General features: G+C 45.5%; 3 protein-coding genes across 6 annotated transcripts; all 3 read right to left on the bottom strand.

Annotated features, from left to right (window-relative positions):
• Positions 1 to 18,212: 18,212 nt before the first annotated feature.
• On the bottom strand, positions 18,213 to 19,648 carry fam174c (family with sequence similarity 174 member C). The gene is made up of 3 exons (XM_080831977.1): positions 19,228 to 19,648; positions 18,795 to 18,926; positions 18,213 to 18,556 (listed from the first exon to the last, which is right to left on the bottom strand). The coding sequence occupies exons 1-3, from the start codon at positions 19,512 to 19,514 to the stop codon at positions 18,553 to 18,555; spliced, it is 423 nt and encodes a 140-aa protein (XP_080688103.1). The 5' UTR covers positions 19,515 to 19,648; the 3' UTR covers positions 18,213 to 18,552.
• Positions 19,649 to 22,034: 2,386 nt separating this feature from the next.
• On the bottom strand, positions 22,035 to 38,988 carry ptbp1b (polypyrimidine tract binding protein 1b). Of its 4 annotated transcripts, none has more exons than XM_080831762.1 (16): positions 38,973 to 38,988; positions 38,052 to 38,102; positions 36,693 to 36,723; positions 31,816 to 31,888; positions 31,529 to 31,701; positions 31,247 to 31,393; positions 29,812 to 29,988; positions 28,410 to 28,520; positions 27,967 to 28,144; positions 27,047 to 27,118; positions 26,523 to 26,650; positions 25,363 to 25,396; positions 23,562 to 23,654; positions 22,798 to 23,014; positions 22,450 to 22,527; positions 22,035 to 22,359 (listed from the first exon to the last, which is right to left on the bottom strand). In XM_080831762.1, the coding sequence occupies exons 1-16, from the start codon at positions 38,978 to 38,980 to the stop codon at positions 22,227 to 22,229; spliced, it is 1,704 nt and encodes a 567-aa protein (XP_080687888.1). In that variant the 5' UTR covers positions 38,981 to 38,988; the 3' UTR covers positions 22,035 to 22,226. The 4 variants fall into 4 exon arrangements, with proteins under 4 accessions (XP_080687888.1, XP_080687889.1, XP_080687890.1 ...); XM_080831763.1 differs by having other exon boundaries at positions 27,047 to 27,115; XM_080831764.1 differs by having other exon boundaries at positions 31,825 to 31,888.
• A 6,793-nt stretch (positions 38,989 to 45,781) lies between these two features.
• On the bottom strand, positions 45,782 to 47,763 carry LOC308360111 (solute carrier family 46 member 2; the record flags this gene model as incomplete). The annotated part of the gene is made up of 3 exons (XM_080831874.1): positions 45,782 to 45,942; positions 46,284 to 46,367; positions 46,794 to 47,763. The coding sequence occupies 3 exons, from the start codon at positions 47,761 to 47,763 to the stop codon at positions 45,782 to 45,784; spliced, it is 1,215 nt and encodes a 404-aa protein (XP_080688000.1).
• Between the last annotated feature and the right edge of the window lie 9,737 nt (positions 47,764 to 57,500).

Here is a 57,500-nt window from a genome sequence, read left to right as displayed (position 1 = left end):
CGTCAAATAGCATTTAAAAAACGCAGCACATGACTAACCCGAGAGCCATGAGAGACGAGAACATTCAAATATTTTTTTCTCTGTCTTGACCATCCAAGTCACATTACTACAGTACTGTCAGTGGTCTTTGGGGAGAAGCTGCTGTTTCACCGTTAATGTTTCCACTTCAGAGCTCTTCTTCTTCTAAATCCCCTCATTTTCATTGATGCGTGTTGGAACTCAGGTATGTTGTACAGAACTCATATTTGTACTGCTGTTCTCTACTTTCATTCTCATTTCATGGTAAACGTAGTAGGTTTGGATTTCCATCTCAGGTGCAATTAGGTGCACGAACTTGCTCTCACTCTTGCCTTCTCTCACAAAAGTGGATCAAAATACTCAAACCCACTTAAGCCACACATTGCAGCTGCGCTAACGTAGTTATGTAGTTACAGTGGGGAAAATAAGTATTTGAACCCCTGCAGATTTCGCAAGTTTGGCCACTTGCAAAGAAATGTGTGATCTAGAATTGTAATGGTAGGTGTATTTTAACAGTGAGAAACAGAATATCAACAAAAAAAATCCAGAAAACTGCATTTTATAAGATTTATGACTTTATTTGCATTTGATGCAAAAAATAAGTATTTGAACCCCCAAGCAAACAGCAAGAATTCTGGCTCCCAATGGCCAATTATGTGCCCAAGAAGCACACAGATTAGTCCTCATTGGGTCTAACAAGGTATACCTGATCTCAACTGGTGACCTGTATAAAAGAAACCTGTCCAAAGAATCATACTTCACACCTTCAACCTCACCACCATGGGCAAGACCAAAGAGTTGTCCAAGGACGTCAGAGATAAGATTGTAGACCTGCACAAGGACAATGGAAGCAACACCAAACAACTGTCACCCGCTCTAGGTCTGGGGCTACATGCAAGATATCCCCTCATGCGGTATCAGTGATCATCCGAAAGGTGCAGAATAACCCCAGAACAACACAGGGGGAGCTTGTGAATGATCTCAAGGCAGCTGGGACCACAGTCACCAAGAAAACCATTGGCAACACATTACGCCGTAATTCTTTGAAGTACTGCAGCATTCGCAAGGTCCCCCTGCTCAAGAAAGCACATGTACAGGGCCATCTGAAGTTTGCCAATGAACACTTGAATAATTCTAAGGAGGATTGGGAGACATGATGTGTTCAGATGAGACCAAAATCAAGCTCTTTGGCATCAACTAGACTTGCCGCATTTGGAAGGGGAAGAATGCTGAATATGACACACCCACCGTCAAGCATGGTGGTGGAAACATTATGCTTTGGGCTGTTTCTCTGCCAAGGGTACAGGACGACTCCACCGCATCGAGGGGACTATGGATGGGGCCATGTAACGTGGAATATTGGGCTTGAACCTCATTCCCTCATTCCCACCCATTGAAACGCAACCTTAAGGATTTGGAGAGGATCTGCAAAGAGGGGTGGACCAAAATCCCTCCTGAGATGTGTGTAAACCTTGTGGCCAACTACAAGAAATGTCTGATGTCTGTGCTTGCCAACAAGGGTTATTCCACCAAGTACTAAGTCATGTTTTGCTAGGGGTTCAAATACTTATTTTTTTGCATCAAATGCAAATAAAGTCATAAATGTTATAAAATGCAGTTTTCTGGATTTTTTTTTGATATTCTGTTTCTTACTGTTAAAATACACCTACCAGTACAATTCTAGATCACACTTTTCTTTGCGAGTGGCCAAACTTGCAAAATCGGCAGGGGTTCAAATACTTATTTTCCCCACTGTATGTTTGGGCCACTCAGATCCTGCAGGGCAAAACGCACCCCTCCGTTTAGCCTCAGCGCCGTGGCAAGAGCACAGCTTTAGTTCCTGGCCACACTACTCCTCTCATTACCATCAGGAGTTGTTCAGGGCTTTAAGCGCGACCCAAAGAGCAAATAGCACACAGAGCTACCCCAGTTTGACACCAATCACCACACACTCCCCTATAAACAACAATGAAGAGCTCTCTCTGTTTGCGGGGCATGTGTGTGTGTATGTATATGTGTGTGTGAGTGTGTATGTGTGCATATGTGTGTGTGTGTGTGTGTGTGTGTGTTTGTGTGTGTGTGTGTTTGTGTGAGCAAGTGTGTGTGTGTGTGTGTCTGTGTGTGTCTGTATATGTGTGTGTGAGTGTGTGTATGTGTGCATACGTATGTGTGTGTGTGTGTTTGTGTGTGTGTGTATGTAAATGTGTGGGTTTGTGTGTGTGTGTGTGTTGTGTGTGTGTTTGTGTGTGTTTGGGTAGCGGTGTGACTACATATATCCCCTCTGTCACTCACCCAGCCCATTCAGTCTGGGCCTCTTTGTCCCCAGACTTCCTTTGAGGCCAGAGTCTTCTCCTCTCCGTCTTTTTGTGTGTGGGATGAAAAGGGCGCAGTTTATTATGTTCCCCACCCCTCAAGACCCCCCCACAACACCCCACACCACCCCACACACTCATGCCCCCCCCCCCCCCGCCTCCCCAAGCCTCCCCCCTCCCAAGTGACGCTTCAGCAGACAGAGGCAGCCAAAGCTCTTCTGTGAAATGCAATGCAAGGTCAGGAGAGAAGAGGTTGCCCAGCAGGAAGGAAAAAGAGGTGCGAGAGAATAAGAGAGAGAAAGAGATTGAGAGAGAGAAAGAGAATGAAAGAGAGAGGAAAACAGAAAGACAGAGAGTGGGAGATAAGATAGAAAATGGGGAGGGCAAGGACTCAAAAGGGGGCAGAAGACAGGATATGAATAAGACAGATGGAGAGAAAGAACTAAGAGAGAGAGAGAGAGGGAGAGGGAGAGGAAGAGAGAGGGAGAAAGAGAAAGAGAGAGAGAGGGAGAGAGAAGGAGAGAGAAAAGGAGAGAGAGAGAGAGAGAAGGAGAGAGAGGGAGAGAAGGAGAGAGAGAGAGAGCGAGAGAGGGAGAGAGAGAGAAGGAGAGAAGTGCTCAGGGCACAGTGAGGAAAAGGGGATGAACAGAGTAAAGGGAGAAGGCGAGATGGAGCAGAGATGGGCCCCATTTTTACACTTCTGAGCTCTTCCCAGTGGCAGAGTTTGACCTCTGTGTGCAGCCCGCGGCAAGCTCCTCTTTCAGGAGGCTATAATCTCAGCCTAGTCCCTGCACCACATACACACACACACACACACAGACACACACACATACACACCAGAGTACACACACACAGACAGCACTGGGGGAGAGGACCTGAGGGCCATGAAAACAAAGCAGAAGTTTACCAGGTGACATCAGCTTACATGCCACAGACGGGCTCAAGCACCATTCATTCTTTGTGTGAGTGTCAGCAAACATTCACTCACACATCGTTATATCGCCAAACTCCATCTAGTGCTGCACTCAACTCCTCTGACGCACAGAGTATGCAGCTACTAGTACAGCTTTTATTCAGGGTTGGAAATGATACGACATGAAAGTCCTCAGCTCTGCAAGTGAGACTCGACAAAAAAGCAACCATTTCGCTTTACAAAAAAACTGTGAAAATGACAGTACACTCCTAATATTGCTTTGTGGCCTAACATTGGCATTGAGTAACAGTTATATTGAAATTCCCGTCTATAAAGTGTCAAATCCTATTGGGCTGAAGGCTGATATTAATATAGTCCTTAGAGGGTTATGAGTGTTACTGTTATTTATACATCAATGGAGAAGGTGCATGTGGCTGTCTTGTTTAGTCTAGTTCAAAGAACCCGATACATGGTCAAATAAATCAGTGACAGTAACTAGGAGACTGGTGGACATACAAATGGCCTGAATACTCAAAAAAAACTTGCATAGGGAAGCATTCTGTAGCTAAGACGATGGACACATGGACACGTGCATGCGTTTAGAAATAGGAAAAAGCATGCAGCATACACAAGCGTATAAACAACGTTTTTCAGGATCGACATCTGAAGGATAAACACGGCCGCCGCTCTCGTAGGCCTGAGAAAACTGATTGGTGCGGCTTGGATTGAGCTGGAGAGCAGAGCAGAGCAGAGAATCATCAACATCGCTTCAGCGGTTTTCTCACTTCGCTCAGAAGCAGCAAAGATGGAGCCGGGTCACATCTTTCCAGAGAGTTGAATTCTGAATAAATTCATTTCATTTCATCTCCCTCTTTCCCCCTCTCTCATTCTCCCTCCCCCCCCTTCTGTTTCTCTCTCTCTTCCCACCTCTACCCCTCTCTCTCTCTCCCTCCCTATCTCTCTCGATCTCTCTTTCTCTCTTTCTTTTAAATTTGGGATTTATGGGGTTCAGGCATTGTGGAACCAGTGAATTTCTTGGAGGCGATTTTTCTCGCCTCCAGCTGGGATACTCAATGGCATTCGTTCCCCTTGTTGGCTTGGCTTCTCCACGTTCTTCAGACTGCAATGAATCGTCGCTGACACGAGTCAACCGGAATTATGGGATGCAGATCCTCGCCTCCATGGTAACGCTTCTCTGTCACTAGATTGCTATGCCAGGATGTTCCAGAAGTAGCAAAGTGAAAAAGCTCATGGTCAATGTCTGTACAGATAGTTTTAAACACACACCGACGTCAGAGTCACACGCAAATTATCAAGAGGCTTTGTTATTTCCTGTAAATTCTGTAAATTATTTGTACAGCTCTTTTCAAATTCCTCTATTTACTGCAGGCTGAAGGTCTTTGCACAATTGGCCATGGAGAAGAGCCATCTCTGGAGTGGCTGACTGTATACAAGTGTTTTCTACAGAGAATTACTTCTCTGCAAACACACACACACACTCACTCTCACACTCACACAAACACACGTACACAAACACAAACACACACACACACACTCTCACACTCACACTCACACTCACACTCACACTCACACTCACACTCACACACACAAACACACTCTCACACACACACACACACGCACACGCACACGCACACGCACACACACACACACACACACACTCTCACACAGACACATACGCACATGCACACATGTACAGTACACAAACACACACACACACACACACACGCACTTCAGCTTCTTTAACATATTGAAAGTCATATTTCCAAATATGAAACAGTTTACACGGACCCCAAAGGCAGTGTTCCATCTGTGCGCTGTTGTTCATTAAACCCATAAAGATCACTTGTGTGTGTGTGTGTGTGTGTGTGTGTGTGTGTGTGTGTGCTGTTTAAAAGGACCGGATCGTGCTAGTGGGCGTCTCTGCCTGTACTGCACGCCTCTAACCACACTGGGAGGGGAAGGACCTCATATGTGGAGAACACGGAACATGAAAAAGACCATTTGACTTGGAAGTAGCCACATTAGCCCAGACAAGTGGCGGAGTTCTTGTGGGAATGAGTATTAATGTTTTTTCAAACTGATCTCTGGGCCTCTCAGAGTCCTTCATGATCAGTAATTACTCCTGTTCCTGACTTCAGAGGCCCACAGAGACAGACAGAGAGAGAGAGAGAGAGAACAGAAAACATATGGCTATTTTACCCACATATGATACATTTAATGAATATTACAGCATAATCATCCTCTCTAACCGCTGGAGTCTGCTCAAACCTGGAGCACATTTGACAGATTCCAGCCAAATCTGCCTCACGACTCACATAAGAAAGTTACGCAGGTGTACGCTGCCACCTAGTGTCCAACATCTGCCATGACATAGTTACAGACTCCAGAGCACAAGGCAAACCTCAGGCCATCAGCTGTTCTGAGACACTGGGCATACATTAGGATAGAGCACAGTGCAGTACTTGACTCTTTATCAGTGAGCTGTAAGCCATGCTCTGTGACACACTCTGTGGTGCTCTGTGATGCACTGTGATGCTCTGTGAGTCACTGTGGTGTTCTGTGATGCTCTGTGACTCACTCTGTGGTGCTCTGTGATGCTCTGTGACACACTCTGTGGTGCTCTGTGATGCTCTGTGACTCACTCTGTGGTGCTCTGTGATACACTCTGTGATGCTCTGTGACACACTCTGTGGTGCTCCGTGTCTCACTCTGTGGTGCTCTGTGATGCTCTGTGACACACTCTGTGGTGCTCCGTGTCTCACTCTGTGGTGCTCTGTGATGCTCTGTGACACAGTCTGTGGTGCTCTGTGACACACTCTGTGGTGCACTGTGATGCTCTGTGATGCACGGCGATGCACTGCAAGCTGAGGTGAGCCAAAGAGAGGGAAGCTAAGAGAAGAGAGGATGAGAGTCTTACCCCAGAGACAGCGATCTGCACAATCATCTGACAACCAGCCGCAGAACAGAGAGAGGATAACTGAGAGGGAGAGTGTGTGTGTGTGTGTGTGTGTGTGTGTGTATGTGTGTGTGTGTTTGTTTGACGGTGAGAAGCAGAGAAGAAGCCAGATTATGGGAGAAAGCACAAAAGAGTGACAGAGGAGGGGGGAGGCAAAAGAGAGAGAGAAAAAGATCTGTACACACTGAGAGGCTCCAGAGGGGTCAGCTCCTGAATAGGAACGAGTGGTTGAACAAAAGACTGGCACAGAGGATCTCCTGAGTCAGAGAGAGAGAGAGAAAGAGAGAAAGAGAAAGAGAGAGAGAGAGAGAAAGAAGGAGAGCGATCAGAGGGACAGTTGGAGGAGACAGATAAGAATCTAGAATGTGTTTGGAGCAGAACAGATCTGATTGGTTGGTCAGTGGAGGGGAGACAGCAGCTGTGCGTGTCATTGGCTATTGCAGCTTGAGTGACACCTAGCAGTGCGGCCTGGTGAGGTGTGGGCTGATTGCCAGTCACCTGATTCCACCTCGTCCTCAGGAGCCGAGCACAATGGCCGCCAGCCGATAGTTAAACAAGGCCACCAGCAGCTGGCTGGGCTGCACAGATGGCCCAGATTACAGAACAGCACTAAGTCTCATCATCGTTCCCAAACACCCAGAACCCCACTAGGCTGGTCTCTACTGGCATCAAGTAGCATTGACTAACATTCAGTAGCATTGGTTGGCATTGGGTAGAATTGGGTGGTATTGAGTAGCATTGAGTAGCATCAGTGGCGGTCCGTGGATTTCACGACTAGGCCTTCAGCGATGTCCTACAAGACAGTTAAACAGAGTGAATCCACCTCTTAATACCATCATTATGACGCCATGGCTCTCGAGCCATATATTTATACAGAAAGGCAGTATAAGTGAGCATTGCATCACCTAAACATAGTCGAGTACAACAGACTTCATTAATATTTCCGTATTAATAATTAAGAGTAGTAAACTCTCAGTTATATGATCGCTTGGATACTGTCACAACTTAAAAATAAAAGGCGATTTTCAGGGATTAGTCTACAAAGTTATATTAAGTCCACGGAAAGTAGTCTATGTGAGCTTTAACAAGTTTGTCCATTAAACATCGCATTGTCCCACCTGCAAAGCAGTAACATTAAACTGACCCAATCCTCACGATATCTAATATTTTCTTGAAAAGGTCCCTCTTGAAAATGGCGTTTCTATTATATTAGCGAATAATTAGGAACAGCAGTCCGTTTAATTTCTGTGATGCAGCAGGAAGTTGCGAAGAAATGGTAATTCAGGATGGCCGCGGGGCATTAAAAAGTCTTAAATCGCCGCGTTGTCTATGGTTAGGTCAGAGTGTAGACTACTGCGCAGCTAAAGCGTCTAAATACATGAATAGATAGCCTACTAGCTGGCTAGCCTGCTAACTAGTTATTACAGTGCATGAAATGCCCTGTATTGTTATTCCTAGGCATTTTCTTCTTCTTATTACAGTGCATGAAATGCCCTGTATTGTTATTCCTAGGCTTCTTCTTCTTCTTCTTCTTATTCTTGTTACCTTTTTCTGCGATTAATTCAGCCCGAACCACTTAACGTAGAAACTTCATTCAAACTTTGTCGCGTAGGTCTTGTAAACGACACTTATGCTATGTATTTTTCACTTTTCTAAACTTTATACTTTTTAAGATATTAAAGAAAAACGAATATAAATTTCTCCCATTGACTTACATTGGGCCATTATGACATCATAATAGGGTCTTTAAACTGGCTTGCACCTGTGCTTTACTCTGCCGTGCTAAGGCAAAAGACCGTAACTTCAAGTTTGGTCAAAAATGAGTTTTTGACGTATTTGTAAAATATCAGCAGTAATTAAACAAATGTACTGATATTAAATGTACTACTAACATGCCATTATCAAATTAAAGCCAGTGACATCAGTATTTTGGTTGATTTCACGATGTATAGGCTACCGACAGTTAGCATACCAAGCTAGGTAGCATTACCATTAGAATTGCATGGCAGATATGCTAAGCTATCGGGCTATTCCCCCACCCAGTGCCTGTGGCTAGTCCGAAAAAGGTGCATCTAAATCGGGTAACTTCGCTTGGCGAGCGGGGGCATGTGGAGGGGGAAAATGGGCCTCATTCTCTATCGTTCTCTCTCTCTCTCTCTCTCTCTCTCACACACACACACACACACACACACACACACACACACACACACACACACACACCCAATGGATTGACATAGATGTTTTATGTGTTTCATGTGACAATTCAAGTTCATTGTTTTATGTGCTTAATGTGATAATTCAATGGTGTGTGTGTGTGTGTGTGTGTGTGTGTGTGTGTGTGTGTGTGTGTGTGTGTGTGTGTGATAATCATTGTATTGGTAATTGTGATAAATGAAATAGTATTACTACTGATTAATTAATAGGGTCATTATTCCATTGTTATCATACCACTGAGCTTTAACATAGAAGTTACTGCCTTCTGCCTTAGTATGCTTCACTGACACCTGTGCCAAATCCAAAGAACCTCTTCTCTCTCTGTCCCTCTCAATTTAACTGTAACTAGGAACATTAAGACACCATCCATTCTCTATTTTTTTTCTCTCCATCTCTCCATCTTTCTCTCTGTCAACTTTCTCTCACACTCAATCTCTCTTCTTCACTCCATTTTTATCTCCTTTTTTCAATATTTTCACTCTCTCTTTATCTCTTCATCCAGAGCCACTCTTGTTCACTCTTCTTTCCTTCTTCCACTCTTCTTTCCTTTCTTATTTTCTTCTTCCATTTTTCTTTCCTTCTTCCACTCTTCTTGCCTTTCTTTTTTCCTTCATCCACTCTTCTTTCCTTCTTCCACTTTTCTTTCCTTTCTTCACTCTTCTTTCCTTCTTACACTCTTCTTTCCTTTCTTCTTTCCTTCTTTCACTCTTCTTTCTTTCCTTATTTCCTTCTTCCACTCTTCTTTCCTTCCTTCACTCTTCTTTCCTTTCTTCTTTCATTATTTCACTCTTCTTTCTTTTCTTCTTTCCTTCTTCCACTCTTCTTTCCTTTCTTCACTCTTCTTTCTTTTCTTCTTTCCTTCTTTCACTCTTCTTTCCTTTCTTCTTTCCCTCTTCCACTCTTCTCTCCTTTCTTCACTCTTCTTTCCTTTTGTCTTTCCTTCTTCCACTCTTCTTGCCTTTCTTTTTTCCTTCATCCACTCTTCTTTCCTTCTTCCACTTTTCTTTCCTTTCTTCACTCTTCTTTCCTTCTTACACTCTTCTTTCCTTTCTTCTTTCCTTCTTTCACTCTTCTTTCTTTTCTTCTTCCTTTCTTAACCTTTGCATTTCATGCACTGGTATTTCCTTCAGGAAATGCATTTTCTAGTTATTCTTCTTACCTTTTTCTGCGATTAATTCAGCCCGAACCGCTTAACGTAGAAACTTCATTCAAACTTTGTCGCGTAGGTCTTGTAAAGGACACTTATGCTATGTATTTTTCACTTTTCTAAACTTTATACTTTTTAAGATATTAAATAAAAACGAATCTAAATGTTCCCATTGACTTACATTGGGCCATTATGACATCATAATAGGGACTTTAAACTGGCTTGCACCTGTGCTTCACTGACAGCTGCACCAAATCAAAGGAACCTCTTCTCTCTGTCCCTCTCAATTTAACTGTAACTAGGAACATTAAGACACCTTCCATTCTCTACTTTTTTTTCTCTCCATCTCTCCATCTTTCTCTCTATCCCTCTCAGTCTACTTTCTCTCACACTCAATCTCTCTTCTTCACTCCATTTTTATCTCCTTTTTTCAATATTTTCACTCTCTTTTTCTCTTCCATTCTTCTTTCCTTCTTCCACTCTTCTTTCCTTTCTTCTTTCCTTCTTCCACTCTTCTTTCCTTTCTTCTTTGCTTCTTTCACTCTTCTTTCCTTTCTTATTTCCATCTTCAACTATTATTTCCTTCTTTCACTCTTCTTTCCTTTCTTCACTTTTCTTTCTTTTCTTCTTCCACTCTTCTTTCCTTTCTTCACTCTTCTTTCTTTTCTTCTTCCTTTCTTAACCTTTGCATTTCATGCACTGGTATTTCCTTCAGGATATGCATTTTCTAGTTTAGTCCTGTCAGCACTGTTTCCACACACTACACCACGCCCGCTAGAAATGTATTAATGTTATGGAAATTAAACGGTGGTCACTTAAACATATTCATCACAGTGTGAGACAGAAAAAAAAAAGTTTTACAATTACGTTACTACGTTACGTTCTAATATGTGACCGTTAGCACACCATTCATTCAACTCCATTGGTAGCTAACGTATCGTAGCCCGACCTATTATCCCGCAAGCGCTGGTACACGTTACTTAATATTGATTTCGGTATCATCCAGGATCGCAGATTTCGGAAAACTTAAGTCCCTGCCCAAAAAGGGTATTTAAATTAGCTTTGTAGCAAAAATGGCACATATACAGCGTATTGAAGTGTATAAGATAGTGTTGTAATACTGCATGTAGTACAAACCAGCCTGATACAAATAGTAGAATTTTGATTTTGCGACGTTCGTGTAAATTCTTTTTCTTGTTGAGCTTGATTCCCAACGGCATTTTACATCAATGCGGGATAATAGGTCGTCGCCAACTTTGTTGCCATTTCGCGACTGTACAAAACAAATCGGAAAATACGTTAAGAAATGTCAAACAAGACTTTGTGCATGTTCTACACACCTGTCACTTCTGAAATATGTAAGGTTGATTCATTAAACCATATTTATATTGATAAAAACATATTTGTTAAGCGGATTTTTTTGGTGGCCCGCGGGATAATAGGTCGCGTTACTACTGTGCTGTAATCTGCTGTTGCTCTGGGCCTCGTTTCCCGAACGCGCACTTAGCCTAAAAAGCACTTGAAATCGCTCGTAAGAGGATTCCTACGTTGCAGACGGGTTTCCCAACGCCACACTTAGCTTAAGTGTATCTTTCATTGAGAGGAATTCTACGTGTGGTCAGGACCAGTAGTAACTTCACACTTAGCGATGTAATCCACCAGGGGCGTCGTTCGACCGTCGTTCGGAAGAAACGGGAATTAAAAAAAAAAAACATGGCTACTTGAAGCGAGGAATATTTTACATGAATAAAGCTATCTACACAACTTTTTATATGTTTATAATGACTCGGTTTGATCGGAAATGTGCTACGTGACCAATGCAGAGTATTTAGGTCTTGACTGAAGCTTTCAAACAGTAGTTTGATGGCACATTTAGCGCTTATGCCACCACTCCATTGGCTTATATGGTAGCTTCTAGCTAGATGGTTGTATATTATGTAGAAGAAATCCAAACGATGTTTCTGTGTATAGCACATCATGAGAATGTCATTGTTTCACCTGCCTATTCCCATCAAAATAGAAATAAAGAATATTGAGTATTTGAAAATAAAGATTAGGCTATACAAAACTAGTGCATTGCCCGTAGGAATTATGCATTCTGTAGTGTTAGCAGACGTAGGGCTGTTGGGTAGTGTAATGGCAAGACATATTTGCACTCCACATAGGTACAGGTTACACTGAAGTATTATTGTGATGCATGTTTCCTTTTCATTAAGAAATGTGTTAATGGTAGCCTTTTTGGAGAGTTACCAACAAATAAAGTTTGAGATTATGTAGTGGATGCAGTTGAATATACTGTAGATGTCAACGTTGCTGTCTAAACTATAAACTAAATGTCATAAAGAAAGACATTATTTAAAATGAAGTTATGGTTGAAATAGGATCACTTCTTTATTGTAAGGGTAAGTGTAGGGCAAGAATGGTCATGCAGTTGGACTCAAATGTAGGTTAATTTTATTGAATGTATGTAGCCTACTGTACTGTATGACTTTGATGATGCTAGCTTTGACAGCCCACTCTCAGACAGATCGTAATAAATGTCCTTACAATGGGAACACAGTTTAAATAGGCTTCTCTGCTGGAGATGGTGTTACTATCCCCGCCCCGAATTTAGTGCACATTGCACGTTCGATGCACGCATAGGCTAGCTAATTTCACAGCAATTAACGTAAACAGGTTAACCTGACGTAAACAGCTCCTAAGAGCTACTTAAGAACTCGTGCACGTTGCGCTCGTGCACCTGACTTTAAGTTGATGGTTGGGAAACGCACGTAAATACAAAGTGCTACTTAGTGTACGATGTCGCGAAAATCCACGTAGGCCGTTAAGATACATCGTTATCGGGAAACGAGGCCCTGATCTTGGGAGGTGGTCTACCTGTTGCTTTGATCGCTAACTTGCCAATGTAACTCAATCCCTGGAATACTTTGAGTAGTAAAACACGAACAATGTCCTATGTTTCGATTGTGCACTTTATTCGCAAATGTTATTTTCTTGCTATCGTTCAAATGATCGGAACTTCGTGCTTCGTTAGGGCTGAATCTCGTAGCCTAGACTGAATCCTAGCCGAGGGGATAACCCCACCCCCCGGATTGCTCCACAGCCATGGCTCCTGTTTATTGGTTTATCATCGTATTTTCGCATTACACACATTTAGCTGATGTTCTTAAACTCAACCGGACGAACCGGTTATTATCAGACATCAGTTTGTTTACTTGAAAAGATTACTGTATATTTCCATTTGTTTTGAAGTTGAGAAATGTTGGGAGTTTACAATAAAAAAGAAACATTGAAACCTTTGGTTTGTACAGGCGTTCTTGTCTGAAGCAAATGAAACAGACTTAATTACAGTGCATAGAATGCCCTGTATTGTTACAGTGCATGAAATGCCCTGTATTGTTATTCCTAGGCTTCTTCTTCTTCTTCTTCTTCTTCTTCTTCTTCTTCTTCTTATTCTTGTTACCTTTTTCTGCGATTAATTCAGCCCGAACCGCTTAACGTAGAAACTTCATTCAAACTTTGTCGCGTAGGTCTTGTAAAGGACACTTATGCTATGTATTTTTCACTTTTCTAAACTTTATACTTTTTAAGATATTAAATAAAAACTAATCGAAATTTTCCCATTGACTTACATTGGGCCATTATGACTAGGGTTGGGTACCGAGAACCGGTACCAATACGGCACCGGTTCCATACAACCGATACCTACCCGGACCGAAATGCAACGCAGATTTCGGTGCTTCCTTTCGGTGCCTGAGCAGATTTTTTATTTATTTTTTTTTTTATTTAAATTTTTATAATTTAACAAAACTAGCGATAGCTAACGAGATGTAATGTTAGTGGCGTAGATCTTTCTGAGTACGATCTGTATACTTTTTTGTGTTGCTAACAGATTTCGTGGGGCACATATAAAACTGCTCCATCTCCCAATGTAGACTCTCGCCTGTGTCGCTCACGCTGCATTCCGTATGGGACTAGTGGAAACGAGATTTGTGTTGAGTATAAGCCATGGTAATGGGTTGACTTGCGTGTTGTTTCGGTTTCAAGATAAGTGTGGTTGTTCTAAGCAGAAGTTGGATACGCTTTATTAAACGGAGAGCTACCGTCTCATCCAAAGATATTACTTCTCAATGTGAGACGCTACAATAACATTGCAACAGTCTGACAGCGAAGAGCAGGCAGCCTTGCACAGAGCAAGCACAAACAGAGCTAGCCATCAATATAACGGAGAAAATGTCGAAAGGTAAACGATCAAAAGTGTGGCTGTATTTCGCACAAAAAGATTCAAACAACGCGACGTGCAGCATATGCAACAACAAAATTGCGTGTAAATGGGGGAGAGAACTCAAGAGGCTCTGAAGCTAAACTCTTAAAGGGGCAGTACACATTCACGAAACCAGTGGGTTTAAATAAATGCAAACTAATTAATATTTTTTTTACTCTGAAGGCAAACATGCTCATATTTCTGCAAAAGTATTACTGAAGTGTGAAGTGTGTGTACAGAGTGTGTTATGTATTTATTTATATTTATTTAAGTATACTGTAAACAGTTGTTATAAGTTAATATATTGTTCATAGTTGAAGTTAAAAGGTTTGAAGCCAAGTGTTTTGTATTTATTTTTATTTATAGTATACCTTAAACAGTTAATATATTGTTAAATTTGAAGAAAACTATTTGCCTTGGCAATAAATAAGCCTAATGTCTTTAATTTAAAAAAAAAAAAAAAGTATCGGTTCTGGCACCGTTTAGGCACCGGTATCGTTTTAAAAGTATCGGTTTAAAAGTATCGGTTATGTACCGGTATCGGAAAAAACCCAAACGATACCCATCCCTAATTATGACATCATAATAGGGTCTTTAAACTGGCTTGCACCTGTGCTTCACTGACAGCTGCGCCAAATCAAAGGAACCTCTTCTCTGTCCCTCTCAATTTAACTGTAACTAGGAACATTAAGACAACTTCCATTCTCTACTTTTTTTCTCTCCATCTCTCCATCTTTCTCTCTATCCCTCTCAGTCTACTTTCTCTCACACTCAATCTCTCTTCTTCACTCCATTTTTATCTCCTTTTTTCAATATTTTCACTCTCTTTTTCTCTTTCACTCTTCTTTCCTTCTTCCACTCATCTTTCCTTCTTCCACTCTTCTTTCCTTCTTTCACTTCTCTTTCCTTTCTTCACTCTCCTTTCTTCTTTCACTCTTCTTTCCTTTTCTTCTTTCCTTCTTCAACTATTATTTCCTTCTTTCACTCTTCTTTCCTTTCTTCACTCTTCTTTCTTTTCTTCTTCCACTCTTCTTTCCTTTCTTCACTCTTCTTTCTTTTCTTCTTTCACTCTTCTTTCCTTCATCCTCTCTTCTCTACTTTCTTCACTCTTCTATCCTTTCTTCTTTCATTCTTCCACTCTTCTTTCCTTTCTTCTTTCCTTCTTTCACTCTTCTTTCTTTTCTTCTTCCTTTCCTAACTTTTGCATTTCATGCACTGGTATTTCCTTCAGGAAATGCATTTTCTAGTTATTCCTAGGCTTCTTCTTCTTCTCACCTTTTTCTGCGATTAATTCAGCCCGAACCGCTTAACATAGAAACTTCATTCAAACTTTGTCGCGTAGGTCTTGTAAAGGACACTTATGCTATGTCTTTTTCACTTTTCTAAACTTTATATTTTTTAAGATATTAAATAAAAACGAATCTAAATTTTCCCATTGACTTACATTGGGCCATTATGACATCATAATAGGGTCTTTAAACTGGCTTGCACCTGTGCTTCACTGACACCTGCGCCAAATCCAAGGAACCTCTTCTCTGTCCCTCTCAATTTAACTGTATAGGAACATTAAGACACCTTGGCTTCCATTCTCTACTTTTTTTTCTCTCCATCTCTCCATCTTTCTCTCTATCCCTCTCAGTCTACTTTCTCTCACACTCAATCTCTCTTCTTCACTCCATTTTTATCTCCTTTTTTCAATATTTTCACTCTCTTTTTCTCTTTCACTCTTCTTTCCTTCTTCCACTCTTCTTTCCTTTCTTCTTTCCTTCTTCCACTCTTCTTTCACTTTTCTTTCCTTTCTTCACTCTCCTTTCTTCTTTCCTTCTTTCACTCTTCTTTCCTTCTTCAACTATTATTTCCTTCTTTCACTCTTCTTTCCTTTCTTCACTCTTCTTTCTTTTCTTCTTCCACTCTTCTTTCTTTTCTTCTTTCCTTCTTTCACTCTTCATTCCTTCTTCCTCTCTTCTCTCATTTCTTCACTCTTCTTTCCTTCTTCCACTCTTCTTTCCTTCTTTCACTCTTCTTTCTTTTCTTCTTCCTTTCCTAACTTTTGCATTTCATGCACTGGTATTTCCTTCAGGAAATGCATTTTCTAGTTTATATCGTCTTATATCGTTGTCGAATGAAAATATAAATATCTATCGTGATAATTTTTTACCCATATCGCCCAGCCCTACATTGAGTGGTATTGAGGAGCATTGGGTGGCATTGAGTAGCATTGGGTAGCATTGAATGGCAGTGAGTAGCATTGGGTGGAATTGAGAAGCATTGGGTGGCTGCGAGTAGCATTGGGTGGCAGTGAGTAGCATTGGGTGGCATTGGGTAGCATTGAGTAGCATTGGGTGGCAGTGAGTAGCATTGGGTGGTGGTGCCTGCTGTTCCTAGTCTCGTCATGCCCACTCTGCTGCTGCTGGTGGCCTGCGGATGTGATGAGTGCATCAGGGGATTTTACATTTCATGTGTACACCACACAGCCAAACACAAATAAACAGAACATGAAGGTGGAGACAAGGAACATTTCCTTCCGAGTTAGCACTGGCATTTTACACTGCTTAAATCTTTCTGCCGCCCCACACATTAAGAAAGAGCCCAGTTTCATTGTTTTGTCAAATTCAAACATCCTTTATTGCATTTGAGAAGTCTTACACACTTACACTCAAACATACTGAGATTGGGACTGAGAGGAAACACACACACACACACACACACAAAACTTGTTTCTTCCAGCCCTTTCAAGGAAAAAAACCCCAAATAAAACCCTTTGAATGATAAACAAAAGCCTTTGAAACCCTTAACATTTGCAGTCATGATGTCACAGGACACCAGGCTCTTCTCGTGGCATAGTTCAACCATACCCTGGTCCAAGGTGCAGATTGTCAGATATAAATTGAAAGCTGGTTATGTAGTCAGCTAGCGCTCTCATCCTCAATACAAAACAACCTCTCTACTGTACACACACACACATTATTTGGCCCCCGTCAAAACCCTACGCAACATTTACAGTGTACATGTGCTCAAACATACTGTTAAGATACAGCAGATTCCTGAACTGAGAAAAAAAGAGAACTAAATATTAAAAACGTTGAATCACTCGTCTCACCCACTCTGAGGAATGCACAATTGTGAAATAAAGACGTGTTTACATGACCTTTGATGCATACAGAGAAGGAGAGTAGGCAGACCAGCAGAACGTAATAGACACCAATGTTTTCCTAGGAGAGGACAAACCACTCCTAATGAGAAGACCTGACAAATAAAAACTCAGCTGATGAAGTGACAGTGTGATGGACCATTGAATGAGTGGATAAACACCCAGGGTTATTTGGTAGGGTGGTCAGGACTAGATTGCTTGACTGCCTGCTTTGGCTTCAGATGAGCTGGGGAGAGTGTGAGAAGTCTCCACCCTGCCTGGGTCAATAAACAGATAGCATTAAGCCTGATGTGGGCAATACCTCCGCTAAGTTTGCCTCTTTGATTTGCACAGTCCGAGGAAAACCTCCCACTCTGGAGTCAATAAAGCTAACCTCTCTCTTAACAGGTTGGAGGCACTATTCATTACGCTAATCCAGAGTTAAGTGGGGTAAAGTGCTGTGTCAAACTGGCTTAGTCTCCCAGTTTGCTCTTTGTCCGCGAAGAGAATAAATGGGAGTTAGCATCGGGTAAGGATGCAAAAAACGTTTACAACAACAGCTGCCATCCGCAGGTCACAGCACTACAGCATTATAAATATCTTTGGCTACATCAATGTACACCAATCTTTAAGTGTCAATCAAAAAGGGTTGATAAATAGATTGCATCTTTTTATGACAAATAAGACTCTTTACAAGAGTGCCCTGCCTCCATGAAATCAGATGACAGCTGTTCTTCAGCAAGGTTGAAATGCACCTGGGGCAGCCGTAAGGACTGACGCTACTATAAAATGAGCCTGTAACAGATAAAACAAACCGAACACGTCAGGTGAACACTGTCTGTTCAAAGCAAAAGACCATAGCTGTTAATAAATCATTAACACCAGAGAAAACACGGTGGAGGCCTACTTGGCAAACAGAGACATGCGGACCTCTGGCTTTATGAACCAGATTCAGAGGAGGCATTGTTGAGAATCCATCTGGCATCAGAGATCAACTTTCACATGCTCTGTTTGTGAAGGAGGAAGTCTGACACCCAGCTCAACAATAGACAGGATCCAACAGGATACTCTGACAGGCATGAAACCTTGACAAGGCACTAGCATTAGGCTAAGAAACATGACATAAAATACACAACTTCAACATAAAATAATAATGGTAAAAAAAAAACCTATTTCACTTAGAACCACCGCAGTTCTAGAAAATATCAAGAGAACAGAATGCAAAGAGAGCAAAGTGTCAATGTGTGACTTCAAACAATCCAAGTCAGAGACTATCTTTAATAACGGGAGAAACTAAGCAGAATGGAAAGGTAGACAGATTGGATGGAACTGGTTCTAGCCTGGCAACCGCAAAAAAATGGCAACTTTGGCACCAAGAGCAAACAGCAATCTTGATTGGTCGTCTGAATATCTCTTATTTGTAACTGTGGTTCTCACAGTAGGTGGAAATATCCATTTGGTCAGCAAATTTCAGTTCATCTCATCATAGAGGTTCAAAGGACACCCCCCAGGAGGCCAAAGTCCAAATCCAGATCAATGCATACTCCTTCAGATTTCCAGCAGTCTTGTTCCTTATCTTATCTGCACAGAAGAGTACATCAGTCAAACAATCACATACACTGCAGCGTTAACTTGGCCAGAGCCATCTGAACAGGAGCACAGAAGGCTTCATCCAAGGAATTGGTTACAGACCCTGAGAAAAGCCTAATTTCTGAAGGTTAACTAAGGCTAACAAGACTGTCATGACACTTGCTTAAATTATAATTTTTTCTAGCAGTGCAAAGTTCTTCGCTTAGGTGTTTTCAAGGGTTTGACCTACCTCCTCAAAGCTCTGGCCTCGTACACGGTGTCGTCCTCGTCGCTATCCAACGCTCCCATCTCCATGTTGTCATCGTCTTGGTTTGACAGGAGCCCATATTTCTTCCGCTGTGTAACACCAGGTTTTTTCAGCCTAACAAGAAGGCACAGAGGTTACATATTCTGTGGTCATTTATAAATGAGAATTCCCCATAGGGGTTCTCCGTAGAGGTTCTCTGCTTATATTCTGAGCAATATTTCTTGGTAATGGGCAACATAGCAGAGATATATTAGAGACACGTGTAGCCTTAACAATAAGTATTAAGCTGTCCTGAAAAAACAGCTAACACCTTTAACGTTGTTTCCCTCTATTGACTTCTCAGGCCAACTTTTAGGATAGAAATAACTTTTCTGAGATGCTATAAAACGATGGAGCATATGATGGCCATACTCACCGAACAGCTCTTACAAGGAAATACAGAACTCCAATGACGGTGATTCCGATAAGAACATACAGGGCCCTTTGTATCGTCGAGCTGTCCACGTCAAAACCCAAGCTTCCCTTTATGTCATGAGGCGTCTTGCTGCTGTTGGTTTTGGTGACAACCAAACTGCTATTCATCGTTGTTACGCTGATGACCGGTTTGGCAGTCGTTGCTGTTGTGGAACTGGTGGTGGTATCATCAGCAACAATGAGAGCCCAGAGAATGGTCACCAGCACGAAAACTACACGAAATGTCATTTTAACTAGCTTCTGGATACACGGGTGGTGCTCAGAATGGTTTGGGGAAAACGCGTATCTTCTTAAGACAACTTCAGACGGTACTTTCCCCGAAATGCAGGCTGCGTTAACTCCTACTCGACTTCGTTGGTGAGACTCGTTGACCAAAGTTAGATCCTGTTCCTGGTTGTTGTGGCTTTTCAGACGTCACACCGTGCTACTCTAAACACTACCCGGAGGGAAACAGATGCCCCAAGTTCCTATCTTAGTATGCCCGTAGTGGCACATCAATCTTTTCGCCATTACACGAGTAATTTGTATAAGTTACTTGTATGCAATTTATCAGGTCGTTGATTAGATTGAGCCCTTAAATATTTGAAGGCTAACACTCAATAGGGAAGTAGTTTCGTGGGCGGGAGTGAAAATGAACTTCCATTTGTGGGTGTAAATCGTCAAAGCTGTTCCCACGCTTGTGAGACTGAAATAAACAGACTAGTTCGACTCTACATGTGCAAGAGGAATTCTGAAAGGTACATACTGAGACATTTTGGGGGATTAAACAGTTTTATTGCAGCAATATCTACAAAAATACACGTAGAGTCTAGGAAGGATGGATCATCTTTGCTTTGCTTCACAAACTTTTCTTCCGATACAAATCTTTTCGCGACTGAAAATCTACAAGCAAGAGACTTTTTCTGATATAAAACCCAAAGCTGCTTTAATGTCTTGTGGTACAAAAATAGTATACACAACCAGTCCGTGTCAAATGCACTAAATGATTTTAAGACACACATTTAAATTGAGATTATAGTGAATCAAATGCTGTGCAATTATGCATTTCACTTGCTGTTGTTGTAAAGGTTAAATGCATATACCAACGCAAACTTAAAAAAAAAAAAACAGACATGTCTTTTCAGTTTCAGACTTTTCACACAAGGACAAGTCTTGAGTGATATATTTTTTGTAAAATGAACCTTGGTCGAAGAGCACATCGGTGCCCAAGAGCAGTGTAAAAGGTTGGTCCCTCACACATTAGTTCCCTAATGTGTCAAACACAAACAATCTACATCAAACACATTTCAAAGTGTAGGACAGCGAACACAATTATAATAAAAAAGAACACACCATCATACTCTGGCCCTCATGTATCTTCTAAATGAGATCTACTGTTTTCCGACTGGTCACATCAAAGCCTTAACATCTCAGCACCCCAAAGATGCCCCTTGACAATCCAGTATATGCATTAAAAAAAAAAAGGTTTTGAAAAACTAAGACACATTGTGTTGAAAGGCACCTGCAAAGAGAGATCAAGACCTTTGTGATTTTATTTTGCTTTTTCTGAAAGGCACAATCTGTACCAGCTGCTTCTGCCCAAGAGCAACATAGTAGCCTAGACTTGGCTGGATTCACCCAAGAGCCAGCTCGTAACCATGGGGACAAGAAAAAAATATTCCAGCATCTGTTCCTTTGATAAAAGATTGTGTGTGTTTGTATGTGTCTGTACAGGAATGAAAGGCAGGCAAGAGCAGCCATCTCAGCATAGAACTAGTTTGTTGGAAAAGGGTTGAGGAACTTTGGTTTGGAGCCATAGTGTACATGCATATACGTAACAAACACATGGGCTTTGCAATAAAATCTTAGCAAAACACAAATCTTAAACCACACACACACACAGAGGAAACATTATATTGTCACCAACGTCAAGAAAGTTTGACCAAGTGTTCCTTTTTCCATATTTTTTTTTTTTTAAACACAAAAAAACACCAGACATATATTTGGGCCCTATATGCAATGATGAACAGTACTGGTTGTAATAATAACTAACATCTGCGATTACACATATATATATATATTTGAAAAACATCAATTTTTCTTTAAAAAAAAAAAAAATGATTGCATAAGATCAAATGACAATGGAATGTAAACATTGTATATCTAGACACAGTATAAATGATTGACTAACATAACAGAAACCCAACCTGCCCTGAAAAGGGCACGCAACAAGCACTCAAAATGATTTCATGGGTCTTTGAGGAGAGGCCGTGTCTCAGCGGAGTCTCGTTTGGACACAAGATTGACTTGTATTGCCTAAGAAAAAAATGCCCTGTAACGCGCAGAGATAACGTGTAACCTTAGAAGTACATTGACTACAGGTTGTAAACTTCAGCTTAAAAATGCTGAAAAGGCCAGAACAGAAATGCGACGGTTTGTGACGTAACGTGCCACTTGGGAACGCTGGGAGTCAGACACCTACACTAAGGTACAAGCAGGAGCCTGCCCAGGCTAAGCGCTCCACGCTACATGAAGACCAAGCGGGGGCAGTAAGAGGCTCGTGGTGCCAGACCCGTGACTCTGGAATGCAGAGGAGGCTGGGAATGAAAGACTTACATCATGCAGGAGAAGAGTCTCCTCACGCTAACTGCTCAACTAAAATAAACTTTAAAAAAAAAATTTAAAAAAAATACTAAAACAAAAATATTAAGTAAAATCCAATGTGCCCGACCCCCCACCCCCCCTCTCAATTTGAATGTAAGGCAAGATTATATGGAACTCATCATAGATATCCATCATATATAAAGGATGTTCACATCATAAATATGCGAAATATGCTAAAAGGAATGACAGAAGTGAGCTTTGCAGTCAAGGCCTCATTGGATAGCAGTGTCCTCCACCCCCCGACACTGTTGAGGTCTAAAGTGACAGTCCTGTTTTACTGGCCTCTGCCAGGTGCTCTCAGATGGTGGATTTGGAGAATGACACTCGGAGGTGGTGGTTCTCGCCGAGGTCGTGGTTGTGGAACTCGATCAGGCACTGGATGGCCTCCTCCACTGCGCCCATCTGGATCAGCGCCATCTTGTGGTCTTTCCTGGAAATGCAACATGGGTCATTAGAAAACATCTCTTTTCTGGACACACAGGCTAGAGCACTCCAAAGACGGTGTGTATGGAGTACTTACTGGAAGAACTTGAAGCCCTTGACCATGGAACCGGTGGTGGAGAAGAGCATCTTCAGGTCCTCCTCAACCACTGATGGCCTAGAAGGATGAGGGAAGACCGTTCAAAACAAGACTCAGACCGAAAGCAGCTGGCAATGGAGGTGTGCATATATAACATAACATATATATTAAGAGGAGCCGTGTAATAAGTAAGTGTGCATATATAATGTATATTTCTGCATGATTAAAGACGCATGTAGATGTGTATTAGCATGTGTCACCATTACATTTCCAGTGGTGTTATGTTATTCCAAACACTTTGGAACAGAGCATCTGTCAAACCAAACCAAACCATCTGCACAAACTCACGGGATGTTGGAGAGGTGGAGCGTGGAGGAGGGTGGGAAGATGTTGGAGTAGTTCTTGGAGCCAGGCTTCTTAAAGCGGTGTAGCGGAGAGCTGCCGTAGTCCTTGGTGAGGCCCTGGTCCTCGTGGCCTTCACGGGGCAGCTGCACGGCTGTGTGTTTGGACAGGGTCACCCTCATGGCTCTGCCCTGAAGCTTCTGGCCGTTCAGGTGGCTCATCGCTGGAAGGGGGGGGTGGTTACAGAAATTGTGATAAATGTGAATACATTGAAATGAGAGTGAGGTTGGTCTATGGCCTTCTCATAGAAAACCCATGCAGTCCTTGACAGGAGAGCCACACAATTGTGTCGGGTAAGCTCAGAGATCCCTCAAATCAGATAAAATTGCCATTTTTCACTATTGCCGTCTAGGTCTCCTGGCAACGCTACAGTCGTCTAGGTCTCCCGACAAGGGGGGCACGAATTGAGGAGCGTTTTTGAAAAGCTATCCAACAGCTGATGGGCATCTGCTTTTTAAAAGTAAAAAAAAAAGAAGCTATATGAGCATCTCAGACTATGCACTGTTTTATTGGGAGTCTGCCATGAAGAGTATGGGATCCACTGCCCTAACGACACAGGAAGCGTGCGGGATCCACTGCTTTAAAAACACAGGAAGCGTTTGGGATCCACTGCCCTAACGACACAGGAAGCGTGTGGGATCCACTGCCCTAAAGACACAGGAAGCGTGTGTGTGGGGGGGGGAGAGCAGGAGGGTGTGCCGTAGGGTTACCTAGCTGCGCCTGCGTTCCATCAGCCATCTGGATCAGCGCGTTCTCCTTCTTATTGAACAGGATCTTGACCCTCATCACATCCCCATATACACCTGAAGAGAGCAGGACAGAGCGAGACGAAAGGGGTCAGCAACAGCAGAGCGAGAAAGAGAGAGACAGGAGGACACATCACAGTCTAACCGGGGCCTCAGGGAAGCCACTATTCACACAGTCAACATCAAGAACCTCCATTTAAATGCACACAGCTATGAATGTTTACACTCTAGAACCTTCCAGAACCACAGGCTAAACTACACTGAACAGGACTGAACTAAGGTCTGAAGGGTAGCTGAAGATTCAAAAAAGGGTTTGTTTTTAGCATATGCATCCATCTATATGCTAATAAACCCCAAACACAGAACATGTTTGAGAAGAGAGAGAGCGTCTGACTGGTGCTGTGCTGGCCCACGTTCGGTCCAGACTTGGCCCGGATAGAACTCAACGGATAAGGGGCTTTAAGAGTAAGGAGGGGTGTAAGTAATCGAACTGGTGTAAAAAAAATTATCACAGGCGTCGTAACTCACTATGCAACTGAAACAGCATTCAAAAAGCAGGCAAAAATGACCTCAGAACAAGCCATGCAAGTCTGGAGTAACCAGTAGTGATCACCAGAACAAATGCAATGTCACTCATCATCTACAGTGCATTGTATACAACCCCTGATGTAAATACACCACCTATTGCAGACAGAGGGACTAAACAGCACGTGATCTTTCAGATGTGATAAGATCTGGTGAGGGTGTATTTACATGCAGAAGTCATACAATAGACTCATAAGCTACTAAAGGCAGCAGTCTCATGAAGACGAATGCGCGTGAATGGAGCGACCAGAGTGGAGCATGTATTGGAGTATGTATTGCAGAGAGTAAGGCAGATAACAGTGCTTGTATGGGACTATAATGGGGGTTTTCCACAAGCACTTTGAGTCACTCAGCTGGGCTGTGCACAGCGTATTTGCATTTCCATTACAAGTTGAACAGCACCACACAGCACTTTGGGCCAATCACAAAAGAGAGTATTTATGAGTCATCATTCAGTGCTTGCTATAGTGTGTGTGTATTTTTGGACATGCCTACACACATGTATGATGCACATCGGTATAACATTTAAATAGTAATATAGCGACAATAAATGGTTGACATTGACATGAACTTGATCAAAAGATAAATTCCATGGTTAAATAACACTTATCTGGAGAAATAGCCAGTTGGCAAGCTAGCCCACATAAGATAAGTAATGGATAACAAATTTACAAGGATTATATAAAAATTGAATACATTTTAACCAAGTAACCACCATTATCTTGGACTAAAGTAAACCAACCTACAAACTAAACAAATTCGATTATTTATAGACTAAATCAAATGTATCCTATGTGGGCCACCGTTATATGTAGTACAAAGGGACAGAAATGGCATTGTACTTTGTGCCGTGGAGTTCTCTGTCAAATATTTGGTGTGTCGGGTCAACCTAACTTAAACACACCATCAAGCAACTAGACCCCAATGTATGGAAATGCAAATCCAGGCCGTACTGAGCAAAGCCACATCTATGCCATTCGTATGTAAAATATGAGCGAGAGCTGCTGCCTTTTGGCCTATTGAAATAAAACAAAAAAAAATACAAAACAAAGAGCACTTGTGGTATAACAAAATCATATCAATTTCAAAAAAACAACATGATCCAACACAAGTACACAAAGCCAAAGGGGAAAGAAAACCATGAGTACTTAAAATAAGGAAGCTAAAAAGGGTAACATACCGAAAAGAATAAAGAGGCAATTGGGCGTAACTCTCTTTAGGAGACAACAGAGAGGCAGTGGAGTGGAGTGGAGTGGAGGAGAGGGGACAGGGAAAGATGGAGCAGAAGGTTCCACAGCGGAGGAGCGGAGTGGAGCACAGGGCAGCGCACGCAGCGGCCAGATCAGATCCACAGGAAGCAACAAGAAACGGGCAGAACGTGATATTGGAAGGAGGGGGAGGGGAGGGGGGGTGTTAATGAATATATTTAAGAGAAAAAAAACAATTTAAAAAGAGAGAATGGGAGGGGGTAATAGAGTATTAATGGGATGGCATGGAATGATAGAGTGTGTGTGTGTACGTGTGAATGAATGTGTGTGTGTGTGTGTGTGTGTGTGTGTGAGAGAGCGAGATAAAAAGGGAGGTAGAAAGAGAATAATGGTGGGGAGTAATAATGACATGTTTGGGAGGGGCAGTATGTGTTGGAACAGAGGATGCAGCCAGTTGGCAAGAGAGATGGGGAGGGATTAAAAAACAAAAAAAAAGGGGGAGAGAGGAGAGGGGGAATGGGAGGGAGAAACACAAGAGAAAAGGAGGTAAAAAAAACAAGGTCAGTATACACAAAGAAATATGAAGTGTCTAAACAGCAGAGAATCAGACGACTCATTACAAAAAGGGCAGAACATAAACTCAACAGAAATGAATGGGATTATTAAGTGGGCACACTAATGTTTCTGATGAGGTCTAAGCTATCTGTGATGTCAGCTACCACTGACCAATCAGCCGGGCCACAGCCACCACAGGCATGCAGAACAGGGGAAACAGGAAGTCGGAGGCTGAGGTTAATGGAGATTAATTTAAGATTAAGATTAAAGGACCTTCAGGGACAACATGGGCAGGGTCCAAATAGACACCATGAGCAAGAAAGGTGTTGCCAATAGAAAACTTTAAACGTATGTAAGAAATCCACAAAGCCTCCTATAGGGCAAGGCCAACATAAATACGCAGCTCTCCAAGAAGGCTAGGCCAAAAAGAAGGTGGAGCCCTCCTATGTGGTAAGGCTAATACATCAGTCTCTTCTAGATCTATGCTAATGTAAGTGTGTGGCCCTTCTACGTGTTTAGTAACGAAAGTGCTAGGGTAAAGTGTGTGTGAGTGTGTCTTTGAAAGCAGTGGACTAACCTCAGGGTTGAGGTTGCTGACCAGCAGCACACAGTGCCCGCCGGACATCTGGGGGAAGGCCATCCTCTGGCCAACGCCAGGCATGGCCAGCTGTGCCAGGGCTCCAGGCATACCGGGCATTGCCAACCCTGAGAGGGGGGGGAGAAGAGGCAGCGGAAGAGAAAATGAGGGGGGGGGGGGAAAGAGCACAGCGGTTACATTCGTTCTGGAAGGCCAGTGGGCATTTTTGTGGGTAGCATCTCTTTATAGCACTGAAGCGGTTTTTCTAGTACACACACACAACGTTGTTTCTCTAGGACACAACACACACTCACAGCGTTGTTGTTCCTACAGAATACTGTTTCACGAACGCACAAGTCATGCAAGGAATGCAGTCTTTGTATTTGTTGTGGTCGTTACCGCTACTATGGAAACGTGCAGACAGCTAAAGTGGGCAGGGCCCAGTGCATTCTTGGACTCCGAGTCCAGATTAACGCAGAGGTTCCAGCATCAGCGGTCTCCCCGAGGCCAGAGGACAGACTCACCTTGCTGGATGGCGAAGGCGGGGGGGAAGCCGTGGGCTCCAGGGAACGGACCAGAGATGATTCCTGGGCCTGCTGAGCAGAGACACAGAGGAGAGGGTGAGACTCAGAGCAGAGACACAGAGGAGAGGGTGAGACTCAGAGCAGAGAGACATAGAGGAGAGGGTGAGACTCACAGAGCAGAGAGACACAGAGGAGAGGGTGAGACTCACAGAGCAGAGAGACACAGAGGAGAGGGTGAGACTCACAGAGCAGAGAGACACAGAGGAGAGGGTGAGACTCACAGAGCAGAGAGACACAGAGGAGAGGGTGAGACACACAGAGCAGAGAGACACAGAGGAGAGGGTGAGGCTCACACAGAGCAGAGAGACAGAGGAGAGAGACACACAGGAGAGAGACACAGAGCAGAGAGACACAGAGGAGAGGGTGAGGCTCACACAGAGCAGAGAGACAGAGGAGAGAGACACACAGGAGAGAGACACACAGGAGAGAGACACAGAGGAGAGGGTGAGACACACAGAGCAGAGAGACACAGAGGAGAGGGTGAGGCTCACACAGAGCAGAGAGACAGAGGAGAGAGACACACAGGAGAGAGACACACAGGAGAGAGACACAGAGGAGAGGGTGAGACTCACACAGAGCAGAGAGACAGAGGAGAGAGACACACAGGAGAGAGACACAGAGGAGAGGGTGAGACTTACAGAGCAGGAGAGCGGGGGCGCACACAAGGCTACGACGAGTAGAGAGCACGAGGAACACACATGGGAGAGGACCTTCCCAAACAAAGCATCACACACACCCAATACCTTCCCCTCTGCAATGTGTTGCTGTGGCAGTAAATGAGAAGTGAGAGCTTGGCAGGCTTACAGGAGGGTTTGTGGCACACACACACACACACACACACACACACAGCTGTGGCTCACCGAAGGCAGCCATGGCGGCCTGGTGCTCCAGGGGCGGCTGGCTGTCCCCGGTGGGCAGGTCGGGGCGCGTGTAGTCCCGACTCTTGTCATTGTTGTACTTGACGTTCAGGCTGGTCAGCTTTGAGTAGCTGATCCTCAGGGTGCAGCAGGCATTGTAGATGTTCTGCCCATCCAAAGCCTGGGAGAGGAGGAAATAAGAGATGACCACACCAGTCATTTATAAAGCACTGGATTGCAGAAAGAAAGAAACATTGTACACCCATCTATTTCATTGTGTGGAAGTTAAATTGGTTCATTTATTGGTTGAAAGTCTGATTTTGACCTTGAATTTAATGTCAAGGATTACAAATGAGCACAAAGGTTTACTAATGGACTTCTGTTGCGCTTTGCTGAAGGATTTTAAGGTGTAATGCTGCCAGTGGCCATTAGAGGGCGTCTCTTACCAGTTTGGAGTGCTGGGCAGTCAAGGCGTCAGGATACTGCAGGAGAGCCTGGAATTGGTTGTTCTTTGTGAACGTGATGACCTTCAGCACCGTGCCAAACTTAGAGAAGATCTGTGGGAGAGGGGAGTTAAGTCATTATCTTTATGTCCCTCAACTGAAATAAACATCTAATGAAGATAAAGACCGCTCGAGTGTTACTCAGAGTTAAGTGCAGTGGCGGTTCTACAGGGAGGCCTGGGGTGGCCCGTGCCCCCGTAGACATGTACTTGGCCACCCCTGCGGCCACCCCGTGCTGACCAAAGCGTCAAAGCGCCAAAAGCGGTACTAATGCGACGCAACGTTCCACACGGGTAAATTAAAACAGCGCACTGTAGTTTGCCATGTGTGGTGCTTGTTGGAGAGAAGAGCTACGATTTAAATGTTTAGCTCGCTCCCTATCATTAATGGATCGCTGGGTCTTAAGCTTAAACTGGTAGTCTGCCTGTGCCTGTAGTGGTAACCTAGTGATGATATACAACTGTCTACCGGCTGAGCTGGTGATTTTTCTGCCACATGAAGGCAGAGAAGATTTTTTTCAAGAACCAAAAGATGGAAATATCCTATGCCTGTTGACTTTCCCAGATGTTATGTGAATACACAGACATCCCAAGTCTCCCTGAAGTTCCGGGAGTCTCCCGCATATTGATAACGACTCCTTGATGCCCGCAAATTACTTAAAATCTCCCGGAATCTAGAGCGAGCGAGCCAGACCGCGCACAGACGTGATCCAAACCGCGTTAGCATCTGTGTAGCGCGCTCACAACAGAGAGTGAGAGGGACCTAGAGACTGTGCGTGTGTGAGGCAGTGTGCGTGTGTGCCTCAGGAGCATCCTGATTTACCTGTTTCGGTAAGTCAACAAATGAATTTTCAGTGTGGGCGGGCTTTTATCTCTTCTCCCGACCGAATTAATCAATAATGAAATTAATCAGTTCAGTGTATCTAGGAACAGGGCACAGGGAGAGTGCCCCTCAAAAAGAAAATGTAAGACATTTTACAACAGACTATACAAAGGTGTACATACCCCTGTCTTATAAAAGTAAACCACAATTACAGTCTTGCACACTGTACTGTAACAGTGATTTCAGCATTGCCCATGGTGGGTTAAATGACTGTAAAAGACTTGTTGTTCATTTTGTATGGCCCTACCTCTCTTGCACTCATTCTTATAATGTTAAGTTAAGTTATACATGTTTATATGTTTTTAAAGTAATATAAGTTTATAATCTTTAAATATCATTTGTTGCGGGTTTTTTATGTGGCCCCCTGGTTAAACCCTGGCCCCTCCTTGGCCCCCCTAGTAAAAATGGTCTAGAACCGCCACTGGTTAAGTGTGTCTTTCCACAGTGGCAGACGTGTACATACCTGATGCAGCACGTCAAGAGTGACAGGGTAGAAGAGGTTCTCCACGATGACCCGGAGCACGGGACTGGGGCCGCCCATGCCGCCCATGCCGCCCATGACAGCAGTGCCGTCCACAGCAGCCATAGGCATCCCGCCCCCCTGGACGGCGTTCACCGCCTGCAGAGCCGCCTGGGCCCTCTGAGGGAGGAGAGGGAGAGAGAGAGAGAGAGAGAGACAGACACTTACCACCCTGGGTACAAACTTCACTAGCCCCACTACCACTGGGATTTATGCATGCGTGCGCGCATGTGTGTGAGAGAGTGTATGCGCATGCGCATCCTACCAACAACACCCCAGAGGGACCCAACACAAACATCTTCTCTAACCCCCCTGCCCCCCCCAGACACAAGGACTCAAACCCATCATCAGCTTCCCTCCCTCCCGCCCTCCGGGAGCAGGAGGAGACTTGTGTGCTCGGACATGATAACATTCCAGCGGGCATTCAGGCGTAAACTAAACATGTCCTCATCAGAGAGACACAGAGAGAGAGAAAGAAAAGATCCAATCTCAGCTCCCTGATTACTGCTCAGCACCTGCGGGGGCAGCAGTGAAAGTAAACAAAACTACAGAGAGAAAGCGGCACTCAAACATCTGGGGGGGCTGAGGGGGCCGGACGAAAACATCTTGGGGGGGGGGGGGGGGGGGGGGGGGCTGTGGAACGCTCCAGGTGCAAGCATCATGTCGTCTCCACAGAAATGGTTGTTTGGAAAGAGGGAGGAATGGATCGGCTCACGACAACAAAGTATGAAAAAAGAACTACAGGCTGAGTGGGAGAGGGTAAACACACACAGTCCTCACAAGGAGTGCTGGCAAACACATTCATAATTGTACACAGACTTTGAGCAAACAGCACTCAACTCAAACACTACAAACACTTCCCCATCTCTCACACCACACGGAAATCCACAATCCTGCAGAGCCACGGAGAACAAAACCGCGTGGAACTATGTGTTGGAGCGGCATGAGTTGTAACATGTTTAAGTAGTAAAGCTAAATATTTCCAAATGAGTCAGCCTAACCAAGCCTTCAGAAAATGCTGGACAAGCAAACCAGAAGCCTGTTTCCCACATCGTGCTTCGGGGGTGGGGGCCGCGGACTGAAATACCTCCATGGCCACACTTATCTCCCCCCTCCCTTTGCTTTCTTGGTAAAATTCACACACACACACACACACACACACACACCACAAATCGGGGCATGGACGACAAAAGTCCCACATAATCAGTCCAACCACGGCAAACAGATAAAAAAAAACTCGACTCGCCTCCAATCGCTTTAGTCAGCGGATTATTCCACGCCTTTCAGCTCCCATCTCTCTGTGTGTGTGTTTGTGTGACTTGAGTATTTTTTGTTGGGAAAGGCACTTTGAGCGGGGGTGGGCTAGGTGCTGACGTACCACTTGGTTGGGCGAGTTGTCTGTTTTGAGCTCTTTGTGGTTGGAGTACTGCATGAACACTGGATGGTTTCTGATGAGGGCCGTCACTGACGAGTAGTAGGTGACCATGGTCTGGGCTGCCTCCTCAGAGTTCATCTCAATGAAGGCCTACACACACACACACACACACACACACACACACACACACACGGTCTGGGCATTAACACAGAATGGCGGTGCCAGAATGTGTGTAATCATCGTGTGTGTATATGTATATGTGTGTGTTTGTACATGCGTGTGTACCTGGTTCTTGGCTTTCAGCATGAGCAGATTGGTGACCTTGCCAAAGGGCAGGCCTAGAGAGATGACCTCAGCCTCGTTGATGTCACTGGGAAGCTTACGCACATGGATGACGCGAGACGGAACGCCTGGACTCCGAATGTCACCTTTGAACTTCTTGCTGTCGTTGCCGTTGGCTGGGGGGGGGAGACATGGTCAGGGTGACGTGATCAAAGTGGGGGAAAGAAACTGTGAACAAAATTGATAAAATTATTTGAAAAAGAAAACAACGAGAAAAGGGGGTGCATTACCATACAAACCTGCTGGACTCGTCATGATATAAGGCCCGTTTGCCACGCAGGAGAAAAGCTCGTCAGATCCTCTCTGGAAGCGCACACACACACACACACACACACACACACACACACACACAGTAGAGATGCCAGGTCAGTTCAAGGGGTTCACACAGACCGAGTAGGCCAGGTGACTGGCTTGGCTTTGGTGATCATCCTCAGAGAAATCAAAACATGTGCTCATCACATGACTGCAGCATGACAAGAACCCTCTTACACTTGGACAGTTATCAGGTTGAACAAGCAAGTACCCTTTAGACCCATTTAACTGTGAAAAGCTCCACTTCCTTTATCAAAAGGCCCAATCAGACATGACTAATCAATCTCCGTTAAGTAGACCATCCGGCATTTCTCCGCTCAGGCAGCCCACAGACAGCAGCACCTTATCATGTGAGGGAAGGCGACAGGAAGGCAAGTCCAGAACTGGGATGCAGTCGGACAGTTCGTCCCATCAACCCCGCCCTTATGTTTCCTTGATCTCATGCGATTTTCCATCAAGGTCAATGAAACATGGTGAGGTCAAATTCATAAAGACTGAGGAACAGACCACCACACTGCTCAGAGAATCCCACTGCACTTACACTAGGCTACTTATCATGCAAAGGCAGATTCAATTGACTTGGGTCACGTTGATCGGTTTGTTGCTGCTAGGAATTGTGGCCTGGTTCCATCTCCTTTAGTAAAGGATGCTCCAGTGTACACTATACAAAATGAGATACGGAAGGAAGCATTAATGCACCTTTCCTAAGTATTTACAGAATCAATTAAGTCTCATCATGGCTGTCACTTAGATCCTTCCGGGTCGTTTCACTGTTAGGAACGTTCCTCAGCAACAAGACTATCCGAACAGGACCAAGACATGGCCTTTTCCTTCGGGCTGAGCAGGATGCTGGCTTTTGGAAAAGCCCTAATAAGGCCATGCTTGTGTTGTTTATTCTGGACCAGGACACATACCAACAAAAGCGGGGGACAGAGAGCCAGAGAGAGCGAGTCAGAGTCACTCTCCCTTGGTGAGGGTTAGGACTTCCTGTTTCAAGCAGCACATGCCTGTGGTATGGCCTGGGGAAGGGTGGGGTCACCGAACCAGCACTCCCTACCTCCCCCCAATGAGCTGCACCACACCCCAACCCCCCAGGCCTGACAGACAGGGTTTGGGGGGAGGGAGTGGAAACCTTACAGAACTAGTTTTCTGGGTTGTCAGGCAACAGAAATAAGTCGGCAAGCAGGAAGAGGAATATATGCAAAATATTTCCCTTTACACACCCAAACGTCAGTAACACACACACACAATGACACTACAGCCTCAAGGCTATCTCTCAGCGCACCCCACACACACACAGTGTCAACAGCCTTATAAACCCAAGCAAACAGAAGGTTAGTGTGCAGAATGTTAATCAGGGGTAAGTGTCAGCCACTGGGCTGAGGTGTGTGACCACCAAAGCATTTAGAAATATAGTTCACTAACTTTTCACATACACACAGAGAGAGCTCAGAAGCCTGTTTGAACCTAGTTGACGTGATTACCACCCACTCGCTCCAGAGTTGAATGAGAACCATATGTAGTGCGGGGTGTGTGTGTGTGTGTGTGTGTGTGTGTGTAGCGCGGGGGCTGAGTGGGGGTGGGTGCTCCACGGCCCCAGCGGAGGAATGCCCGTCTGGGGGAGCCGCTCACCGAGAGCCCTCAGCGCTGCTGCCTGACAGCACAGACACACGGCAGGCCACAGAGTACAGCGCCCTTTTGTTCCCACGCTTCACGAAGCTCTGCCCCACACACAAACACACACACACACACACACACACACACACACACACACACAGGTCTTTAAAGCAGTCCCTTCCTTGCTCTTTACTTCATAGTTCCCCTGAGGAGACGGGACACACACACGTCTATCAGGACACACTTACTGCTAGTTAAAGACTAAATATACAAGAACAGGGTCTTGTGAGAGGAACGGGGCCATCCATGTTGGGGGTGTGTGGGGGAGGGGTTACGATGAAACCAGGTTAAAGAGATTACAGGGGTGGGGTGAAACTGGAGATGGACTTGTGGTGGGGGAAGCCTGAAACTATTTGCACAAAGAATGGGGCCATTACCATGGCAGCCACGAATGCCTCTCACTCACCATGGCAACAGCATGGTGGTGTCTGCAGGTGAGTGGGGCCCCACCCTCCTGTGGGGCTCAGAGTACACAAAGCTTATTGTCTCCCCAGGGCCAGGTGTGCCTTTCTCTGCCCCTCAGGTCCGAGGATGAGCGCTCATTTAGAGGAAGCTGCCAAATGTGACCGACGGGGGCGGGGGGGGGAGACTTCGGTATCCCGTCTGCATCTTTTCAATCTTTACGGGAGCACAAGAGACTTCAACGAACCACTGACCCGGATCACACACAGAGACAGACAGCAGTAAAGCGACTGCTGTGGCTGTTCTGCCGTGATCTTATCTCATAAGCGAAGCAAACAGAACATGGGGTATGGGGTGGTTCGTGGTAGGGGTAGTTCATGGTTAGGGTGCTCATGTGTGTGTGAGCAAGTAGGGGGGGGTAAACATATTTGCATATGCTGAATGGGTCCCATTCACCTCGCCTCTCCCACTGTTTCAGGAGGGCTGTGGAAACGAGGCTGGGCTCCATCACAGCTAAAGGTAAACAAGCAGCTGTTTGAAGATGAAGACCTCCACCCCTCTCACTCATACACACCGTCTCACACGACACTCAACAGGCACTCAACAGGCACTCAGCCACAGGAGCCTCCCCAGTGAATTTCGCTGACTACAAAAGGGGTTAGATCATTGCATTAAAACAGATCCCAGCCTGAACAGCACTGAGATCAGAGTCTGTTTAAATCTTCCTTCATTCCTGCTTCACCCCTCACCCGAAAGCCATGGCTCCTGGCGATGAAATCCATCAAGGAGAGTAACCAAGCTGAACAAACAGCGGCCCTGCAACCCGGAGAGGGGAAGCCTGGTTTCAGGTCGGGGCTGTTTTACAATGGAGCCACTTCCTCTTATTGCTGCAGTTTTTAAGAGCTGCTCTTTGAGGTGCGCTGGTTGTAATGACCAACCCTATGAGGTACACAGGAAGCACTGAGGACAATTACAGCCACAAGAGACACAAACACACACACTTCCCTTTTTGTGCAGATAACACTGCTGGCTCTGCTTTTACAAGAGGAACATTCAAGACAGGCCCGAGCAAGACACCAGCCACTGTGCCCTCCAACACACACACCACTGCGATCGGCTAGTTACACTTCCAACAGAAGGGTTTCAAATACTTCCAGAGATAATATACACTCTGACACTACATGGTGCATAAAACATTGCCTGCGTCACACAGCAAGGCTACCAGTTACAGCTGAAGATGGAGCTTATGTACCAGCTGTCTGGCCCTTCTCTTAGGTAGGCCTGCCAATCTAAGGCCGGTAACTATCAGTTTCTGAATATGCCCAAGGCTGCTAAATACCAGAATCTACGGGCGAAATTTGTTGCCTAGCTAACAGATATTAGCAACTAAGGGCTACTGGTTAGTTTGTGAGGGAAAGCTATGCCCATGTACAGGTCAAACACACAACCTATTTAGAAGACAAACACACACACACAGTGCCTGGAAGAATTGGCCTTTGTTCTTTGGGCAGGAGCACCCCCCAGCATGTTGCATACCACAGATGATTATCTGTGTGAAACGTCTGCTGAAGAATGTTGCCTGGCCCTAGGGCGACCCTAGAGAGCAAAACTACCACTGCAGAGACGGGATGAGACGGAGGGAAGAGCTAGGAGCAATTAGATACCCTTCTTCCATAGCTGCGAATGCCTTACTGGGTGACGCATACTGGTAGAATACATGACCGTGGGATACAATCAGTCCAACTTAGATTGTTCAGAGTTTTTAACACCTATCCACATTGAGTGTTAAGTGAAAAATGGAGTGTGTGTGTGTGTGTGTGTGTGTGTAACCTGGAGTATTGGAATCACGTGTGTGAAAGAGCTTGTGAGACAGAGAGCGAGGACTGGGAGAGATTAGGCTACGGAGGAGGCAGGGGCGGGAGGAAGTGGGACACAGGAATGCACCCACAGCATTAGGCTACCAGGCAACCACGCGCACCGCCCATAGTTACCGGCGGCCTAGAAACGGCTCTGCTCCAACCACTGCTAATGAACATTTTGATGGTAACTACCCCTGCAGCATGGCCTCGGCTCCATATGGAATACAATACATGCGGCGGGCTAAATGAGAATATATTAAACACAAACACAGTCCAACAAACAAACTTAAAACTAGAGAAAAGCCAATGTGCACACACACACACACACTTTTAGCTACAGAGGCTGGACACACCCAACCATGTAATCTATTCCTGAATTTACGTCACTGGTTGCCATAGCTCTAGGTGGGTCTGACCATTGTTAAACTAATGGAAACCTGCAGAGCAATGGCTGGCTCAGACAAGCTACAGCCTTGGCAAATAAAGCACTGGGTCATTTCCAGTCATTGTTTTCAAGAAACCCAGTGAGTAGGCTGGAACAGGTCAGAGTTTTTTTTTTTACAGTGTTAAGTACGGGTCTCAGTCCTTCCTCTGTTAACAATGCCCAAACATGCAGCAGTGAGTCCTGCTAATGTAGTTACATCTGCACCCTGGCAACCTCCTGTGCAGTCACAGACGGCTGGGAACCTCTCGTTTCTACCCAGGCAAGGAAAACTGAAACAGAAGAGCTGCCGAAACATCTCCGGGGCAGACATTGGTGTCTTCCCTTCCCAGGGATGTTAGCCAGCCTCCTATCAAGGTACGGCGGAGGATACAGACACACACACAAAAGACATAAGGAGGAAGGAAATGCTTACCTTGGTACCAACTGCTATATCGTGGACAACGCTGTGAAGAGAAAACGAGTGTTAAATGTGTAACCATGGTACAAACACAGGCATAGAGAAAGATGCACATGTGACGGCGGCAGATCAACTAATGGGCGCTTGCCTAGATCATTCTGTGTCTTTTTGGGCAAGGGATTTATGCACAATGAGGCCATGGAAATCTCTGCCATCGGGAAGTAATTAGGCTAGTGCGTTTACGCGACTAAAATGGCATCCAGACATTCTTGTTGAATAAAAGCAGCGCCTATCTTTCCAGTCAAGAGTCGAACATAAAATACCACCAAGCTTTTTAGCACGGGCATTTTATAGGATTTCGCAAACATCAGCCATGGAATGAAACGGGAACACTTCTATGATGTTCACTTTCACAACTCGATAAGGGGCTACAAACTAAACGGGTTACAAAGTAAATGGGACCAACTCTTCGTTCCCACAGCGTCTCCTGAACATGAAATATGAGCGGTATTTAGGGCCAGTGCTGGTAGAAGATTACTACCCCCCCCCCCCCCCCCCCCCCCCCCTCCACATCCTGTCTCCATGGGCTGCAGAGATGCCCCAACCAAAAAGACTCCCGTCTTTAAAAAACAGACAGACGACTTCATACGACAGACAGAAAACTAGGTCTATACGTACTTTAAAAGGTAGAAAGTTTACTCAAGAACTGTACGTACAAGCAATTAGGCTACACAACAGAGCTCAAAAGGAACCATTACATTGATCGCCCACCTCGTCACAACACTTGTGAAAACCATATAAAAACCAAACAAAATAAAAAAAAAACATGGCCAAATCCACCGTATTGCATTCCAGCAAAGTGTTTGATCATACTCGACCAAAGTTATGAAACAGTACAGGGAACTGCGTGGATCTCTAGGTTACAGCCAAACCAGCCTACACCCACTCACCCCAGGAGCTCACGCAAGACACAAGACAGTCAGTTAACACCTAGACTCGTTCCCTTGCTCATGTTACAGGTAACTTCAGACCCACTAGGCCCCTGATGATGCAGACGCCAACATAATGAACGACGGCAACTAACCTATAAAATATTCAGGAACACACAATAACGTTACACCACACAAAGGAAAACATATCTCTTCCGTCTCCAACGTTTGTGAACCTGAAGAGGTCGACTTCCTCTTCGACGTTATAATACTGAGCATGTTGACGCAACAAAGTTTACTTATCGTTGTGTAACGAGCGAAATACCTACAAAATTCAGTAACTAGCAAACTACCGGTAATACAACAATGTTATCAAATGCAATGTACATAGCTGTCCCTACCTAGCACTATGAAACTGATGTTAATGAACAATGCGTACACTTACTCTAATTCGGCATAAGTGGATCCCATAGGATACAATTCAGTCTCTAGGCGGCTGTTGAGAAAAATGGGAAATGAGTAACCTTACCAAACAGACGATTAGGTTAACTTCACATTAACAATACATTTGACTTAAACTTAACAGCCTGCACGCATGTAAGATGAATTAAGACTTGGACAAGCGTATTTGGCCGAGATAAATAGAACGAGCAGCCGGGGAAGAACCAAGAGTGCATCAGCTTACCACTGCATTCATACATCTGCAGAGAGCGATGCTCAAGCAGGGTCAGGACCGTGCGACTGAAGCTAGATCTAACTCGCTAGCCAAATTAGCTCCTCACTGGACACATTGCAAAAGAACGACTATCCATCGACCACCGGAGTAATTTGGGTAACATGATGATTCGCCCAAGTCTAGTTCAAATGATTTGGCCACAATAGCCACAGGTGGCCAGACACCGTCATCAGTTACTAGAGTGATCGTCCAAGCCTTTTTGAGGGAGGTTAACGTTACTGAGCAAAAAATATTCCTGCGCTGGTAAATAGTTAATTCAACGACTAAAGAGCCAAAAACAAACGCTCAAGTTCGAAAAAGTATTTACAGGTTCTGAAAGGACCTATTCTAAAATCGTACTTATTTCAATTATGAACACAACAAGCGGTTTCATGTTAACAAATATTAATCACAACGTTGTGCTAAGCCAGTAAGTCTAGTTTTGTAGTGCAAGTTATGTTTCCATCGCAACCTGCAGACACGTTTGGTAAAGTAACGTTGGCTAACCCTAACAAAAGTTTAACGTAAGCGCTTTACGATCAAAGACTTAATAACTTGGGAAAACTGTGACAATATGGGAACCACTGCGATAGCGCTGCTTACAGGTTAATCGACGCAAGCATGGCAGAGAAAATTTGTTTAAGAACTTACCCGTCCATTGCATAAAGAGGAACTAGCTAGCTACAAGTAAGATCAGAGAATGCGCTGCTTGGCTGAGTTTTCTTATAGCTTGACAAAATGGCGGCGATCAGAGTACAGCGAGGCGGTCTTCGATGAGTGTACTGATTGGAGAGCCTCGAGAAGTTGTGGGCGTTTCACTCCACAAGTTACCTTTGATAGGATGTGACTATGTTGTTATCAGTGTGTGTTCAGAGACGACTTTTCAATCATTACCATGATATTTGAGTGCGTGCGTGTGTGTGTTTCTTTTGTTTTCTTTTTGTGTATGTATTTCGGCTACTATTGAGGATCATTTTACTTAACCAACAAATATGAATGAGGGTTGTTACTTGACCAACTACGATAATACAAAACAAACAGAGAAAACACAATCACACACTACAAACATCTAGAGATAATCGATTTTGATGAGCTATCCTTTAAACATTTTAAATATGCAGTTTAACTTGCATAGCCTATTTGTTGTAGCCATAGGAAAGAAAGTGTGTATTGTTAGTACAATGGGCGGATATTTGATAGCTTGCTGCAGTTTGCCTGATAAATATTTCAACGGTCTAGTGTCTCCTCAAAGAAGTTTCGATTTCATCAACTAGGTTGCTTTCATTCCGTCTTTGGGGTATGAATGAAATGCTACGTGATTGGGTATGGGTCAACTGAATGACCCAAACGCAAATGAGGATAGGATAGGCTACTCTGCACACGCACACACACACTTCCCCCTTTCAGATGAAAGCCAACGCGAAGACCTCTCTCGCTCACTGCTTAGGCCTACTCGATGAGTCTGTGTAGCCTTTAGCCTACAATTGCTAGTTTATTGGCCAGCACTCCTTGGACCGTGTTTAGGCTATATCTGCATTATGACTGGACTCATTTCTAACCTACTTATGGACTATTGTGGTCTGGGCATGCCTGCTCACAGTCGACACATTGATCAAACCTTTATCTTTCGGGATTTCAGCCCTCCCTGGCATCAAAGGCTTTCAAACATCTTTGATGTTTAAAAGCCTTTGGAGTGAGACAGGGCCGCTTGTGAGCACCTGGTGTAAAGGTTTCAGTTCACCAGCTCACCAGCTTCCAGGAGACACCACAACCATGTGCTAGTCTAGATCCCCAGGCTTTATGTGTCAAATGAAATAGGCTATACCAAAACGTGCAAACGTGATGCAGGCTACCCCAGGGCTACGTACGACGGCGTATAAGGGCCATTAGTACCAAAAAAAAAAAAAAAAGATGTTGTAAATTCGCGCGAATATTTCACCACGCGACAGTTGGACATTTGTCCCACTTTCATAACCTCTTCATACTATATCCTAACTGGTTGGTGGCGCAAATAAACCAATGAAGATAATATAGGATGATCACACATTACAAGGTTCGCCGGGGGGTGGAAATGGAACTTCCTGTCTAACTGAAAAGCTACACTGTAGCCACTGAGAGAACGCTACCATAGCTAAAGGAACAACGATCCGATGGCAGCATCCAGCGTCAGTTCACCTGAACCGATTCCTCGATGGCTGAGTCTGCACCGCCTCACAAATGTGGACCTTATACGTTCCCTGTTCACCGGTGGTGTCTGTGGTGTGATGAGGTTAATCCAGCCACGCAAAGTGAAGCGATATGGTTCTTGGACCAAAAAAAAAATATATATTTTCCCGAATGGCTTTATGATAACTTTATAATCTCAAAGAATATCCAATCCAATATCCTCGTTTAGTCAAACTCTCTTCCCTCAGCTAAATTAGTATTTTAATTTGAACCTAGACCTATGGTCTTCATAAGCAGTCGTAGGCCTACCGATGACTGCTTTTTACACATTTTGATCTAATGTTTTTATCTATTGTGTAATTTTATTAATTAGATGACTGGCACGTTGAGTCATTGTTTTAGTCTATTAAAGGCGTATGACAGTCATATGACAGGAATACACAAATGTAAAAATGTATTTAAGTTAGGTCTATTATCTTCGCGTAGAAACTGAAGATTGTATCACATGCCAAGATAATTCATTTGCTGTAGGCTATTGTTCCCTTTTCAGGAAATTACCCTTTGCGGGTGGGTGTGAGGTGACGCACCTGCTTGGCAATAAATAGTTGATGACTACTCTGGAGACATGATACGGGACCATTGTCTGTGGCAGAGATAATGACATGATAGGTAGCCTATTTGCCAGGGAGACTGTGAACTCTGAAATGGCAGCTTTAAAGAATCAAGCTAGTTGGCGTGTTAGCCTGTACGACTTAGTAACGTTAGCCTTATCCAATAGTGATACTTCCCTGGAAAACGCATTAATTCACTTACTTTTTACCATAGGAAACGGTGGTTAACCTGGCAATGAACTTCATTACACAGGTTGCAATGTTTGAGCGACACCCGGTGGTGAATTCAGGCTGTTTGGCTGGGCGGCAGAAAGTATCCTGCCTAACTCTACACTCTGACAGAGAACGTAGCCTATCGTCAGGTAAGCATGCAGAATTCATCTTTTTCAAAGTCCCACCCTGTTACTGTTGGCCTGTGAAGCTTTTCAGAACCTTCCTACCTACAAAACACCAAAAAAGCAGTGCATTGCCAGAGAGCCTTTTCGATATCTTAATATCATACCGTGCATGACATAAGGGCTTCTACATTACAGAAGTGGAGGGTTTAAAATATTAAAATGACCATTAAATAGGCTACCTGCAATTCAATTGGCAGGTGCCATATCGTGCATACTGCGCTTTGTCAAAAGCTTGACAGACTTCCCTTACATAGAAACTGTTGCTAGGGTAGGATTGGACAAGAATCGTTCTGGGGCGGGACTTTGCAAAAGGTCGGTGAAAGATTCTAACCGTCTGTTATGTATCTGTATGAAATGCCAGAACTTCGCGATTATGTTTAAACGGAATTGTTTTCGCAACAGTGTTCTATCATTCCAATCCCCCCTCATCAACACATTGTTTCAAAAACTCACAATTTAGTTAAGGCTAGCATTCATTTCAATAACTGCATAAGCAGGACATGACTATTCCCTTCCTTTTCTGAGAGATTTGTGATTTATCATTTAATAATATAATAAGGTAAAGCTTAATTGGCTAAATGGATGAATTTTTCACTGGAACGGATTTGGAGGCGATTTGTGATGTAAGTTAAGTCTTGGATAAAAGCATTTGCTAAATACTGGACCTTTACCTTTAGGTGAAGGTTAGCGTTAACGGTTCATCAAAACTAGCTTGAAGGCTACGTAACTAGCAGGATATTCTATCAATATTTCCGAAAGTTTCACATGTTAGTGATGGCAGCTGTAACTTTTAATTTAATTGGTTTATTATTGATACCAATTTGTTGTTGTGGAGGTAGCTAAAGATCTAGCTATGATCGCTAGCTAGCTACTTTGTCTTTTATGACGTTAATTTCAAAACTATGGATGACTAGCTTTCGCTAACTTTTGGCTAAGGTTAGTTATGTTAGATAAGGTTACATACAAAAACGTTCTGTTCACTATTAACGTTATTGTACATTACATTAATTTCAGCTCCCATGGCTGTTTGGAATTACTGCAAATAAACCAAATGCAATTCATTTTAATGCATTTCCTCTGCTTTATTTCCCTCAACATTCAGCTGATAGAGGATCTCCATAGTGGGGCCTTACTACATATTATGGCTGAAGATTTCAAGAATTTGGTGACTTGGTCTCATTCTCACTCGACTATATGTCCACACATCCCTTATCGGGCAGAAGGATACAGATTGGAAGAGGTGAACACTTTCGTGCTTCCATGGAATTGCACAGCTGGACATGCATACAACTGGCCCTTGTCGTCACTCTCTGGCAAAGTGGGGGAGGCAAAGAAGATCCTGAGTAGAACCAAGACCAGGAACAGGTTCCATCCCGGTCGAGAGGGAGAGGAGCAAGACATTGCAGAGGGGCCAGCTGATCTGAGCCATGCTAGGGGGGAAGCCCCAGCTGAATCTGACGACAGTCAGAGCAGCCTTGTCACTCATGCTTCAGGAGCGCAGGGTGATGATGTCAGCAGAGAGCAGAGAGAAGCCCCCAACCCAGAGCAGACCAAAGGGAAATCTCAGAAGAGGAAGAAGAAGGGGCCGTCTACTTGTACTTGGAGGCCACAGGAACAGGCCACCACCTCCACAGACTCCCCCATTGCTGGGAAAAGCAGTGCCCCCTGGGGCGCCAGTCTTCCCAAAATCTCCAAACTGTCCGAAAGCGCCATGCAGGACATGGCGTGCGCTGCCGAAGATAACGGCACTACCGTGACTGCCTTTGACAGCTCCCAGCTCAGCATGCACCTGGAGGATCTAGGCTCCGACGCGGACAGTGCCGCGGAGGATGAGCTCATGAACACATCTCAGACCGGAGCAGGAGACGCAGCATCCACCACCCCATTGCGGGGCCGAGGGAGGTCAGAGACAGAGGGGCACCCCTCCCCTGCCACCCCCGGATCCCCTCACACAGACCCTTCCACCTCAACTGCCCCTGGCTCCTCCGCGGACAGGAGCAACAGGAGGATGGCAGTTACCAGAAGTAAGTGCTGGACCAAGATCTCTGTCTTTGTGTAAACCACATGCACATCTGTGTGACTTTTATTTGTTTGTCAACCATTTTCCTGAAGAGGGTTTTGAAGTGGATGTAACCTCTACTGTCGTAATCATTTTATTTCACCTCAATGATTCATCCTGGAAAGTAACTGGATTATTATATCGTAATGAAATATTGTACAGTGGCTGTATTTGATCTAGTGTCTTGAGGATGAGCTTGAGGAACATCTGCAGCTTGTTAATCTCAACATCCTTTTTTTCCGTCTCGTCTGCCTTCAGAGAAACCAAAGGGGATTCTGGGAAGCCTGTGCAATGTGTTGAGTTTCCAGGCCTGGCTGGCATCGACGCGTCCTAACCACTCGCCCTCGCTGGGCTGCCTGTCCCTGGTTGAGCTGGACTCTCTGCTGGTGTCCTACCTGATATACATGTGGGAGGGTGGCAGCCGTCAGCTCACACAGACCACACTGATGTGCCATGCCCGCTGCCTCGACCGACACCTCAGGGTGCGTGCGCCTACAAAAGCTCCTTTGATCTTAGATGTCATGCTATGGAATATCATCATGCTGTATGTTTTTGAGACATTTTGAATAACCCAATATCAGTGTGTTAATTTGTGTACTTGCGTTTTAAATATACAAGATTAGATTTACTGAGGTTATATTTAATTAAATATGTTTTGGCCAATGCCATAATTTGGTAAATTGTTAATTTGGATATTGTTAATATATTAATATTGTTTAAGTGTTAGGTCATGTTGAATGTTAGTAGGTCTGTATATGACTGATGTAGTATAAATATTGTATTAGGTGGTAACTGGGTGGCTTGTGTTACAGGTGCAGGGCTGCTTCTACAGCGTGCTGCGCTCCCCCGAACTGCCCGACACTCGTCAGCTGCTGGACGAGTACTGCCAAGTGCTGCGTGAGCGCGAGATGGACCGGCACGCGGAGGTGATCCGCAGTGTGACCGCGGAGGAAGAGGAGGAGCTGCGGCGTCTGGGCGTACTGGGCCGTGGCTCACCTGAGGCGCTGCTGCACCTGGTGCTCTTCAACAACCTGCGAGCCTTCGGACCTACACACCTCTACCGCATGTGGCCCGTGCCCGCCGGAAAGTTCCACCTCATGCGAGTGACGCCGAGGCCAGAGGTCAACCGGCCCGTGTTGGATTGCCTAGAGTGGGTGGACCCCGCTGACCCTGAGCAGCCCCCCCTGCGCATGTTCGCCCAGCCCGACGAGCCTCTCCGCTGCCCCCTGCAGGACTTCCGCGTGTACGCCACCAAGCACACGGCCGGCTTCCTCAGCCACCACGACGCCATCTACTCCAACCAGCGCACCGGCGTGGACCTGCAGAGCCAAGAGTGGTACAACCGCTCCCCCATGAGCAAGGCCCGCATGGACAAGTTGATGAGAGCTCTGGCTCAGAGAATAGAGGTCATCCGCGTCACCCACGCCATCGTTCCTGTTTAGCATAGCCACCTGTGTTGATATTTACCACAGAGTTGTTTAGGATGCAGTGAAACTGATACAGGATAGAATATACAATAATAATAATGATAAATAATGTACAGTTATGATGCGATAAAAAAGACAATATGCCAAGTCTTGTTTTTGTTTATTACATATGTTGCTAATTATTAAATATGAGTTAAACTGCTGATGTGATTTGTTTTGTTTACTCTTTTCTCCCTGAGAACTATGTAATTTCTCAGAAACCTTTTTGTTTTCAGTCCTTAAAGGTTTCAGTTGAGTTATTGTGATGTTATTCATCTCCTGACATGAACACATATGGGCTCCGGATGCGACTACAGTTTAGATAGCTGAAAAACAAGCAAAACAAGAAAGAAATGAGTTAGAAACACACTTTCCATACAGATATCTGCACAGGATTGAACAGATGCATGTAGGCGGGTTTGGGGTTGATAGATGTCCATGATACAGATTGTGTTGGGTTGAAAAGTTAGAAAGTTGATGTGTGTGTAGAGTACACTCACAAGACCAGTATGATGCTGCAGTAACTTACGGCACCGGATAGGAGAAAGTGTGTGTGTGTTTGTGGTAGACTTACAGGACAGGTATGATGCTTCAGTAGCTCATGGCACTGGAGAGGTGGAAGTGTGTGTGTGTGTGTGTGTGTGTGTGTGTGTGTGTGTGTGTGTGTGTGTGTGTTTTGGGTAGACTTACAGGACAGGTATGATGCTGCAGTAGCTCATGGCACTGGAGAAGAGGAAGTGTGTGTGTGTTTGTGGTAGACTTACAGGACAGGTATGATGCTGCAGTAACTAATGGCACTGGAGAAGACGAAGCAGAGTCCGCTATGCCATGGAAGGGTGAGAGGGTAGATGAGTGTGAAAATCGCTGTGGAGACGACGTTACTCACAGACAGTGCCAGCTGCAACCAACCAAACACAGAACCTGGTGAGGGAAGAGAACCATGGGAACTCATTTATACTTCCAGATACAAACACTGCATAGGAACCATGCATACAGTACATAGGAATCATCCATCCATACAGTATACAGGAACCATACCACTATGGAGCCACAAATTATTAAAATATTTGTCTATTCCGCCGCTTATACTTTACATATGCTCATACATACTTTTATCGCTATTTTGCACTTCTGGTTGGATGCTAAACTGCATTTCGTTGTCTCAGTACTTGACAATAAAGTTGAATCTAATCCAATCTAATGTTATGCTAAAAAAGATCCTGTCGCCCTCTAGTGTCTGTATGTTAGTAATGCAGGTTTACCATACTGCTGTGCATCCAGAATCTTGGATAACTGTGCCTTCAACGTTGGCATGGGAACACAGGCGAACATCATGACTCCCCGCGCTGTAGGTGAGAAGATGAGAGTTAACTAACAACAGATATATCACTGTGCTTGTATGACTTAAAATAAAGTAAAACTGTATGCTGTTATGAGACGATCCAGATTTAGGGATTTAAAATACCTCCTGGTGAGTGAACACAAATAGTTTGTGTTAAGTGAACACAAATAGTTCGTGTTGAGTGAACACAAATAGTTTGTGTGCAACCAATGTCCATTATTGAATTGAGTAAATCCAACACATTCTTTTTTTCAGTGCATACCGCTCAAGTGATTTGAGTGAGTTGCTCTAACCACTTAGTGACTCTCTGAAATGTATACTTCTTCAACTTAAAATATTCACATATTACCTTTTAAGCCTGTTCTGCATAAAGTCTGTATTATAGCTGGTAACACTTTAAACTAATAACCCCGGGTTTTACCTGACTCACCCATGAAGTATACCCAGCTGTGGGTGGCGAATGCCATGATGGCCATGCCCGTACAGTTGGAGACAATGCCCAGCAGGATGAGGGTTGTGTCCTCCAGCCGTGGGGAGAGCGCCAGCACGCCCAGGAAGCTGCTCAGGTACATGGCCTGGGTGGCAGCGCTGCCGTAGCCCGCCCACACCGAGTCCCAGCTCAGAGGGGGCTTCAGCACGTAGAGGGAGAGCACGTCCTCCGCCCCACTCATGCCCACGTCAAACAGCACCAGGGCTGCCATCACCAAGGCCACCGCCACCCTGGGCGACTGCACACTCGTGCCCTGGTGCTGAAGGAGTGGCAGAAGGTCCTCTCTGGACCGGGGAGGGTGCTCGGGGAAGGAGAGGAGAAACGTGGAGTAGAGGATGGAGGTGGTACCCAGGAACATGGCCGTGCCCACCAGCGCCACCCCGCTCTGGCCCAGGCTATACACGTGCCCAGACAGGAGCCCGCTCGCCACCCCTGCTGCGCCTGCGCAGAAGTCCACGGTGTTGAGCTTCAGCGTGCGCCGCCACCTGGTGGACTGGAGTGATGCCAGTGCCACCACCCCGCTCCAGAAGCCCGGGGACCCTCCGCTGAGCCCGTGCAGCGCAGCGCCCGCGTACAGCACCTCCAGGGGCAGCTGCCGCAGCAGCAGCAGCGCCAGCAGGAAGCCCATGCCCAGCACGGAGCCAAGCTGTGGGCACAGCAGCCATACGCGCCCCCCGCAGCGCTCCGCCAACCAAGTGAGGGGCGCGAAGGAGAGCAGAGCGCAGGAGGTGGTCACTATGCTCTGGAGGAGGAAGAACCACATGGAGAGCGCCTGGGCAGCATCACTCTGCCCTCCGCACAGCTCCAGGGAGCGGCTGTACACCACCAGCGTCAGGGCCATCCCAAAGAAGGAGGTGCTCACGGTGTGGAGGACCACCAAGGGCTCCACCAGAGACACGTAGCCACCCATACCTGTGGGAGCACAACAGTCTTAATGCAGTTTAGACACACAGCCACCCATACCTGTGAGAGCACAACAGTCTTAATGCAGTTTAGACACACAGCCACCCATACCTGTGAGAGCACAACAGTCTTAATGCAGTCTACTAGACACACACACACAGCCACCAATACTTATGAGAGCACAACAGTCTTAATGCAGTATACTGTAGACACACACCATCCATATCTGTGGGAGCATAACAGTCTTAATGCAGTTTAGACATACAGCCACCCATATCTGTGGGAGCACAACAGTCTTAAGGCAGTCCACTATAGATATACTGCCACCCATACCCATAATGCATTTCAAGACACATATCCGCCACAAGGTAACAGTTCAAATGCAAAGGACGAGAGTCCTGAAAGCCACATTATGCCATACCCATCCATACCTGTCAGAGGATTAGAGTCCTGATTCAGCTCTCCTGGGTTAGATGCTTACTCATGTATTTCAGAAAACAACAAGTCCCAATGCGGTCTAACATAAACACACAGTCACCCGTACCTGTCAGAGGGTCCCAATGCTGTCTAACATACACACACAGTCGCCCGTACCTGTCTGAGGGTCCTGATGGGGTCTAACATACACACAGTCACCCATACCTGTCAGAGGGTCCTGATGCGGTCTAATGTAGCCTCAGATGTCCGCCTGTACTTGGTAAAGACAGAATCCTAGAACATCTTCATTTAGAGACCAACAGATCTGTCAGTCCTAATGGAACAGTTTACACAGACCTGTTTAAAGACACAGCACTGGGACTCCTAATGGAACAGTTAACCCAGATCTGCTTAAAGATATAGCACTTAGACAGCATCAACTGCAATGTGAGACACATGATTGTCTGTGCAATTGAAAGTAAAAGCACAAAGCCAAGCCTTTTACAGCTGACCCATGAGCAAAAATGACATCAAAACCTGTCCCTGTCAGAAGGTCATAACTGACATGATAAATCAACAAATAAATCCACTTTCAAAAACATCTCAATCCACTAATCACCTGAAGAAGAGTAAGTATCTGTGTTCTACTCCACACAAACGTACCTCCGGTGCGGTATGTTTCCTGGAGCCTGGGAGAACAACTCTGACCCGTGCCAGTGATGAGATGTGTAATATGACCAGGAAATGAGAAGCAGGCCATCTCATATGGGGAACAAGGGAGATTTTGTAGCTGAAGTGAAAATAAGAGGAAGAGAGAGATAGCGAGCGCCATAAAACATAGATGAACATGGTCATCATCTTAAAATAGGGCCGCCTCTGCCTCATCCTTCCATCCTTCTATCCTTCCATCCTTCCTTCCTTCCATCCTTTCATCCATCCATCCATCCTTCCTTCCTTCCATCCTTTCATCCATCCTTCCATCCATCTATGATGAGAGATCATTAGCGTTAGGAACTCAATCAGCCATTACAGACGGCGCTTTACAGGCAGTTTTTATGAGACTCTTTCCAAAATCTTTGGGAACAAACAGTCTGTATATTTATATCTTTATTTAAACACAATACTTACATTTATGTCTGCTGTGATAAATATGAAACATTCAACAATTGTGTCCCTTTAGGCAAAAATAGCGTGGAAAACAGAAGATCTTTTTGTGTGAGTCTATGTGTGGATTTAAACTGGGTGTAACTTCTGTTGAACTTCTGTTGAACTCTACTGAACATGAAAAGATTACACACAAGAACCATTGTCAGTTATGTTAATAGTGAATTTATTTCAGTCTCATTTCCAGCTTTTCAAAGTATGCTGTAAAACAAAATTAAATACATTTTCAATAGTCTCATGTTTTTACAATTTTAAATTAGAATTGAATGGTACCTTCGGGTGAGGGATGGTGGCTTGTTTTAAGAAAAAGGATACATGCATGACACAAATCAGTGTTAGATTTGAAATAGAAGCACTCAAACTATAGGATGGCTGGGAAATAAAGCTCTGCCCATGCCCCTGATTTACCCCGTGGGAGCGTACACACACACACACACACACACACACACACACACACACACACACACACACACACACACACACACACTGGAAGGAGATCAAGAGTAAGGCCCTGGTGAGGATGAAGCGCTGATGAGTCTCTCGGCATGTGTGTGATCTATTACGGCATGTGTGTGATCTATAACGCATGTGTGTGATCTATAACTGCATGTGTGTGATCTATAACGCACTCTTGCGATGGCCATGAAGACTGCTTGAGCTCATGGAGGGCGTAGTTAAGTCTCTGATATCGGGTTTTTCTTTTTTAGAGGAGGAGGAGGAGAGGGGGATTGTTTCTCTGGACAGGTAAGGCTTGTTCATGATTGTATTCTGAAGTGAACCCTGTATCTCTCCTGTGCTACAGTCTTTCAGCGGTCCACTCTGAGATCACCACCGCTGCCGCTGCTTGGCTTTAATGATGCGGTAATGCCAGGCCGTCTACTCTGAGGGGCCAGATCTTACAGCTCTGATGACCAATCCAGTGGATCCTAAGCAGCCATGGTTCTCTGCACATGTCACACTGGACTCCAGATCCACGCCACATATGGGGAATTTAGAACCTTTCATTTTTAGAATCAGGAATTTGGAACCATCATGCTCTCCTCTCGTTTATAAATGCATTCTTTGAAAACTTTGAATAAATGCTGACTTTAAAAGACCCTTTTCTGCTGGCAGACAGTATTTATTTGGGGGGGCGGTCTTGTTTTGCAGATTGTTGATTCACTCCCACCTAGGGGAGGAGATAAATTGGCTTTAATGGTTGACATTACATTGCCTTGCATTGCCAGTCTTTGTTGAAGAGAGGTGAGCTGTGTAAGATGGTATAAGATGGCTCTGGGTACACAGTCTTGCGAGAGCTTTGAGGATTCAGCTGTAGAGAGAGGGGCAGTGTTGGCATGCTCAGTTGGCATCTTCATTGGCATACATGCCTGCCTCCCAGCGCAGTGCCCTCGTGTTCTTGTGCCGTGTGACACGCGTCGCCTCCAGTACCTGTGAAACAGACAAGGGAGAGGGAACAGGAGCTGGGTTTAGATCACCCGAGGCAGGTGAGCACTACCCTAATGATGGATTGGTGCTATGGTAATCCTGCTCAGTGTGAGGGGAACCACAGTTTCAATGGGCCAAGATGGAAAGAGTTCAACAAGTGGAGAAGTGGAAAATCAGAATGAAATGCGATGAATGGGGATGAAAAAAAAAAAAAAACACAGCGTCTTACCTCATTGTTTACATCATCGATGGGCTGGATCCCAGCATACTGTGGAAGACAGGAAGAGAAGAGGGTCAGAAAGTTACATCACTTCCCTTAACTTCCAATGAAAAAAAAATTCTGAGCATTGAAACACTAGAGAAGTGTTTTCAACCAATTGATCTGTTCTATACTGTAAATTGCTCTGGATAAAAGGGTCTGTCACCTCAGTAAATAGAAATGTAAGGTGCCTGACCATGTGGTTACGGCAGTTACATAGTTACATGGAAACAGATGCGATGAGATGATAAAAACATTAGGAGTTCATTACCAAGGCAAAAATACAAGTATTTAACTGCTCTATACAGCTCAAAGTCACTTTAGATAATAACATCTGCCAACTGAATGATTATAAATGTAAGGTAAATGAAGATGTAAGGTAGATAAATGTAAATGGATGTGAATGGAAGGTAGAGGTAAATTCAAGGTTCGATGAATGTCCACTCACTGCACTGTCCTCCAGCCTCAGCTTGGCCCGGCGTTCCTCAAAGTCCTCCAGCAGGGTCTCTGTCAGGCCCTTTTGGGTGGGGGTGGAGGCAGAGACAGGGGCGGAGGCAGAGGCAGGGGCGGGGCTAGGGGCAAAGGCAGGGGTGGAGGTGGTGCCAAAGATGGAGGCAGAGTCAGAGGCATAGGCAGGGGTAGAGGTAGAGGTAGAGGTGGGGCCGGGGGCAAAGGCAGGGGTGGGGATGATGGCAGGGGTAGGGGTGGGGGTGGAGGTGGGGGCAGAGGCAGGGGCAGGGGCAGAGGTGGGGGTGATGGCAGAGGCGTCGCCCAGACCCTCCATGCTCCTGACCCCTCGCTCCACCCAAGCAAGGCTGGTCACCAGCGGGGGCACACGGGGCGCCACGGGGAAGCTCGGCTTCTGGTTGCCCCACGGCTGGGCTGTTACTATGGAGACGGAGGGGAGCCGGGAGAACGGGCGGGGAGAGGGAGTGTGGAAGGTTTTATCTGCAGAGATAAGACAACAAAAATATGATGTTGTGACGCACCGACTCACAGGTCATGGGAAAGTGAGGAAGTGTCATAAGAACTGAAGCTCATTCCAGTAACTCTTCAAGTGATGTCATTTTATGACATGGTTGTTAAGATTATTCTGACTTGGGACCTGCATTGTCATCGACATCGAGACACCCAAACCCACTCATCTGTATATCTAATCAGTACAAAAACCTTTTCACAAATAAGATCTTTTTCAGTCTTCTGCAATGATAATGTTTTTATTTCATTCAGAATGTCTTTACAGAAATACAAATTTAACCACAGGTGGCAGTCTTTCTTAGTAAGATAGGCGTCAACTGCATTGCAAAGTCTCAGAATGTGTTAAGAATGCACAAGTTGGTATTTATCATGATGTGTACCGACGCCAACTCTCCCATGTGTTAATATTTAACACTTATACAGGAAGATGTTAACGCTGTGCAGTGCTGTTTCAGCCCATGTGATTTGATCAAAGTTCGGCTGGACACTAACTCAGTGAGTCAGTTTTTCCCAATAAAAACTGCACCTCTGCACTGTTTAAACTTGGGAAGAAAGAGAGAAAACACCTATCTCTGTTATAGCTGAAGGTTCTGGGAGCCATTTGAGAACTGAAAAGTAACAAGCACAAGAACAGTGAGACACTGAGACACTGAGACACTGAGAAACTGAGACATTGAGAGACTGAGACATTGAGACACTGAGAGACTGAGAGACTGAGAGACTGAGAGACTGAGAGACTGAGACACTGAGACACTGAGACATTGAGAGACTGAGACAGTGAGTGACTTACCTGACGTGGACACTCTCCTCATGGGGTAGGTATCCACACTCCAGGAGTACGATGGCCTGGAGCTCACTGACTTTATCGGTTCCTCAGGTTGAATCGGTTCCTTAGGTGGTTCTCTCGTTTCAGTGACTCTTGGCTGCTCTGTTGCGTTCTCCTCCTCAGAACTTTGCTTAGGAGCAGATTGTTCCGCTGTGTTTGTTGGTGTCGTTATTGTTACCGCCTGCTCCGGGCCGTCTACATCATCCAGGCCCTTCTCCAGTGAGATGGAGAGGCTCTGTGATTCCCGGAGCTCCAGGTATTCCTGCTCACGCTGTAGGTCCCTCTCGATCTCCTGCCGGATCAGGTCCGGAGCGCTCTGCAGTCGCTGCTCCAGGTGCTTCTTCCATGGAGTCAGCGACCTGCCCTCCTGATCCTGCCCCTCAGGGTGAGAGGGGAGGCTGCTGGAGGAGAAAGACCCCGTAGAAAACCTGGAGCTCGTGTCCGCTTTGATAAATGGTTTCTGCAGGATGCTCGCAGGTGAGTTTACACACTGGGTATTGGTGCTGGTGTTCCACCACTCTTCCATAGCCGGACGCGAAGTGACCTCCGCTGTGGACTCGTGGCTCCGTGAGCGCCAGGAGTTCTCAGACGAAGATCTCACTCGACTCACTGGGAGCACTGTGTACTCGGCATGCCGGTGAGGACAACACGGCGACAGGCCCTCCTCTGTCTCAGACTGCTCTGACGTCTGCACAAAGACCGGCTGCTCAGTGGTCCAGCTGTCCTCTCTACTGCTGGGGGGACTCTGTGAGGTGTCCAGGCGTGTGGGTGAGACTTCTGAGGCGACGGACGGTGCAGGTGACGACGACTTCACCTGAGGCTCGAAGACCCTCCTCCTCTCCTCTACGTCATAAATGCCACGTCCTTGCATGCTGGCGCCCTCGTCCCTCCGATTCTCCCTCTCGATCTCACGCTGGATGAGGAAGCTCACGCGGTTGGTGTCCTTGGCCTTGACCGGCCTGGCAAGAGCAGGCGCCGTGGGCTGGGTGAGGACAGGTTTGGTTTTGATCTCCACCATCTCCTGCGTGCTGTTGTGCCTGATGCCACGAGCTTGCCGTAGACTTTCCTCCCGCTCCTGGGCGTTGCGGATCTCCCTCTCGATGGGCGTCTCCTGAGCGCTACGCACCTCCCTCTCCGCGGGCGTCTCCTGGGAGATGGCGGTGGACTCCCCTTTCGACGGTTCGTTCGAGACGCTACCGTTGCTGGCGTTCCCTCCGAGCCGATCGCCCCGTCCAGAGTCCCACTCAGTAGCGCTGCTCACTTTCAAGGCCTTCCCGTCTTCAGTGACGGTCACCGTCACCGTGTTGCTGATGAAGACGTCATCACTGAACGCGAAGGGTGGCGTTTGGCCTTGGCCTGGGTGTTCAGTGGTACTCCTATCTTTGGGGACATCCTTAAACGCAGCACTCCTCACCTCAGGAGTCCTGTGCAGCTGAGCAGAGACATGGGAGGTGTACGGCTGATCAGGAGAGTAAGGTGTGCGTGACGGGGCAGGGGAGTGGGGGGTGTCTGGGGGCCTCTGGATGACAGGGCTATGTCTGGACTGCTCCATCATGAGGAACTGCTTGCGGGCCTTGGTGAAGTCGATCTGTTCCTCGTCAATAGAGCCCGGCTCCAAAGGTGTGGGTTCAGCCGCAGGGGTCATGGGTCCATAGCAGATGCTGAATCCCTCTACTAGCCTCCGGGGGGGGCTGCTGAGGTCCAGACTCTCCAGTGCACTCCACTGCTCCTTAAATACCTGGCTCTTCTTCGGTGCCTGGTCACGGATGATCTCCTTCCTGTCCAGCCTCCCCACATCACTCTCCTCCTGCTCTGCTGCCATGGCGACCGTGCTCTCCACCCGGTAACGGGAGTCACCATTGCTCTCCTCGAACAGCTTCTCGGGCCTCATGTCGGGTGCGTACGTCTGGAGCTTGAAGCTGCTCTCCCGCTTCAGCGTGGCCAGCTTGGCCTGCCGCTGTGGCGACACCATCCACTCCTCATTCTGCTCCGCCTCCAGGCTGGAGGGGTCCTCCACGAACGAGTAGAAGCCAGAGTGGGAGCCGCTGCTGCTGGGGGTGCCGGGGGTCGTGGGGGTGCTGGGGGTGCTGCTACCGCCAACCGACCAGGCGTCCCCCTCACCGCTGTCCCCCAATCCTGTGGTCTCCGCCACAGCCACCTGACGACACTGGACCACCACGTCCTCTGTCCCCTCACCCAGCTTGGAGGAGACGGTGACGGAGGCCTGGGTGCGCGACACGGAGATGCTGGCGAAGTCCAGAGTGTCCAGCGGTCCCTCCGGCTGGCGGCCCCAGCTCCTCTCGGGGGGCGAGGGGAGCAGGTCCCCCGAGGAGAAGGGGCTCACCATGCTCCTCAGCTCAGACAGCTCCAGGTGAGGAGACATCGGCTTCAGCACCCACTTCCTGGGGACGCTCTGCATGGTCGCTCCGCAGGGGGGGTCCTCCGCTTCTGTGGGGCTAAAGGTGACAGAGGGGGGCTGGAGTGGCAAGGATGGGGGCGGGGCAGGAGGTGGTGGTGGAGTTGGTGGTGGGGGGTATGACCGGATCAATGGACGCTGCAGTCCGGGGCCTGGTGCATCCTGGGGGGTGGCAAAGCTCGACTGCCTCTGAAAGAACGAGAAAAGAACAAGAGATCAGTTTGTTCAAACTCAAATGCATTCCAAAGCTCTAAAAAAGGTGTGCACATCCAACCCAAGTTGGAGCGAGATGCTCCATCTCAAAAGGCGGAGGAAACATGAAGAAAGTGTTTTTGCCCACACAGAAAAAGTCCCCCACCCCCACTACCACCCCCCCCCCTTTTCTGTGCTATGTGCTCTGGGTTCTCTGTGTGTTTATATAGCACCTGTAACAATGAACACTATTTTTATTGTCTTCCAGATTAATCTTGACCAATAAAATGTTGCACTTGAGCAGGTTACACCTGCTTCATCACCTGTGTGACAAATGCCAAGTCATCTGCTGTAAACATATTTGCTTCAGTGCCAGTGCTATGGCACAACAGCTTCACAGATTTTATGATTTACCCGAAAGAAGGCTTCATATGTCGACCAAGAGTGAAACATTTTTATCACATAATCTCAATAAAAATAATGATAATGTTTTAAACAGGTTATTTCAACACAAAGTCTTTACGCAGCCGAGTAACCCCCTTTACATCTAAACATCAAACAGGGGATTTTATGATGATGTACAAAGTTGCATTCCTACTGAACCTGATTAACCTTCTCATGTTTTATGGTCACAGTAATGACCTAACAATTAGGAGACTTGAGTAAGGCAGAGGTTGCATTCCTACTGAACCTGACCTTTCTCACTAGGATTTATGGTCACAATAATGACCTGAAAATTAAGGATGAATAAGGAAATAAAAATCAGAGTAAGGCAGAGGTTGAATAATGTTGTTAATGTTGTTGTATAATGTTAACACCCACCCCCTTAAAGATAATCTAAACACTAGGGCAAAAAGCATCTTATTTTAATATAGGAGGAAAATTGATCTTTAACAAACAATAGTGTGGTAGAATTGATACTGCCTTACTGATAGGTATTATAAGTCATAGTGTCTGGACAGTTCAGAAGAAGAATAACTTCCATGCAACCTCATACAGGCCGATACAAGCAAAATGTAATGATTTAGTTATTCACATTACTCATTGACCATACCCTCCAGCTCCAACATCTACTGTTAAACTTCACTGCTACCCTCCAGCTCCACACATTTACATTTACATTAAGCCATTTAGTTCATCCAAAGTTTTGCCCAAAGCAACTCACAGCATTGTACCGATATACACTTTCACCAGTGTGTGATACTTTCACCAGTGTGTGATATTTACTTTCACCAGTGTGTGATATATACTTTCACCAGTGTGTGATATATACTTTCACCAGTGTGTGATATATACTTTCACCAGTGTGTGATATATATTTTCACCAGTACCTATGCTTCCTGTGTATTAAACCCATTTCTCTACTAGTTGAGTTATGTCTGCAGCAAAGCTAAACTACCGACGCTCTGTGCACCTTTTTACAAAGTTGGACACAGAACACGGTGTCTACCCTTTGTCAGACAAAAAAATAAATAATGCTCACTCACCTTTTGACTGGAAGAAACGGTAATGTTCAACACACACACGCACACATACGCAGACACCACACACTGGTCTCCACAGGCACGTTTGTTTTGTGTTGTTAGTAAGAATAACCCTGGGCTGATAGCACAGGAGGTGTCCCTCACACCCTTCTAACCCCTAAGGTCGTGTGTGAGAGAGAAGATAAGTAGGTCTGTTCTCCTGCGCGGGCTACACTGCTCACAGGGAGTTCACCTCTCTCTCCGTCTCCCTGTCAGTCAGAGGCCATGTGTGGCGGAGTGGACTGTGCCCCCCTGATAAGACAACTGGGGCAGTACTTCCTGGAAAAGGTGCCCTGGGTCAACCTCATTGGCCCAGTCCTGCCGACATTAGCCAATGAGATCCAGCTGACACACTGGGGTCCTCGAGTCAGTTTGAGGGTGAGCTCTGAGATGAGTCTGAGCTGGACAAATAAACGTGACGCTGAACACAACAAACCTCTATTAACACACCCATTAAACAGTGGTCTCATTATCAGTGAGGTCAGTGTGTTGAAGGTGCAGGCCTTCAAATAGACTTCAGATAGACTTCAAATAGCTTCTTCAC

The sequence above is a fragment of the Sprattus sprattus genome (assembly GCF_963457725.1).
Source record: "Sprattus sprattus genome assembly, chromosome: 2".
Classification (NCBI taxonomy): Eukaryota; Metazoa; Chordata; class Actinopteri; order Clupeiformes; family Clupeidae; genus Sprattus; species Sprattus sprattus.
The sequence above is the reverse complement of the archived record's forward strand: the minus strand, read 5'-3'. Positions and strand labels throughout refer to the sequence as shown.

Coding starts and splice junctions, on each gene's coding strand:
- fam174c (XM_080831977.1), bottom strand. CDS start 19,514: ATGACATTTCGTGTAGTTTTCGTGCTGGTGACCATTCTCTGGGCTCTC. Junction 18,927..19,227: donor TTCCTTGTAAGAGCTGTTCG/GTGAGTATGGCC, acceptor CCTTCTTGTTAG/GCTGAAAAAACCTGGTGTTA.
- ptbp1b (XM_080831762.1), bottom strand. Junction 31,394..31,528: donor TGCTGAAAGCCAAGAACCAG/GTACACACGCAT, acceptor GTGTGTGTGTAG/GCCTTCATTGAGATGAACTC. Junction 27,119..27,966: donor GGCCGCCATGGCTGCCTTCG/GTGAGCCACAGC, acceptor GTCTCTGCTCAG/CAGGCCCAGGAATCATCTCT.